The 72,089-nt window shown below is 44.2% G+C and overlaps 1 protein-coding gene across 1 annotated transcript; it reads left to right on the plus strand.

The window, feature by feature from the left end:
• Window positions 1-6,103: 6,103 nt before the first annotated feature.
• Window positions 6,104-50,640, plus strand: MRPL44 (mitochondrial ribosomal protein L44). The gene is made up of 4 exons (XM_085634647.1): window positions 6,104-6,347; window positions 13,101-13,566; window positions 23,810-23,988; window positions 49,691-50,640. Exons 1-4 carry the CDS (start codon window positions 6,172-6,174, stop codon window positions 49,860-49,862), a joined length of 993 nt encoding a protein of 330 aa, XP_085490773.1. The 5' UTR covers window positions 6,104-6,171; the 3' UTR covers window positions 49,863-50,640.
• The last annotated feature ends 21,449 nt before the right edge of the window (window positions 50,641-72,089 follow it).

The following is a 72,089-nucleotide window of genomic DNA, read 5'->3' on the forward strand; positions in this document are numbered from 1 at the left end:
CTGTAGTAGTTTAATGGCTCTTACTGCACTCTGGAAAAGCTTCGAAGCACTGACGGTAACTTTTACATCGAGGCGTCTGTGGAGGTCGGGGGCAGGGGAGGGGATGGGTCATATTTTTTGGAACATTATGCCATGCTGGAACCTGAGCATGTTATCAAGGCATCAAGGCGCCTTAACAGCTCAAGTAACGAATCAGTCACACTGTGATTGTCGGATCTAGCCAACAACTGTGATAACTAAATACATATATACAGACGCATGTAAAAGATGAATAGACAGACACCCAAGTACATGAATGAAAGAGTAGCTGCATACACGAAATCACGAATGTATGAATATGATCGACAGACACGATCCAACATTCGGTATAAATACATAAATAAGCTAATGAATGAAGTCTCAGTCACTCACACGACACGACGACGGGTCCGGACCGGGACACACTGTATGCTGCTGCAGATTGTACACCGCCGCCACGATGTGTGTCGTGTATGCAGTCACGCGACACGCGATCGCGCACCTCATGGCCAATCACTGTCACTGTGTTCAGACATAGTGATCAGTGATTGGCCATAGTTGCGCGGCACGCCGGCACCCAATGCAGTCAGTTTCTTCGTAGGCTGTCTGGCTCTCAGCCAATCCAGATACGCTGCATTAGCAGCGCCTGCCCTGGATTGGCTAAAGAGCACGGATAGGGCTCGCCCTGGGCGAGAGACGGGGCTGCTGCATGAGGCAACCTTCGGCCCCTTGGCCCCCTCCCTCTCAGTACATAGCTGGCTGGCAGACAGTGTGGGAATGCGCATGCTCGTGTTTGTCGAGATCCAAACTCGAGCATGCGCAATTATAAATAGCGAGCCGCTGTAGAAAACTGAAAGTTGCAACTTGCAACTGAACACGACTGTCACTCAACCTCTAGTGCTTGCCCCCCGGCCCACCCCCTTCATGTCCCGAGTGACTCCCGGCCGGCGGCCACTACAATTTCCTAGCACACCGCGCGTTAAGTGGGGCTCCGCCCCTGCGCCCCAATGGACGCACCGCCACTGCCCATAACCACACCTGGTGCAGTTAAAGAGCTACAACTCCTTTATTTCCTATAAAAAGGAGGAGCTCAGGGATGTTTTAATTGATGTAACAAGGAGGATAAATATCTCCTGGTGAAAAAGACTGCCAATAGTGTGGTGAAGCTAAGTGCAGTGTGTGAACTTGAAAAAGTGGTTTAAAATTGATTACCATTAGAAAAATATTTTTATTCAATATCCAGTGGTATCAAACTAAAAAAAGCAGGAATCTTGGAGGAGACCGTGTACACAAATGTTATAGGAACACGTCCTCAAAGGTCTACATGTTTCAGCCAACCTGTGTCTAAACAAAATGACAGTGGCTTTCGTCAGGACCATATGATAACACTACTGCAAATTGTGAAAGTGTGATAAACAAATTAAGAAAGGAACAATACAACCTACACATGTACCTACTTATCTGAAGGTATGCGGCACTGTAGGAATGTAAATTAATCACCTGTTGAAACAGAAATAGATTTAACAGGGGAGGAAATGAATGATATGTGCTGGTTGAAGTCATTGGTGTTCTATGACTTAATACAAATGTATCCATAGTAAACATTTGTCATGAAGCAAACTACATTGCCTTCTTACCCGCAATGAATCGGGGATGCGTCCTACACTCCTGGTAACAACTCAGGGCATGAGGCAACGCTATAAAAGACAAGAAGGAGCAAACTAATACCAAGGAAAACAGAGGATTGTTTGTTCATTAAAGCAAATTCAAGCATGCTTAAGCATAAAAACAAATACAGGTGAGTTGGTTGACTAAAGAAAGCATGGTACCTTAAGCAGCCCCACCAATGGGTATGCTTCCATTCATCTGAAATCTTAAAAGACACAGTGACCTGTGTGTCAAATACTTGAATCCTCAGTGACACAGATGAAGAGTCGAACATGAGTGAAAAATCAATGTAAATCTTAAAAGACACAGTGACCTGTGTGTCACGAGGCGAGCAACAGTGTCCGTAAGCGTATAAACACAGCCATCTGAATATCATGGCCGGATGACTAACAATGCCACTAGTAGAGCAAAATATCCGATTCGACGAATCGAATAGCACCCAAAAATGTGATAGAGTGGCCTACAGTCTAAAGCATGCTTACCTGTCCGTCGTTACCCCGGACCTTCTTCCCGGTTGTACCGAGCGGTAACCGGACCAGTGTAAGCATCCCACATTTAAAGACTGACAGTATTTCCTGTAAGACGCTAGGCGAATCCTAAGCGTCACCCCTGTCGCATGATTAGGGTACTCATACGTCAAGCGCGTCAAGGAGCGCATGCGCATCCAGGCATACCGGGTATTGTAGTGCGCTCATTAGCCCTTCGCGTACTGTAGGGGCGTCCCATTGAAAAGATATGTCTTAAGCAAACCCAAACACCTTTGTAAAAAGGGGGCTCTCAGATTCTGACATTGTGCCGAGCTAACAACCTGTAAAACATGTACACACCCCATGGGTGCTGCAAAGACGTCCTGTAACGAGCGTCCTAGGTAGGAGTCGTATCTCGAACAGGACAGGGAGAGAATGGATTGGTGTACCACAGGCTCCCAGATTGAATCATCGTGCTATGTAAGCACCCTGTGAATATCAACCAACGACATGTACGTATGTGTTCTACAGAGAACAGGTAGTCGATACTGCCAAGGTGTGTTCGGACCGGAGGGAGCGTATAGGGATCATAGAGGCTCTATAGATGCTATAACCGGCCTGATACCTCGCCATATCACGCTTATGCCGACAGAGGGATTAATGAACCAAATGCTAATGTGCAACCTTGGTAGCGCGAGTTCGTTTGGGTAAACCGCTGGATGTACAAAGTAATAAGCCCTAGATATCTATTGCACGGGCCTTCAGGAAAGGGAACCAAGTAATGCAGCGAAGGCTCAGTAAGTGCGAAAAAGGGGTCATACAAATGAGAAGAGAGACACAATTGTGTCACAATAAGGTCCATGGAATTGCCTCATTAAGCCCCACTTCGTCGCTTCTCAGTTTGAAAACCCAACGCTGTTCCTTTCTGAACAAAAATTTTGGAAATGTCAGTGACATGGGACGGAATGAAGGGTTGTTCAAGAATCGTCCAGCTTATATCGTCAGGTCTGTGTTTCAATTCCAAGAAGTGTCTAGTTAGGCGAGTTGCCTGTCTTTGGCATCTGATGGTACTTTTATGTTCCATTATCCTCAATTTGACCGTCCTGGTAGTCATCCCCACATATTTCTTATCGCAGGGGCAGGTAATCAAATAAATTACCCTCTCGCTATTACAGTTAGTATGTTTCACCTGTCTCCAGGGTTTGTTTGTCCCAATGTCGATTTCTGTAGTGTGTTGCGTGTGTATACACACCACACAATTCCCACAGGCAAAATGCCCCTGGACAGGTGGCATGTTCCATAAGGTGTTAGTCGTGGAACCGGCCGTGTTTCTTGGGCGCGTGTGAACCAATGTATCACGCAAATTAACACTTCTCTTAAACGAAAATAAAGGAGGACTAAGATGTACCTGTCCTACATTTAGAATTCGCCAGTGTTTGCGTATGATTTTCTGTAATCGGTTTGAATGAGTGCTGAACGTTTGTACGCATGTCAGTCTGTCCAAAGGGGCCTTCGGTACAGACGGTTCCAGTAAGGCTTCTCGATTATTGTTGCCAGCCCGCTTGTACGATTGTCGAATAAGTTTGGAAGGGTACTGTCGGGAATTCAAATTACGAGAAAGGACATCAGCATGCTCCTTGAACCTGTCCACAGTGGAACAGTTCCGCATCAATCTGAGAAATTGCCCGAATGGTAGACCGGACCTCAGTGACTTGGGGTGGAAACTATCATATGACAAAAGGGAATTTCTTGCCATAGGTTTAGTATATAACTCACTCCCCAAACCGTTATCAATAGGAAAGATGCGAAGGTCCAAAAATGGCAAACTGAGCTTGCTCGCTTCCATGGTGAAGTTGAGGAAGATGTTCTGATCATTGAGCCACAAGTGAAAGGTCTCTAAAGTGGCAAAGTCACCTCGCCATATGACAAAAATATCGTCAATATAACGTTTCCATTCGACTATACAGTCACGAAAAGGGTTATTAGTACACAGAACGGAGTGTTGCTCGAACAGGTGTACATACAGATTGGCCAGGCTGGGGGCGAAAACACTGCCCATCGAAGTACCAGATATTTGAAGATAGTATTGGTTTTCGAACTTGAAAAAGTTCTCGGTCATGGCCAGCCTGGCACAATCCATAATGAATCCCACTGGCGAACTCAACTCATTTGGATTGACTTCTAGAAGCCCTATGATGGCTTCGAGGGTCTCTGTCTGGGGAATACAAGTATACAGAGATTCCACGTCAAAACTGACGAGGAAATCCGTATCGGTGATAACCAAATCAATGAGCTGGTAGATGCATGTTCTATCAGTTGCTCTGCCGACAAAGGTCTTAAAGTTGTTACGCCTCCTCTAATTCCCATTGAGTGTCCTGCGGGTCCATGGTCAAAAGTGGGTTTAGACATTATGGGGCCCCTTGAAGTATTACCCGGTGGTGGTCGATTTATTATTGTCCTAATTGATTACGTTTCAAAATGGCCAGAGATAGAGATTGTCAAGGAAATTACCACTAATATTGTGATTTCTTTTTTTAAAGAAGTTTTCATGCGAGAGGGGTTTCCAGAGTCTCTGGTGACAGATAATGGTACACAATTCACCAGTTTTAGTTTTGAGAATTTTCTATCTTCATGTAACATCAAACATGTGAAGAGTTCTCTTTATCATCCCCAATCAAATGGACTAGTAGAACGTATGAATAGAGTAGTGGGGGATTGTATTAGGTTGGCCAAGTGTAAGAATATGGATATTGTTAATTGTCTAGAGAGCATGTTATGGTTGTATAAGACCACACCCCACTCTACTACCAAAGTCTCTCCCTTTGAACTTTTGCGAGGGAGAAAGGCAAACACTAATTTTGAACCTGCATGGATGAATAAGTGGATCAAGAATGTTCCTGATATTGATTCACTTATGGTAGTAGTGAGAGAAAATATTTCTTGTTCACAACACAAACAAAAGTCTTGGTTTGATAAAAAAAAAGGTGTCAAGTCAGTTTCGGTGGGTGCCGGAGATATGGTGCGTATCAAGTCTCCTTTTCATGTCAAGAAGGGAGAGAGTAAATTTGGCCCACCTGTTCTTGTTACCAAAGTGGGGAAGAATTCCATTCAAGTGGAAGGAGGGAAATGGTGGAATGTGTGTAAAATTGTTAAAGTTAAGAATGTTATTCCACGTTCTCCTTCAGTTGCTCCTGATATTGTGGTTGGTGGACCTCTTGAGGTCCCGGGTAGGAGAAGTGGGAGAAAGAGAATGGTTCCTTTGAGGTACCGTGTGTGAAATGTCTTATTTCGCTCATATTTTGTGTTGTCTTTATTGTTTTTAAAACAATGTATAATTTTATTATTATTGTTTTTACTTTTATTGCTGAGTCATATAGTAATTGTTATTTATGTTAAAGGAGAAGGGAGGATATGTTATGACCTGCCTTGAATGGTATTTACTATGGGTGACATCATAGAGAATGTTGATAAGTTGCCAGGTTACAAGATCGGTTGTATGCTTTTAAAGACAGAGCTGGGGAGTTGGAGGCTGCTGTGTATCGGCCGGATCTCCCCATTTTGTGTGGCTCTTTGTTCCAATAAACCTCGACGTTACCTCAATCATTTGGCTTCCCAGCGCATCACTACAGCATGATTACCTGCAAAGCGAGGATGTGCTCCCACCTTTGGAGCAGGTTGGAGTCTCAGTGTTGTCTCCACATCCTGTAATTCTGGGCAAATCACTTAATCTACTCCGCCTACGAAAATGAATGTGTCCCTGTAAAATGTAACTGTTGCTCGTGTAAAGTACTTCCATTAGGCATAGCTTCGATACCTTCGGGTCGACTTCGCTCTAAATAAAAAACTGCAACAAAAAACAAAAAACACCCAACAGGTTGGTTGAGTTCTCGTTCTAGTTTTTCTGTCAGGCCACACTGTCTTTGAGGACCAGGTCCACTACTTCCGGGTTAGGCGTGTGTGTTTCCTGCTCAGCGTCACTACAGCGTGTGCTCTCGTTCTGTTAGCCCAGCTATTCAGTATGGCCTTTCGTTGGCTATTAAAGGCTGGGCTCTCACCCCTTCTTCGTGGGTGCTCGCCATGCACCCACGCAGTCTTGCTGAGCCACATCCGGGGAAAGAAACGCTGGTTGCGTCCATATCTCTTGTACTTGGCAAACAAGAGCAAGCTGGAGGTGCCCCCGCCGCCAACCCCTCGGTACGGATGGGGAGGGTGTTCAGGGGTGCACTAGTACAGGAGACAGAGAATTAAGATAGTATTTTGTGGGGACCTGATGAGATGGGAGGGCAGACGTTTAACACTTTGGAGTATTTCTGTGGATAATGGGATGACCGGGCGGAGCGAGGGTTCTATGGGCATATCATAGCTTGGATTACGAAGACGGGAAGGGTTTTGGGACGGTGTGACATTGGGGTATAGGCAGGTGTTGAAGATAACTTGGGCTTTAGGATGTGTGCGGGAGGCTCTGTATTCAAGGTACGATGTTGCAACGCATTTGGGCGAATAAGTGGCGGCATAACTTATGGAGGTGGGGTCGGACAGAGCGGATACATTGACTTGACTTGCTATTCACGGAAGAGCCCTTCGCACCACACACTCAAGGACAGTACCTGATTTATCCAATGCACTTTCTGCCACTCTCACTTGGTGCCCTTGAATACGCGCATACTGCTCTAAAAACGTCGTTTATTAGTGATCGTTGATTCACCAGCCAATTGTGGTCATATACACGGTATTATGAAGTATTTCGGTGTCATAGACGAGACCTATTTTTATTTATGTTTTTGCATCCATGCCCCCCATTTTTACGATAGTAAGGTACAAGGGCACACGTCTCTATTTTCGATACACTCCCAGTAAAGGCAGCAACCTCGATTAGCAAGTGAAGCTGTCGCTGCTGACCTCTGTATGTGACTTCCAGGTTATGAGTTTGAATTCCTACAAGGGCCAACCGAGAGTTTCATCTTTCTGACGTCAATAAATGGAGTTCCATTTACATTGGCTAATGGTAATGCCAGTTTACAGAGCTTGGAAAGGGCAAAGCTGGTGCATTAAGGACGGATTATTTTAATTAGCTACGCATATAATTCCGGAGTTCTACATCAAGAAGTAAAAAAAAAAATACATAGCTTAACACAATTGATTTTTAAGTACAGAGCGAGACAGGAACATGGGTTAAGTCTGGTATGATTCAAGTTACACTTATTTTCAGGGTTGAAATGCCCCCTTCTCGAATCTGTTGTTTTTTTTGTTTACATTTAGATCTTTGCTTGTGAGCTATTGGTATATTGCACTTTATACATGTTATAAAAGTTTATTTCTGCTTTGTATTGTGTTACATATTCTTCACCTCGCGTGAGGAGAATATGGCTTCTCGCGCACTTGTGGACTGTCCTGGCTGCTGAGTTCTCTATGCTTTTATTTAACGCACATCCTGGTTATGGCATTTTCTCTAGTGCCGTTTTTCTGAAAAAACGATCGATTAAGGCCCAGATCTTTGTACTGGGGTGAATGTACGACATTGTTCTACATTCTGTCCATCAATAGTTCTTTTTGCATTTGTCACCCCGAATGGGACGGGTATGCCCAGACGTGGGTCCTGTGCTCTCCATGCCACTGGAGTCTAGCTATCCTGGCAGATGAGGGCTGAAAGCCCGAAACCAGTCCTAGGATGCTTGTTTCCAGTCCAGGGAGGACCTGGCCTGGCAGTTCGGGCTGGACTGTTCACATTGGGCGCAGGGTCAAGACTGATTTGCATAAGGCTGGGTCCAAACTGGAATGGCATGGTGAGCAAAAAAAACGATGGATTAAGGCCCAGATCTCTGTACTGGGGTGAATGTATGACATTGTTCTACATTCTGTCCGTCAATTGTTGTTTTTGCACGTGTTTCTGATTGAAGCAAAATACATTTCGTCTTCCTTACCGCCGTTGTGAATCTTTTAAGGTTGAACCATGCAAGACGAAGGGCCACTGCAGCTTGTTCCTTGTCCCAGTGAGCTTGCTTACTGGAATTAGAACCCACTGTGTGGAGCCTAGATACCTTGAGCAAAAATGCAGTGTGTTCATTCATTTAAGTGTTCTAAAGTGGACATGTATCTTAATGTCAGATGAGCAAAACAAGTTAAGAGTTAAGTGCGGCACTCTGTGCTATTACTCGAATCATATCCGTGCTCACTGTGTCGCAATATGGACTGTATGGGAAGTGTTCAGCTTCACGCAATAACATGCAGTTTTACTGAGCTCTTCACGGAAAACAACCTGCACCTCTGAATGTAGGTAGTGCTGCCCTGTAGATGGTCCCACAGTGGTTACTGACTGTGTCTAGAAATAGTCTTCACACAGGGTCATTATTTACTATATTTAATACACAATGCTCCAACATAATCTGACTGACTTATTGTTAGTTTTAAAGCATGTGCCCCATCCAAATACCTGCATTAAATTCTTGGGTATCATGCTATAAGCATGTGTACTTTTTTCCAATCATTGTAATTCATCTGATGGTGACCTGCAGTTCTAGTGACTTACATAAGCTACTTGACCTAACAGTAGTGTGCTTGACCCATAAACTAGTTTCCAATTGTGTGATCCTAGGCAAATAATTTATTTTACAGTCACCATTTTCTTCATTATCACATACAAGAGCAACTTCACATATGAGAGTTCAGCATCTCTGCTGTGCATAAAACTCGTGTTTCTTTTAAAAGACTAAACGTTTGCTTCACGTGTAATAAAAATCTACCCCACATACAGAGTACACATGACCCTGACTTGCCTCTTAGTTCACTAATACCATTGTTATTAGGGTGGGACAGGTGCCCTCCCCACACAGCGTTCACTAGCTCTCAAATTGCCCCATTCACAAACTACATACATGCAGTATGTCTAGCTTGTTTGTCAGTTTACTGTACAAAATCCTTTGCCTTTGCTATCTGAGAAAGAAAAATAAACAACCTTCTCCAGGATAACCTAAGTAGCTATTTGTTAGAATACATAAGCTGACATTTGACCTCGGTCTTTGAACACTCTGACAAGATAAAAACAAGATAAGAAGGCATCTTTATTGCACTTTCGCTCATTCAAGGACCCTTGTTCTTTGTCACCTCAAGTTCTCTTGCTAGACTGGGGCAGTAGGCCCTAAAAATAGCTAATCGTGATAAAATCTGACTCGCCATAGCGAGTGGGTGAGTAGTTTTCTTTAGGCTTGTGTTGGGCACCGCTCCCTACCAGTAATATTTCAAGGGCCATTATTTTGATTGAGTTTAACCAATAATCACCCCCCCCCCCCATATGGAGGAAATGGTGTAGCTACTGTGAACTGTTGTTCTGACCTTGTAATGTTTTACAATACTGATGACTGGACTTGCTGTAATTTTGTGCCTGTTCATCAATCATGTTTTAACTGTTAAAATGTGCTCTGCCGCAAATCTCCCAATAAAGTTGGTTATAAAAAAACAATAATACCCCTTAACTGTAATAGATAATTATTTGTTAAACAGTTTAAAACTTTTGAAAAAAGAGGAAGTCCTCAAATGAAACCAATATGGCACTAACCCTCAGGAATTTGCGTTGGTTACCTGTAAAAAATGGAATCTCTCATAAGCTGATCTTTTTTTTTATGCAAATCATTCTATGGAAATTGAGCTGACGGCTATAAAAAATAAGTTGTATTTTAAAACCCTCCCTGGGATCTCTGCTGCAAAGACCACTGTACGCAGCAGGTGTCTAATACCTAGATATTTCATTTTAGATTTATTTCTGAATAAAACTAAAAGCAATAGTAATTGCGTCCCCTTCATTATTGTAATAGAAGACAGTCATTTATTTACACATTTAAATAAACTAAACTATTATTTGGCTAGTAGCAAATTCATTAAGGAGAAGGTACTCTGATATACTAGATCATTTTAACTTTTTTGTTTGTACCTAGCTTTTCACAGATTAGAATGTACAGGAGAAACAGTCATATTTTTTTTCCTAGGTCAGCTATCAGGCGCCACCTTCAAGCCTTTAGATATGTGTTCTTTAAGATCTTCTGTGGGAATTAAAAAAAAAAAAAATGAAATCATTCAGTAATTTAATGTCCCGATCTTTCAATCCTGGTGTCATGACACCATCATTTATACTTTTAAATAACATATATAAATTAGGAAATGTACTAAAATGCCTTCAGTAATATCCACATTTATTGCTTGGTAAACTTTCTCTTCTTTCACCCCATGTTGCGTTAATGTAACCTCGGCGATAGTCTCGTGCTAAAACTACAATACAAAATGGCTTCTTTTTGTGCCATCAGTCATTTCACATTTCCTGGTCAATACACATGCCCAGCTAATTCCTAATGTCCTAGCCCATCTGCATGCTAACATCCTGCTTCATTTCTCAATGTCAAGGTTTATCCAATGTCATCAGAATTACAATAGGACTTTTTACAGACCAAATTAATATGGCACTCAATTTTTTGTACATTTATGTGGGGGTTAGAAGCTGTACCTATTTAGTTTTCACATCGTCTTTTTCTAATTATCTGTCCTTGCAGAATGAGTAGAAATTATAGAAGAAAATCTGTAGTCCTCTTGGGCCTTGTAAAATTAAGGGTGATTTGTTTATGAACTGCAGGGAAAGTGTATGTTCTCCTTTCAGTATTAGAGTATCACCTGAAGTCTTGTTAGTCTTGATTTATCCCATTTCATATACAACATAAGGGGATAAGTAGATCATTTTAGTGCACATCCACGCAACTGTTAATTATAAATTCAATTTTCACCATGTCTGGTGAAAATTTCTCACTTGCAGCATCTTTAGTGCTTTTCTAATGTCTGGGGTCACGTTCCATCTCCGTGAGCCCTTCAAACATTCTGTCCACTTAATGCTATCAAACAATCCTCAAATGAATGCATGTTCACTCTCTTTTAACATGCATCATTACCAAAATGTATATTCTAAAAGTATAGCTGATTTTTCGTGTGTGTGTGTATATATTTTATTTTGAGATGGTTTAGGATAGTTTCACTGTTACTCAGTACTAAAAAAAATTACAATGACTTCTTGTAGAACTTTCCTGCCATGTTTATAAGTGAAACTGAGTGATGGTTCTCAGCACCTTCTTGATTTTTATTTTTTTAATTTTTTTTTTTAACCAGAGACAATTCCTACTGTAATAGGAAAAGTAAGTTGTATTCATATGTACTATTTAATAGCATACTTATTAGACCCCATATCTTGGGCTTGAACTGGTCACATTTTGTAAGTGTGATGTCAAGCCCGATTTGCTTCCAATACTTTGTTTTTCAGAGCCTGCAGTACATTTTGGTGGGAACATTTCAATAGTTGTTGTCCACCCACCATTTTAATAGAAGTTAGTGGCCTCTTATTGGTAAGTCAGGAATAGTTGTGTGCTCTCCAAATAACAATGACGTGCAGCCTAAACATTGGGAGTGATGCAGACTTCTTCTTTGAACAGATTGCCCTCGATCAGATCCTCATCTTTGTGATGCACACTCGCTCCCAAATACCTAAGGGAGTCAAACTTTCAATCCAGTGTCATGACAGTGTGTTCCATTGCGGTCTAATTCTGATCATTTACGCAACATGAACAAGAAGTAATTTGCCCAGTTCATTTTCAAACCAGAGTTGTCTCCAAAACCATTCAGAATCCGGAAAAACACCAACAGTGCCTCAGAACTACTTCTCGGGTATAGGAGAGCATAATCAGTATGGAGCAAAACAATCTGCACCGGTCACCCATTCTGATGCCAGTCAGCTCCTTTACGCCACAGGCGGCAAGCCAGCGGCTCCATGATGATAGCGAAAACGAGTGGTGAAAACAGGCGTAGACGTATTCACTGTACTAGTAGTGCTACAGCAGTCACTCCAATGCACTGTTCTTACAATTTTAGAAAAAAAACACAGTCCCTAACTTTTCTGTACAAGTGTATGCATTTGTCAATTGGGAATTCACGGACACTAATTCAGCAACCCCATTAGGCAATTGTGGACTTATCTTGATTATATAGTCTTCTCCCCAGCCGAGGGAATTCCAGTTCCTCTTCTCATCAACTCCCTACTACTCTTATGACTAACAGGACCCTTTGCTGTCTTATTGCAAATTACCCTGGGCTGCAGGATCGTGTATGTGTGGGGGGGAGGTTTATGGGGTAGAATGTCAATACTTGTTTTGGTTGGTTTTCTCTTGTAGTTCATTGGATTCACACCTTGGCGATTGTTGACTTATGAGCAGTCTTAGAATCTAGTTTAAAGTAAATCACTAATGGAGTTTCTGCTCATGGAGAGTCAGCCAAATTCTTCTCAAATATGCTGTGGAATGAAGCAAGTTGCAAAATCCCAAATAAAAAATCATCCCAAAACCAAGCAGAAGTGATGTTGGAACAGGCCTGCTTAAGGTGATTTTTCCTCATGAAGAGAAACCATATCTCATAATGTAATGACATTGTGGAAACGAGAATGTTCTTGGTCATGATCTGAATGAAATGGGAAAGCAGTGAGTTGAACTTTAGTACAATGTTCCATGCTAATCTGTTCTTCCTGAAATATGAAGCTGATAGTGACAGTCTGGACTAAGCTAAACTTTCTTTACTTATGTTAGTACAATTACAAAATGAATCTGCACTGCGATTTTACTTTGACTACTTTGGTTAATGCCCAACTGTCTTGTGATCAGTTCCATGAGACAGTTGCAAGACTACAGCATTGATGACATTTAGCCGTCCCGCCACATTAGTTGTTATGGAAATTGAATTTAAATGTATTTAATCCCTTTGTAATTCCCGAGCTGCTGCTTGTTAATGAACATTAAAGAGTTTGAACTAGAGTACTTAATGTGTTTTGTTTGGTCTTCAGGCGTTGAAGAAAGCATGTTCAGTTGTTAGCATATACTTAAGTTTTCCCTAATGTACTTGTCTAAAATGTTCATTTTTTGTCCTATTCAGCTCAGCAAAGCCGAACTTTGACTATCATGCCGAAATAATTGCGTTTGGCCATCGACTACATGAAACCTTTTCCCCCGACCTTCTCAAAAGAGCCTTTGTGAATTCCTGCTATATCAAGCAAGAAGAGACCAGTAGACGGGACCTTGGTGTGGACAAAGAAGTAGTTGCTCTAAACATTCGTGACAACCAAGAACTGTCTGAGCAAGGTCTCTCCTTCACTCATTCTTATCTACAAGTCTCCTTCGAAGAAGCCTATCCAAAGATGCCTTCGGCAGGGATCAGGGCAATTTTAGATTTTCTCACTGGGGAACATGTGTGTCATGTTGCATCCAACTTGGGACTCGAGGACTTGACTCTGAGCTCGGAGTTTCCTGTTCCACCGAACGTACTACAACAGACATTCTTTGCTGTGGTAGGAGCTTTGCTCCAGAGCAGCGAGGCTCAGAAAACGGAAATTTTCATAAGGGTAGGTTTTTCTTAGTGTTCAAAGTTTCCCTTGCTCTCTGTACAAAAGTCTGCATACCGCAATATTTGAACGAGCATCAGTTGGAGACCTTTGATTGTTGTCTGCAATGCTTTCTGGGTGCAGTAGCATGCCAGTGATGGGGAAAGGGTGCCAGACGTTTGGCTTGGTGTCATCTTTGAGGTGAGTAGGTTTTGTTGTCAGTTGGTGGGTTATTAGGTTGAGTTTGGTTTTAAAAACAGCTTTTGTAGGAATGAGTCTTACTAGGGTCTGACAGGAATTGGCGCATAGGACCCTGGTGTGTGTTTGGACTGGAAGGTTGCAGAGCACTGGAATGAGTTGGTTAATTTTAAAGGCCCTACTGATAAGCTGATTAATATCTCCGTGAGTAAAAGGCTCTTTGCGATGCCATCATTACAGTTGGGTAGTTTTTGAGCTTGCATTTTTTTAAAAGTCTTTTATTGAGAAAATAAGCGAATGTTCTGTAAACGGGGATGTAAACTTAAAGGCTTCGAAATGTGGGGTTTTTTTGTTAATTTTAGGTATGACATTTTAAAGGGAGTATCTCACCGATGTTTGGAAATTGGGCACAGTGAGAGCTTAGAGGTCGTATATTACTCAGGAGAAGATTTATAAGATGTAATTTGATTTTTTTGAATCCTTTTGAGCTGTAAAGAATCATGCTTTGTGAATGGGGGGGTGGTTTACGATTTCTCACAAAGATACTCGGAAAGCTGGTGTTAAATTGTATTTCTATACTGTTCGAATCAAGGAACAATTTCATGTTGCCAAGTTGATTGTAAGGTTGTGCCACTGAGCAACGTTGTTTATGTGAAAGCATGGCAAACTAAAAACAAGCATTGGCATAGCCTATGGGTCTCGCTTTTGGGACCTTATACGTTTTTAGTTATGCAGCACAATATCCTTGGTGCAATAACATCAACTGTTGCATGGCTACAAACTTCCCAAAGGCGAGACCTATTGGCTATGCCAATGCTTGTTAAAGAATTGTAGCATTCGGTCTTGGAGACCACTGCACTGTCAAGCTAGACCTAAAAATTACAGTATTGTACTGTAACATTTTTAAGAGTGACAAGGTTCATGTATCTGTCTCTTGGGAGGGGGGGGGCTCAACATCTACAACACTCTGGTCCCTTGAATGCTGCCAGGTTAGGGGAACGTAGGGAGTGGCCAGGAAATGTGTTCAGAGAGCAGTGTCTGTCAGGAATTGGCGACCAGAAAGAATCTGCCAAGGATCCCTCTTCTTCTCAGATACTGCTCCTGCTGTGAGGATTTTATAGAGATCCCCCACCCCCACCCACCCACGGCTCCTACTACTCATCTCAGCACCACATCTGCGGGCTGCTGATGCACTGGACTGCTGGCACATGGGCAAGGGGACCTCGGAGTACTTCATATACTGGTGTACGCCTAGGGTGTCTGCTGTTGGGACAGCTGTACCGAGTAACTGCTCCGGTGCATGCCTAGTGGGACCGGATGTGGGCGGTGTACTTGGGCCTGGCTCTGAGGACCTGAAATTTCAGATGGTGAATGGGCACCAGCTTAAGGCCGGAACTGTTGACTTCAGAGGACAAGGATGGATGTGCACAAACAGCAGTGCCTTATGCAGATTGGTTGTATAATCAGCCGGAACAGTGCATTCTCCACTGAGTGGTAATATCACAGAAAATCTCAAGTTGTTTCTGTGCCTGTGATCCAGGTCTGAGTGGGCCTCCCAGGAGCTGACCTGTGAATTATATGTATACACCTGTGAAGTACATATGGTTCTCTGCCTGCGAGTCATGGACCCTCCCAGATAATCAAGAGTCCAGTTCACCTCATGAATTCACTTCAAATTTCACAGGAAGGACCTTGAGCCCAATGAATCTGGGATATGAAAAGCCATATGTGGGAGGCATGCCAGGCTTCGGCAGGGCAGAGTACCATATTTTAAACTACCGGTGGGTGAAGAGCAGGGCACAAGTCCTAAAAAAAAGAAGTGGGGCGGACACTGACGTCACGACAGGAAGTGACGTCACGAAAGGTGGCTTGCACCATCAGACTCATTGACTCCCCTTGCTCACCCCTTAGATGCAATTGCATCAGAGAAGCCAGCGCGTGAGCAGCGTTCTGAATGAGCTCCGATCTCGCCCCAATGAGGCCAATGAGTGAATGTGTGGCTCCATTTTCTCCAGTTATTCAGCTCCCGGTAAAATACGTGGGGGGACGCCGTCCACCCGCCTGGTACCCCGACTCGAGCCCTGGTGAAGAGCGTGCTGTTGAAGAACAGTGCAGCAGTTTAGATGAAAAACACATTTTGCTACAATTTCTGCTATATTCATAGTAAAATCTAATTTCTGCTATGGTTATAGTGATATGAAAAGCAGAGACAGTTTGTCAAGTTTTCATCCCATTTTTGTAGAGTTAGTGAGAGTGGCTGGGCGGGGCTCCGCTTCTGCTCTGACTTGTGCTGTCGTCTCCTGCTGCAGCTCCTGATAAATGTATAGAACTACTGGTATGTCCATAATAACTATTCAAGGTGTTGTCGCCACATATATATATGCCTGGGTCCACCGTCCACCCTACCGTTTGCACGCTGTTGGTTTGTTCCTGATGACGTATAAACAAACAGGCCATGCGCCTGCGACAGACGTGCGCTGAGAGAACTCATTGTGGTGCGCAAGGGCTTTATGCAACATTCCTGCGTACCCGCTAAGGCCTGAAGTGGAAACACAAGAAACTCCTTCATATTTTGCCTTTAGCTTAAAGATTCAAGATGGTCGTCCGTCATCCATTTTAAATGTGTTAAACAATAGACCCATCTGATCTCAGTCAGTTTCAAACCTTCACTTACTCGTCAGTGTGTTAGAGTACACAGCAGCAGCTCTAAGTTTGTCAGTACCTTGATGTAAGTCGTTTCTTGGACATCTGACATTTGGGGGTTCAGCCCATCCACTTTGGAGATTTATCCCTCCATTATGCCTGGGAACATCTACTCCTTGTCTCAGGTGAAAATGCTCAGTCTCTACTAACCCTCAGAGGCTTGACTGCAGCATGTGGCCCCGCCGATCCTTGCAGTATCCTTCAAACACTTAGTTTTCTTTGCAAGGGCTTCTCCTGGAACAAAGCCATCTGACTGGAAATACTGACTTCCACAAACCTGCTGCTTCCTAAGAGGAGTCGAGCTTCATCATTAACTGCTCTCTTTTACAAAATATACCTAAGTCCACAGACCCGCACATTTCTATCCTCTAAGGTCACACCAAGATTCATTTAAGAAGACTCTAAGTCCGTACTTGTGGGCAGAGAAGCTAATGTTATCCCAGCCTTAGACTTGGCCCAGCCCCTGGGACACCGCTCCAAGCGCCATGGCTGGCCAGAAATATTAGAGCTCTCATCCCCACACTACAAAGAAAAACTGTAAGCGTCATAGTCTCAAACCTCGCTTAATGCAACCCCCTGTACCTGTGGTTACTAAAAATCCCCAATAAACCACAGACAGTGGGAACCAGCCGCCCAGCTTGAATGACATGTTCACAAAGGAATTCACTGGCACCATTACTAAGAGAACTCCAGCAGGACTGACTTCAAAACCATGTGCCTAACCCACACGCTCGTGGAAATGTGCACCCCGATGCCTGCTAGAGTGCACTCAGTGCTACAGACTCTCAAAACCCATTTGCCCCCCAGAAACGTCTAATAATCCATTAAAAAAAAATATAGCGCCTGGAAGGAAAAACATTCTGCTGTCAATGGGGCATATTGCGTGAGAAGCATTCATGGGTGCCCCTCTTTAAAAACCTTTCATGGTACACTCTTCTGGAATATATTGGACTATTAACTAGTCTCTGTTATTACCAACTTCCCCTCCGAACCCTCACTGCCTTTCTACGCAGCGCTATGAAGCGGCACCTACTCTGAGACATAGCTCTGTATAAATAAGTGAGATAAATCAAGGAAGGGAAGCCTGGAACTCATACATACAAAACATTACCGTGTGCAGCTTGTATTCTCCACCATGTCTGCTTCTTTTCAGGCCCTCCCCATCCCCCACCCCCACACTTTCATAAAAGCCACTGCTCTCACCCAAAATTACAAAGAGATGCACACAGTAATGCACAAGCATGCACAGACTAGGAACAACTGATATGCCCTACAAATTGTAGGCTACAATCCATTTCCTAAAACAGGCGTAAAAAGATCAGTCATTTCAAGTGACGTCAGTCACCAATGGGGAAGTTTCCTTGATCGAGACTTAGCTGACTTTTCACCCAGCACTGGCACGAAATGTTAAATATTTCATGAAAACAATTCTGTATGTGTAGAGTACATTATTCACAAAAATAAAATAATACATTATTGGGAACCTGAGCTTTTGTTAAAAGTTCAATGTAAACGTTCTCCTGGGGTGAACAAAAAATGGCCGACGACCAGGCACCGGATATGGTACTGTAGCCAGGATGTGATGTCTGCAGGAATGAGCCAGGGTGATGCTCACTGCTGTCAAATTAGTTGTGTTTCCTAAAGTCTGGCGCTGCAGAATTCAGGAAACATAACTACCTTTGGCATGTCCCATAGTGAGTCTAAGCAACGTGCACGTTTTTTTCACATTTCACAATAGTTTTAAAAGTGCATTTTGTAGAAATGATCCCATTATTCACACCATTTTAGCTTTACAAATGAAGCTTTTTTTCCCATGTTCCATCCTCGCCCCATAAATCAAGGAGCTGATTAACAAACACACTATGGAACCCACCACAAAGGGCCTTCAAAGACGTAAAAGAAAGAGAAACAAGCGCACGCCAGGCAGCCGCGGCACCGTGCCGCGATTATTCCAAGAGTAAAGAAATAGATGTTTTTTCTATTTCTTTACTTTTGGTATAATCGCGGCACCCGAGCTTTACTTTTAATGTTAAAAGTAAAGCGCGGGTGCCGTGATTATACCCAAAGTTAAGGGAAAAAAAATGCTTGCCATGTACACTTTTCTCTTTTTTTGGCCGTCTCACTTGGACGGCCTCAGCCTGCTTTCCTTCTGCTGCCAAAAGTTTATTATTATCTTTATGGGGCCATGTGTTTGCCCCCATAAAGATGATAAACCCTTTGCAGCAGAAGGAATGCAGGCCAGTCCGTCCCAGTGGGACGGCCAAAAAAGAGAAAAGTGTACGTCACACTAACCTCTTTCCCAATGGCTGGCCACCGTTTAGCATAAACGGTGACGCCGGCCAATGGGAAAGAGGGGCGGGGCTTAATGCCCCTTGCTAAAAAATCCCATAAACATTAAATCTCGCCAGCGAGACTGCGCATGTCTGCGCAGCCTACGCTAGCGAGACCTAATGAGCCACCTGTTCCTGAATTTGTAACCTTACGTGCAGCTTTTTCGAGGGCCAACAGGGTACCCAGAGTTTAGTAGAGTCCCAAATATTTTGCATCGCTTCCTCTGGCCTGATGTCTTGAATCTTAAAGAGCCTCAAGTGAGGCACGTGTATAGCAAATGTAAATTAATTCGGCTTTCATTTGTATTTTGTTTAAATATCCTTTCTTGCCAAGTATCGCATCCTTTACTTAGTAACGCAGAATCCAAAAAAGTTGTTTCATTCCTGTAATGGAGTGATAACATGAAAACTAGTCAATCAACTTTATGGTAACTCAGTATAAAAATTACTTTTAGCCAGCCTGTCAAATTGAACAATTGTTAAAAACAGTACAAAAACGGAAATTGGCAATTCTAACATTTGCCATTCAATAGAAACGGTCCCAAAACTTTGGAAACTTCCAAGGTCATTTGGCATGACCTCAAATGATTTGGGACTGCGAATGTATGCTGCCTCCGGTGGGTGCCTCTGTCTCATCCAGAGCACCCACACCACATACCACGTTGAAGGCCGAAGGTGGGCGCTCTTGGCCCCGTGGGCTCCCCTGCATGCACCCATTCTGGGCCTGCACTTAAAGAGAAAATAAAATACACCAGCTCCACAGTGGCTTTGCAGTAATTGTTTTTTTAAAAAGGCCTAGGAGGGGCAGGGTACCCTTACCCTACCCCCTATGTTTAAAAAAAAAAAAAGTAATACCGTTTTTTTTAAGGACAGGACTCAGTTCCCGAGTCCTAAAATGGCTGCTGCCATATCATTGTTAATATGGTTGCAGCCAATCCGATCTCATCTTAAGATCTGTCAGCTCTGTAGATCATCCGCGGCATGAAATATACCAAGATTTTGAGCCTTCATTTCTCAAACTACTGAACAAATTTATACCAAATCACATAAGCACACTTTTGTGAGCAAGATGATGGTTTCTTCCAAATTTGGTGTAATTCTGTTTAGCAATTTTGGTGGTATTGCCATTCAATTCCCTTTGGCAGAATTAGTGAGAAATGCATTTTAGGACCCCCCCGCCCTCCACCCCACCCCCTCCAAATTTTTTAGGTCTCGCTGAGCCCAGCATCCTTGCCAAGTCTAAGCAACACTGCCATGGTTGACATGGACAGCTTACAAATGTTACCGGGTGACTGCATTTCTCTCCTAACCTCTAGAGATGACCTGTTAGCCATAGTATGCTAATCTAGAAGTATTCACACAGCCCAGCCGCTGCTGAGTAGTTGCAACATTAGCTATTCTTTTTCACATGGCCTACGTTTCAAGTCAGCTATTCTTTGAAAGGAAATATATTTGTGTTCTAAGACAAATGTAATTGTATGCGCACTGACACAAAAAACAGCGCACCCCTGAGATCTTGCTGTTTTGAGTAGACTGACGTAATCACTAACCTAAGTAATGCAGTGCTTATTCTGCCACATTTGTCTACACTGTTCGTGTGCACAGAGGTTTCTGGTTCCCTCTGCTGTTGCTCGCCCCCCTCTTCCACTTTAATTTCCTGTTTAATTTCCGTGTGAACACCGGTGGGCTACTCCAGATTTCCGGCCGGAAACCGAACAAGAACTGGCAATGTCAATAGGTATGTACGCACCGAGAATGCCCCCATTGACCGATTCATTTTTGCACTCATCCACTAACCCATCTGTAATAAAACACACAAACTCAACAAACATATGGAAGACTAATTGGAAGATTAAAAGTAGGTAAAAGGAAAATATCGCTGCCTAAAGAGTATGCTTGCAGTTGAAAACGTGGAAAGCCATCTTGCAGTGATATTGTACATAGTGTGTTGTTAGCCGCATCTTACATCAATGGCTGCACCTCCTCTCCAGTTGCTTGATGCATTTGAGGTCCTTCTAACTGAAGGGCTGACGCCGAAAATCAAATATCGCTAAGGAAAAACCTGAAAAAGTGAGTGCAGACTTCAGCCAGTTATTAGTGTGACGCCATAGTGACATCCCCTGAAAGCTCCTCTCATAGAACTTTTTTTTACAGGAAAATACTTCAAAGTGTAATGCAGAGCAGGCTGGATTTTTTCCTTGCTCCGGTAAGGCTTCACTTCTCCCACAAAGCCATAATTATCTGCTATTAAGTAGAGGAAGAAATAACTAATTCAATCTACACTGCTAGGCGATTACCTGTTGCTCTACAAATACAATCTAGAAGTTGAATTTTCTCTAAAATTGTTACTTTTGAACCTGCTGCGAAAACAAGTTCTATTCTCCTCAATCATTGAGGTGTGGCCAGCCCTTTCCGTTTGTGTGCCTGTTAGATGCCTGGCATGATGTGGCCAGGCATCCCACTATAGAACACTCAGTACCAGTGTGTATCCAGGTTTGCCCTCCTATTATCCAGTGAAGTCCGTGATGCACCTCTTCTCTTTCCAGACTTCAGTCAATGCCATGGTGTCCCGTAGCTGTTCCCCTAGGCGCAGTTAACTCAATTCTTTTTTTTCTGTCTCCTGGTGACAGGATATTGGAGCTCTGAGCTTGGCCTTATTTAAGGTTTTCTTCCCTTCAAAACACCCAGGATCTTTTTAAAATTAGTTCTCTAGACATTCTTTAAGACTAGGGGTATTTTGCTATATTTTTCAAGAATATTTGAATTATTTTGCAAAATTGCATTGCTTTTTACTAATTGCGCAGATTGTCAGATAGAGGACTCAAACAGACTCTCATTGACTCTGTAGCCTCTGTTTGCCAGATTCTCATGATCTCAGAAGATGCAGTCGCTGCAGCTCCCTCTCTAGGCACACCGAAAGAGCTTAAAATGTGTCTATATGGACAAGAAGAAAGACAAAAAGGCAGGAAACATCTAATGGAGACCCATCAGCGGTGCGAGGAGACTATACCAGTGCCCCTATCCTACTTTCTGAGGATTCTCGTAGGGGGAGAGCCAAAAAAGAGAGAGGCCCCAAAACTACTTCCTTATAGTTCTCAGATCGCATTCTTTTGTTTGCTTCTGTTTGTTTTTCAGAAGTTTTCAGTCCACCTTCCCACCTGAGCCCAGTCTATTAACTAATAGTCCTGTCAATCTCAGCGAGACCATTAATGTTTACAAAGCTAAGTCTTAGAAAACTAGTAAAATACTCAATCCATCGTGAAATTCAAGGAGATCCTATTGACCTCTAATGGTGGTTTAGTATTTATCGTGGACTATGAGCTTACTCCGAACACAGATCCGGCTCTTAAAGACCTGGTCCCAGACCTTACAAATCCTTATAGATCCTAAATAAAACATGCATTGGCATAGCCAATAGGTCTCGCTTTGGGGACCTTATAAGTATTTAGTTATGCAGCACAATATCCTTGGTGCAACAACATCAACATTTGCATGGCTAAACACTTATAAAGTCCCAAAAGCGAGACCTATTGGCTATGCCAATGCTTGTTTTTCTTAGACCTTCATTTGACGGATAACCTTAATACTTTCAAGGAAGGAGCTAAAGTGGATGAGCCTTTTTGGGGGGGTGGGGGGAGGGGGTAACGTTTTGTGAAGATTCGTCATACTGCAGCAACATTGAAAGCAAACCAAAAAATGCTTTTCCTACGGAAACCGTCCTATCTACAACTACCCAGTGGCGACCATCACTGGGTAAAAGTGTGTGTGTGTGTGTGTGTGTGTGTGTAAATGTAAATTGATACTTGCATAGCGCACTACTCACCCGCAAGGGTCTCAAGGCGCTTGTACGAATACCGCTGTGGAACCCATCCTGGCTTTCCCTGTGAGGCGTCCACTCCTGGGCACCCCCAAGGTGGAGGCCCGGCATCCTTAGCGTTGTGGAGATTAAGCAAGCTATTGCCCAGAGTGGGACTCCATGATTGGAATGGCACCGAGGCGAGAATTATCAGGTCCGTGGAATTTTTGAGCCCAAGACCCGCCGAGGCGGGGAATTGAACCCTGGTCCCAGGCTAGACCTCTGCATCAGGGTCTGCCGCGTGTGTGTGTGTGTGTGTCCTGCTCCAATCATTGAGCCACTGTGTGTGTGTCCTGCTCCAATCATTGAGCCACTGTGTGTGTGCCGCTCCAATCATTGAGCCACTGTGTGTGTGTGCCGCTCCAATCATTGAGCCACTGTGTGTGTGTGCCGCTCCAATCATTGAGCCGCTGTGTGTGTGTGCCGCTCCAATCATTGAGCCGCTGTGTGTGTGTGTGTGTGCCGCTCCAATCATTGAGCCACTGTGTGTGTTTTCAAATGTTATTCGCCATCACTCAATGATTTCGTCCTATGTGAAAGCAGAGGAATGCTTTTTAAAATGCCTCCCTGAGTAAAATAATTTGTGTAAACACAGTACAAAAACTCTCTCACATAAATGTTGCACCTCTTTTGAAACTGCATACTAATTGTTTTACAGTTTCAGGCTTACCATGCGTTCAGTAATAGGAAGCTAACCTTGCCATTGAGATGCACCTCTACATATCAGTACTGTAATTTGATTATTTACACGTCTCAAAAAGAGTTACTTTAGGATTAAAGTCATCAACGGTAAAAAAGAGATCCAATTTGTTCAAGTGAAGCTCTGAAAACAAGGCCTGTGAAATAACAGTTGCTTTGAAAACTGTGTCTCTGATGAATTTTGAGGAACGAAATATTTTCACTTCCACCTCGTTTGATTTACATTTCAGTAGCCATGTTTTTATTTACTTTTGAAGATGACATTCATTACCTGGGGCATCAATTTGGGATGCTTAACCATAGGGTACATTTGTCATCAATTTTAATGCTTGAAAAGTATTACAAGAACATTTTTAATCCATTTGAGCTGGAAACACTTTGTTTTCTTTAATCGTTAAATAATGCGGTGGATGGTGATTATGTAGTGTCGCAAATGTACATACTTCTAAATCCCATTATTATTATTTTTTCTTTTTAGGATTTTTTGATTACTCAGCTAATTGGGAAAGACCTCTTTGATCTCTGGACTGTTTCAAACCCCATGGGGTTACTCGTAGAAGAATTGGCTAAATGCAATGTTTCTGCACCAGAACCTCGACTCACCAGGCAGTCAGCAGCCAGCACAGTGCTACCAGTGTTCTTCGTGGGATTGTACTGGTGAGTGCCGTTGTCATTTACAACCAGCGGTTTTGTGCAGTTGAATGCAATGTCAGTTTTGTCCTTACCTGCGTAGACTTTGCAAATCTTATGCTTTTTGAAAGATCTATATTGTAATGTGTTTTTTTGTTTTCTTCATGTTTTCTAATGAAAATAAACATCCAATCTGCTGGGAGATGGTGAAAGGTTTGAAATGGCATTTTTATTTGCTACGTCAAACAGTATAACCTTATTATAAAATAAATAATGCAAATAATATCCATATAATACTGCAAAGTAGCTTAAAAAATATGGTGATGTCGCAGCTTGAACACATTGGATTTTAAGTTACATTATTTTTAAATGGAGTATTTTTGTATGGAGGCTGAGAGTCAAATAGCTCCAGAGGGCAGTGTGGCATCTTGCGATAAGGGATGGTGTCCTACCGTACAGCGTTTGGGTATAAAACTGGGTGCAGATTAGAGGCAGGTCAGCATTGCTGTGCCCAAAGGGATTTAGTTTGTTTCCGGTGGATGTAGTTCATGTCCTGAGTCAGGCTTTGTGTATGGTATGAGTGGGTTGAGCATTCTGTAGAGTAAGATGATGTCTGAAGAATGGCTAGAAGTTTGGAGAAAGACCGAGAGACAGAGCCATTTTGTTGAAGAAAAGTATTGCAAAATATAGGATGCTTTCTTGTTCCTAGATTTGTGTAGCTTCTGGATTTCCAGCCTTGCTAGATCAGTTCTCTTCTCATATGGACACACATGGATGTCCATAATTTGCCCTCTTAAGTATACTACTGTAGGTAAGTGCAGGAGGAGTGTATCTACAGTTACTAGTAACAAGCAAACTGTCTTTAAAAGACAGCTTAAAAAAAGAGGTCGGCGACAGATGCAGCATTTACTAGGTACTGGTTTCTTGGTGTTCAAGGCTTTGTTCATGATACACTATTTTTGTGAAAGGCACTGCAGTTTTTATATATTTCATAGTGTGACTCGTGGTTATAGTTCGTTTGAACTGCATTTAGGCCTCACCTAGATAGCTCATGCGCAGTCTCTTCAAGACTTTTTGTTTGCTATCAGTGAGGTTACAGCCTGTCCATTACTTATCATTGGTTGGCCTGCTAAATGCTCCCATGGAGCATGGCCCAAGTACTTGTGTCCTTCCACTGCTTCTCTTGTGGGAGCTACATCTTTCTTAAGCTCTAACCAGCCTTTGCGAGTGCACTTCTGCCACATCCTGCGTTCATAAACCGTTCTCATTTTCTGCTTGTCAGTGCGAGACTGCTTTTTTCGCTACGAGGGGACCTTGTCCACATACTGAGTTTTATTTTATTATTTTTAACTTTAAGCAGTCCTCCTATTCATCATTATATGTTATAAGTGCGTGGCGTCTTCTTTCTTTACCTTTAGTGCACTACGAATACATCCTAGTCCTGTTGCTCTGTCTCTTGCTGTCAATCAAACACTCTCCATCCACTTCTCAGTGAAATTCCACTGCCTCTAATTCCTGTTGTCCATCCTCCTTTGTGTTTAGCCAGCCCTCCCTAGTCTTGCTGTTGCAATACTTGAGTTCATTTTAACTAAAAAGAAAGTTCCCACATTCTTTTAGTTGCTTGCAGATGCATTTTGCTTCTGGGTTCTTTATTTTTCAGACTGCGTTTTCACTCAAATTCTACTTTTTCTTTTAATGGTAAAGAATCCAAAGGGGGGAAAAAAAGAAAAAGGGGGATGGATGTCATCATGAGGTTGCCCCAGGACGCCTGGCAACCGGTGCCTCTGTAATCTGTGCCACGGGCCGCCGCCATCACCATTCTCAGCTAGCAGATGTAAGGTCAAGGCAGCTCAGCTATTGAAGTATGCAAAGCACAAAGGAGCGTGTAATAAAGACACTCATATGGCTTGTAACGGTTCTCCCTTTTCGTCACTTTGTGTTCAGCAACCCTTGTCTTTTAAATGTACAGCAGCCTATCTTTATCTTCTATGCAGCCTGTTCCAAAGTCCAGACACAGGACAATGCAGAACTACGTCCTGGCCAGAGTAAACTGCTACCTGCGCTCATAATTTAGTTGCAGTTGTCTTTAGGTGTCTCTTAAAGACAGTTTGCTTGTTACTGGTAACTGTAGATACACTCCTCCCGCACTTACCTACAGAAGTGCGCTTAAGAGGGCAAATTATGGTCATCCATACGTGTTCACATGAGTAGAGTAGGTATCAAGATGGTGCTATTTGCTCAATTCTGCCTCTTGTAGCTGAACTTATGACCTCACAACTGAACCCAGATGTATGGTAGTAGGAAACTGGTGATGTCACAAGCATTATATGCACTTACCGAAAAGATTCTTTGCTTCGGTGTATGAGGCTCTTGGGACTGTGAAGCACATAAACTGACTGTAGTTTTTGTTTTGTACATGCTTATCTGATGAACTGCAGGCCCAGTCAGATCAAAACTAAAATGTTGAGAAAGTTAAAAAAAAAAAGTTGAGCCAGCAATTAACGCACACCTCACAGCAAGTCTGCGAGAATTCTAGCACAAGTTTACTATGCACAGACCTGCCTTTTTACGAAAACACTGCTAAAATAGGCTAAACCAAAAGCTCACCCACTTGGTAGCTTGGCACAAGAAGTTAGGGCTATCCCAGAGGCAATGCGTAAAGCATTTGTATGTACACACACACTAACACAGGGAAAACGCTACAAAAGGGCACCACACCAGTTTAGAAAACTAACCAATATTTATCTGAATATAACAAGACAAAAACAACAAAAATCCATCAGACTTAAGCAAAGATATCACTTTTAAAAGGTTCAAAATGGTTCAGTCAATTGGAAACTATAGTTGCGACACTTATCGCAAAGTACCTGGGATGCATCAAAATCAAAGACCAGGGGGGTGGGGGGGGGAGATAGCGGCAGCTGATATCTATTCATACTATGTTGCGTCTCTCATCCCTGTAATTAACGAATGGTGGTATAATTCTCCTACTGATCCGGCATATGCTATTGAGCACGCTGCAATGGAACCAAATCCCTCTGCTCCACTTGTTATGTAGCTCCACACGGCTCGACCATCTACCACCGGCTCGTAGAGTAGCCATACAGTTATGGAGGGCCAAGACCAGACAAATGAGGTGGAGAGGGAAACTTACTCGACACCCCCCCCCCCCTCCCCCCCCCCCCCCCAGCATGGTACACAACTCCGAACAGACCTGGTAGGGATTTCGACCCTTGGGGACGTATTAAGTGGCACTATCTTTAAATCATTTCAACAATTGCAGACCGGCTTTGACCTCCAAGTCCTAATTTTTTTTAATTTTTACAGCTCCGTCACGAACTCTCCCCCCAGATCCGAAATATAGAGGCTCTCCCCGAGTTCCAGCCGTTGGAAGGCCGACTGCTTATGGGGGACCTTGGATTACACAAAATGAAACAAATATATCAAACACTGATATGACAAACTCCCAACACTCTCGACAAAACCTGACTGGCCTGGAAGGCAGACATTCCTGAATTAACGGATGACGATTGGGCTGAAGCAATAGACAACCCAAGGGGCGCGGCAGTCTCCACACGCTACAGGTTCATCCAGTTCAAATATTTACATAGGGTATATTACACTAGGGTATGACTTTGGCGAATGGGGGGCACCCAGTCCCCGGTGTGTTTACGGTGCGGCAGGGAGGATGGGTCCTTCCTACATACGGTGTGGACCTGCACGGCCCTGCAGCCCTTTCCGGTCATGTCTTAGAGGTGCTGGGGTGGGTGCTTCCACTTGACCCACGGCTGTTTTTATTGCACTCCACTGAAGACATCAGGGGAAACCGCTGTAAACAGCATCTGCTGTTCCTTGCCCTTACTATCGCCAAGAGGGACATCGCACAGGGGTGGAAGGTGTCCTCTCCCCCGACTATAGGCAAATGGAAGGACGAATTAGATAAATGTATGGGAGCTGAGATTGCAGTCTTTGAGGCCCGGGGTTGCCCCAGGAAAAACCGCAAGATTTGGACACGATGGGCGACATATCACGGAATTGACTTACCCCACCCTTGCCCGAGGAGGACCCATGAGTGGCACCCCCCGATCCCTGACTGGTATCACCCCATGCTATTTCGTCTGATTGTCTTATTGCCTTGTTGTAATGTATATTTTGAATCTGCTGCATCATGTGCTATACCAAAGGGGGTGATAGACGGAGCGCTTGAGCAAATCAAACACTCACCCCCAGTCAACTGATCTGAGTTTAATTCATCATCATTCTTTAGCTTACTCCACCACCCCAGTTCAGACATAGCCATATCTATGGCCAAACCGGTCCTAGGATGCTTGTTTCTAGTCCAGGGAGGACCTGGCCTGGCTGTTCGGGCTGTACTGTTCTCATAGGGCACAGGGTCAAGACTGATTTGCATATGGGTTCAAACTGGAATGGCATGGTGAGCAAAAAAACGATGGATTTAGGCCCAGATCTCTGTACTGGGGTGAATGTATGACATTGTTCTGCATTCTGTCCATCAATAGTGCTTTTTGCATCATGTGCTATATCATGGAGATTGACCACTGTCTGCATATTGTTTTTATTATTGTTTTACCTGCATGTTTGGTGGGTAATGTTTGTCATCATGAAAATGGTTATCGATACAAAAATGATCCCTCTGCTCAGGCGTGTTATTGTAGGGCTAACGCCCGTTATACTGCAAAATAGCCAAATAAAATTTGTTATATTATAAAAAAACAAGCATTGGCATAGCCAATAGGTCTCGCCTTTGGGACCTTATAAGTGTTTAGCCATGCAACAGTTGCATAACTTAATACTTATAAGGTCCCAAAAGCGAGACCTATTGGCTATGCCAAGCGGCCGTGCGGCTGCGAAAGCGATCGCAATCGAGATCAAACATCAAAGCGGTCCTGCGGCCGCGAAAGTATTCGCGGTAAAGCGCGGCGCGCGAGCCCGCGCACATGCACTGTAGCTCTAGGCTGGCCTGGTAGCACTTTTTGGAGCCCTCTCAATAAGTCTCGCCAGACCAGCGCATGCGCTGGGTCAGGCGAGACCTAAAAATCGGAGACAAAGCACCATAAAAGCAAAGCAATGCGCTTATTCCTTGCTCCCATGGGAGTAGATACGTTGATTGTTTACTGCCAGGGCAGGCGATTAGTCGATTTCTTACTGCAGCACAGGGAAGGTGATACTTTGATTCCTTACTGTGAGGGGAGTTGATGCATACGTTGATTCCTTACTGTGAGGGGAGTTGATGCATTGATTTCTGGACACGCGGCACCAGTTCCTTATTGCTGGGCCACGTCGATGAAGAACTTAGTGCACAGGGGCGATGCATCAGAAGTCCACACGTGCTGGATCAATGTGGCGGGGCAGGCGCTGTGTCGATTTCCCAGCTGCAAAGTAGGCCATGCATCTATTTCTTCAGCCGCACAGCAGGGCATGCATCTGCTTCATAGCTGTGGCGAATCATTTATTTTTCAACCACAGAGGGGCTGCGTCTGTAAAAAAACAGGCGCTAGAGGTCTGTGCTTTGATTTTTGTAGTCCTTTGCAGCAAAAACCACCGCCAAGGACCCCAGAACTGGAATTGGCACCTGTTAGAAATGGAATCTCTGGTTGGCTAAAGCTTACGTCAAAGCCAGGCAGAGACCACCACTCTAGTCAGGGCAAGGGAGTTACACACCAAAGATAACCCCTGCTCACTCCCTTGGTAGCTTGGCACGAGCAGTCAGGCTTATCCCGGTGGCAATGTGGAAAGCATTTGCGCACGCACCCACAGCAACAACATTCCAGGCACACTACAAAAGGAACTCCACACAAGGTTCTATCAAAAATAGCCTTTGTATTCTCATAACGCATTAGAATAGTAAACACATAATATACATGGTGCCACCTGGCACTAGGTCATATTTACAAGGGATTATTTACACCTGACCGGGCCCACTGGACCACTGACAGAACCATCACAAAGCGAACTTAGTAAAAGTCATACATCTCATAACCGTACAACCAGTAACCACTGGTAATCACTGTACTTCGTTTCAGCCTGTAACATAAACTACATTATGCACAGTATCACATCAGGCGTGAATTACATTCTGCGCCAACCTCGCCAGCGTAAACACACTATGCAATCCTCTCAATTTAAAAAAAAAAAAAAAGTCTAAACGCATTAGACCCTCACCTCCTAAGCATAACTCACTTTAGGGGCATAAATCACACAGTGGAACATAATCTCACTAGCATAAACCATAATATGCGAACCAACCTCATACATAAAAATACATTTAGAGGTATCAAAACAGGGTGCATAAATCATACTACATGAATCACATTTCCTAGCACCACATAAATCACATTTAGCACATAGTCTCCTAAAAAGACCATAGTAGAGGCATTACTCACATTAGGGCCTAGCGCCCTATTTACCTCACTGGCCAACTGTCCATCTCAAAGGGGCTCAAATGCCCTGTGTCCAGAATGTCAGGGCTGCTGCCTAGCAGCGGAATCCAGAGTGCGCCACTGCGCAAACCTAAACGTAGCAGCTGCCCACTACTTGCTGGGCAGCTGGGAAACTCACTGGCACCTCTGTGCCTTCTGGACAGATAGGCAAACGTTGCAGCTGCCCGCGCTGGTGCGGCGCAGCTGGGGTAGGAGCACGAGCACCGACAATGTGCTCCGATCAGGGAGGCCGCCCCCCCCCTGGGGCCCTTAAAAACAAATAGCCCATCGTTGGAGAGCATTGGCTCTTGAAACTAAACATGCCCACAAAACGTGGTAGCTGCCCTCTAGCAAGCGGGGAAGCTGTAAATTAAACTAGGGGCCTGGCACATGGTGTCCTCCGGCCCCCATGTGGCATCTAAATAACCTTGCCCCCCATGTTGGAGCCACCCGGGCTCTGAACTAAACTCATGGCACACGTTGGAGCGGCCCGCTGCCAGACGGAGCCGCTCAGGCTCTGTTCCTTCCACAGGCACCAACACCCAGAGCCACTACGGAGCGCCACTCACCGGCTCTCCCTGGAGGCTGGACTCTCCCGGTCTTCTCTTTGCTTCACCCGGGCCCCCTCCTGGGACCCAGGACTCTTCAGCGGCGCTTGGGGCAACACGCGGGGCTCTCCCTCGGCCACGGGAGCCCCGCCAACCCGCCTCAGCCCTTCTCTTCTCCTGGCTTCACCCGGGCTCCTCATGGGACCCGGAACTTCATCACGGAGCCTGCGGGGCTCCGACCGGATCTCTGGTGGTGGGGCGGGACTTCCTCTCCTCGCTCCGCACCTGTCCCAGGCAAACGTGCCTGACTTCCTGGTCGGAAGGACTGGGCCGTAACGGTGATTTTGCGAAACAGGCAAATTGCAGGGTGGGCTCCCGCAAAGGCAGCCACAGCAGGGTGGACACCCGCAGCAAAAACAAACATTGAGCGGGGTAGGCACCCGCAAAACCAGCATACGGCGGGGTGGGCTCCCGCTCACCAGCAACAACAAAAGCGGATGAGGGGTAGGCTCCCTCTCAATTCACAATATGAGGCGGGGTGGGCACCCGCTCAAAGTGGCAATATGCGGGGTAGGCACCCGTGACAAATACAGCATAAGCGGGCTGGGCACACGTAATTCCGGCATCACGGGGTAATCCCTACTAGGGGGGATTCCCTCTCCAAAGGGGGGCTGCAGCACAGCGCTGCGCAGCCCACGCTTCTCCCTTTCAGGGGAATGTAGAATAAAGCGCTCCTCAGCAACAGAGAGCCAAGCGCTCTCCCAAGTAAAAGTAAAGCTCTCACAGGACACTAAGGAGCCACAGCTCCAGTAGCAGGCAAAGGTCCAGGAGAGGTTTCAGGGGCAGAGCTGGGCCCAGGGGCCAGCACCCAGGGCCCTCCAGCAGGGAGGCAGCCCCCATGGCGGTCCCTCCTGGGCCCCAGCAGCAGCAAGCCCCCTCCTCCGTCAGGATCAGGAACAGAACAGGAACCTTTTCATGGGGTCACAGCCCCTATATTTATATGCCCTTTCCTTTGTGTCACAGCACAGGGCTTGGGGATACCAGTCAGAACTGCTTTAGGGGAGCTTTGGAGCACTTTGTTGTGCTCAGCTCTTCTCTCCTTTGTCAGGTGGGGGCTCAGTGATTAGACACACCACAGGGGGCCGAGTCAGCATTGTGGAGGGAAGGCACAGTCCTATTCAGGTCCCAGGTGCAACTCCTCCCTCCCTCCCACCTGCAGATCTCTATTCACCATTGGGCTTACTCCCCCTGTCTCCTGGAGCCACCCACACCTCTCAGCTCCTGTCAATCACAAGCCAGACATGCCATTCACATCAGGCAGGCAGGCACACAGAAATGCCAACTTCTTAAAGTGGCATTTCTCCACCAGTCCCCATAAATCTGCACACACCATTGCGCAGCATTTATCCTCATGGGTTCATACATACTAAACTCGCCCCTGCACTCCTCATATACCAGGAATTACCATGGACACACACATTCCCCCATGCATTCCTATGGGAGGGCAGGCCAATCTCACCACACGCACTCGGAGCACGCACACACTTTACACTGGGCCACAGTGCTAAAGTGCCTCCCAGAGGCCTAAAATCACTACCACTATGTCAGAGCTTAAGGCAAAAAGTGCAGGGGTGAACCTCCCAAAAGGGCCAAGTCTAACAGCACCAATTTGCAGAAGGAGTTCAGGGGCGGTAGATGAAGTCTTTGATGGCCTTTAGACTTCTTAACAGGAGATGCGCGCACACCCAAGCCCTTGGAGAACCTTTGCACGGCAGGATGTAGAAAGCAAAGCCCAGGCCTCTCACTGCTCAAGACAGAAGCAGCAGGCCAACACATCAACACATCAAAGCACACAGTAAAGTGGTAGTCCATCCTGACAGCTTCTCCAGCTGTTCTGGGCAGTATGTCCTCTTAGCCCAGAAGTGTTCTGTAGTTAAGGTGTCACAGCACCAATACTTATACCAGTTTCTGCCGTTGAAGTAGCCACGCCCCCTCCGACATAAACGCACGCTGTTCTCGAGCGCTGCGTTTGCTTGCACCACATACAGCTCTTGAGGCACAGCCGGGAGCAGGGCACTGACAGCCCATTTTAAAACTATTGGGTTTAAATTGTCTTGGTTTCCTTTACTTTGCGCCGCATTTTTAACCTTCACCTACTCAGCAGAGTGCTTGCTGACGTAGGCTCAATTTTCCCTGCTGAAACGACGGGATTGGCCGGTCGCTAGGCCACGCCCACCTCCGTTTCTACGCCCCCTCCGACATAAACGCACGCTGTTCTCGAGCGCTGCGTTTGCTTGCACCACATACAGCTCTTGAGGCACAGCCGGGAGCAGGGCACTGACAGCCCATTTTAAAACTATTGGGTTTAAATTGTCTTGGTTTCCTTTACTTTGCGCCGCATTTTTAACCTTCACCTACTCAGCAGAGTGCTTGCTGACGTAGGCTCAATTTTCCCTGCTGAAACGACGGGATTGGCCGGTCGCTAGGCCACGCCCACCTCCGTAGCCACGCCCCCTCCGACATAAACGCACGCTGTTCTCGAGCGCTGCGTTTGCTTGCACCACATACAGCTCTTGAGGCACAGCCGGGAGCAGGGCACTGACAGCCCATTTTAAAACTATTGGGTTTAAATTGTCTTGGTTTCCTTTACTTTGCGCCGCATTTTTAACCTTCACCTACTCAGCAGAGTGCTTGCTGACGTAGGCTCAATTTTCCCTGCTGAAACGACGGGATTGGCCGGTCGCTAGGCCACGCCCACCTCCGTAGCCACGCCCCCTCAGGACCCCTCTGCTATATAGCATGTGTCCCCACCGGAAGCGCAGCGGACGAGCGCAGCGGGCGCGACGATGGCGCGCCGAAGGCGCGCCTAAGGCAAGCCCGTCTGCGCCCGTCCGCGAACGACCGGGGCGCGGGGCAGGACACTCTAGCTCCTCTACCATCGATATAGGCTCTGCTAAGAGAGTGGACCAGCTGAGATTCTGCTACTCTAGCGCGACTCTGCACAATTTGGGTAGGACCGCCAACAAACTTTGTTTACATGCCATTGACCCCAACTGTATCCCACAACACTGTCACATATGTAACTACTCCTTCAGCAAGGCTCCTCTATATAAGGCCCCTACACCCAAACTTAAAATGTTGCTGCTAAATTGTAGATCGATGGTAAAACACAAGACGGAATTGCGAGAGATACTACAATCACAAGATTATGATGTGCTGTTTCTCACAGAAACATGGTTAGACGATTCTTCAGCCCCTGACATCGTAGAGGCGATACCTTTGAGTTATAGCCTTTTAAGAATCGACAGACCTAAACTACGTGGAGGTGGAATTGCATTAATTTGCAAAAAGGAATTACAATGCACACTTACTGACACTGCTAATACCCATAGCGAATGTGGGACCTTCTCAATAAAAATGACCCCATTGATGACCATTACCGGCCTTCTTATATATCGTCCCCCTGGAAACGCTACTTCTTTCTGTAACCAGCTTATAGAATCAGCTACTCAATTAGCGATAAAACATCATAACTTCATGATTTTAGGTGATCTGAATCTTCATCTGGAAGATAATAATGCTAAAGAAGCCCAAATACTTAGAACTGCTTTACAGGCGATAGGAGTAACACTGCTATCAAACTCCCCCACGCATCAACAGGGACATCTTCTTGACCCAGTCTTTTCTACCTGGGAGGATATTGAAATGCTCCCCCCTACACCTATCATATGGTCTGACCACCACCGGATCACCTTTTATATTCCCATTAACAAGAGTAAGCTAGCCCCCAATAAACCCCTGTTCACTAAACGACGAAACTGGAAAAACTACACCCCGGAACGTATGATCAGTGAATTACAGAAACACACCCCGCCAATAGGACTCTCCTTACAAGATACCTGGAAGAATTATGAAACATGGCTGAGCAAGGCACTCGATACTATTGCACCGTGGACGTCTAAACCCCCCGTTAGAAGAACCAAATCTGAACCCTGGTATACAGAAAAATTAAAACTTGCGAAAATACACTGTAAAGTGACAGAACGCAAGTGGAGGAAAAATTACTCTCCCGAGCTTAAGGAACTATATAAACTAGAGTTAAAATCATACCAGAAAATGGTTAGAGAGGAGAAAAGTTCCTTTTACCAGACAAGAATTGAAGAGGCAACTAACCCCATGAAAGAACTTTTTAGCATTTATAAGGAACTTACAAACACCACTACCCTAGATATGCAGGACACATATTCTGATGACATATGCGATCAGATAGCTGACTTCTTTGTCAATAAAGTCGAGAAAATACATGCCACTTTTTCAAACCATGTCATAGAAGGGAAAGAACCACTCCCTATCCAAAAAACCACGCTCACACGTTTTATCACTCCTGACAAAGAAAAGTTGATCGGCATTATCATTAGTATCCACTCAGGATCCCCTAACGATGTGTGCCCTTTAGGTAAAATTAAAGACATTATGAACAACGGTCTTATTGATCATATCAGACACTTGATCACTTTGTCCTTTCAAGAATGCTACGTCCCAGAAGCATGGAAGACAGCACAAGTCATCCCTCTCAAAAAAAAACCAAACATTCCGGTTACTCAATATCAAAATCTTAGACCCATCTCCCTCTTGCCACAATGCGCTAAGATTATAGAAAAAATAGTCAATAAACAACTGATGACTTTTCTAGAAGAAGGAAACATACTTCATCCGACACAATCTGGTTTTAGACCTGGATACTCCACGGAGTCCGCGGTTCTTTACTCCACGGAGTGCATTCGCAAGATGGTAGATGAGGGGGAGACGGCTGCACTTGTCATGCTTGACTTAAGTGCAGCTTTCGACACTGTGCTTCATGACACCCTGTTGTCCCGACTATCAGACATTGGAGTAAGGGATCATGCCCTTGCCTGGTTTAAATCTTTTCTCTCCAAAAGATCTTTCCAAATACACTGCCCACCCTTCAAGTCATCTTCTCGCGACATCAGCTATGGGGTCCCACAGGGCTCTAGTTTGAGCCCTACCCTGTTCAACATCTATATGGAACCCCTAGCTCGAGTCGTAGAGAATTTTGGGGTGGGCATTGTCAGTTATGCTGACGACACCCAGCTCATGTTCAAACTCACCCCAGACAGCGAAAAATTTGCCACCAATTTTTCTAGCTGTATGGCAGCGGTCGCCACCTGGATGGATAATAACTGCCTCCGTTTGAATGGCGACAAAACGGAGGTGCTAGTGGTAGGGAAAAAAACCTCCATATGGTCCCAGGCTTGGTGGCCTACTACACTGGGCGATTGTCCTCACCCAGTCGAAATGGTCAAAAACCTAGGAATAATGATTGACTCGGATTTGTCGGGAAGAACACAAGTCAATAAAACAATTGGCAAATGTATGGGTACGTTAAAAATCCTGCGTAAGACTATTGATCTTGTTCCCATGGAAGCAAGGAAAACGTTAGTGCATGCATTGATAACGCCCCACCTGGATTATGGAAACGTTCTCCTTTTAGGTGCGAACCAAAAACAACTGCACCAGCTTCAATGCATTCAAAATGCGGCCGCCCGCATGGTACTAGGTTTACCAAAAAGAACATCCGCTACAGCAACCTTATCCAAGCTTCACTGGCTTCCAGTTAGAGAAAGAATCAGATTTAAGGCTCTCTGCTATGCCCACAGAATTGCACACAACAAAGGACCCACTTATTTGAGAAATCTTCTTACTATCCACCGCCCTACCAGAAACCTCAGATCCTCGGGTATGTCACAATTCAAACTTCCCCGGATCAATAGAGCAAGACTAGGCGGTCGCTCCTTTAGTTTTCTTGGAGCAAAGCATTGGAATGCCCTGCCAGTTCATCTGAGAATGGAACCATCAGAAATCCTCTTTAGAGCTAAACTAAAAACTCATCTCTTCCCTTATTAACATTTCCCTGTCTCTCTGTCTCGGTGAGCTGTAAGGAGTTTTTGTCAGCAATCAGCGCGGGGATACACAGTTGTGCAGCCATGCGCTTTATAAAACGCTTTATTATTATTATTATTATTATTATTGAAGTAGGCAAACTTCTAAGGAAAGTCTTTGTAGTGCACAAGACCCTGCCTTTCCCTGACCTGACTCCAGACACTACAGGGTTGACTGGCGTGGTCACTGTGATTACAGGGATATCAACCACTCCATTTTCAGTACACCAACAAAGCCGCCTTATGAACTTTAAGTAGCAAAAGGATCTCTGTGACAAAAGCAGTTACCCACTGAACTATCCACATAAAATGAAGTTCAGCAGTTTGCGTGCTATAGCTTCTTTGCAGGAGGCATATTAACCCTCTGCGCTACTTTATCATAAGTGGAAACTGCCACTAACTAAAAGATCTCTTTACAGTAGAAATGCTAAATCAAAACATAATCAATAAATATACAGTGACTATTGGACAAATTGTATGTGCGACGTTATAGATCGTAAAATATATGCTCCCTTCACATGTACTCAAGGAGTAGTGATTGTACTTGATTTGCACTATCTGTGTTCAAAACAAATAAAAATATTTTTGAAATGGCGCATACATTTTACTATGGGACGTAAGGGCAATTGGCATAGTACAGTTGTGTAAATACATAACGGCATGTACCTGAGGCATGACGGCTGATGAAACAAACGTAGTATGGGAAACTGTAAAGGTCATTCATAGCGGGCATATTACAAAACTTGCTAACTTAATTGTAATGCTGGAGTATGAATCTTGCTGTTCTGAACGGGTAATGCCCCTCCACTGATGGCTAGGCAGACCTGCAGGCTGTCAGTCTACGAAACATACTCAAAAACCGTCACAGTGTAATGCTCCAGGGAAATTGCTAACCTGAAACACTTTGAGGCAGAAAGAAGCAGCCGTAAAGCAAGTGCCACAATTCGGGACTGGCCCTACTGGAATTAAGGGCTCCGTCATAATAGCGATATATCTGAGGCAACAGTGGAATGTCGGAGTTTCCATTTTCACACGTCTTTCAGTGTGTAAATCGCGCACAATTCTTGTCATGAGAAACGTGGGAATCTGATTGGTATTGTCCAAACAGGGCATTTCATTTTGGTGCGATCTGATTAAGATGTGATTTTGAAATATTTGTAAGAGACTTACAGAAAGCTACAGAATAGTTATATCCACCTCCACTTGCACGCTCCCCTCGAAGACTAAGCCACTGATGAGGGCACCAAACTCAGGCCACTTATTCTAAGACCACAGCTGCTCCCTCTCAGTCCAGCAAGAGGTGCAACAATGAAACCAGTCATACCGCAACAATGCAACTGCCCGCGGTGCACGTGTGATCGAACCCGCCACCAAGTGATGTACAGGACAGGCATCGCGTTTTTACTGCCCCGCTGCGAAACAGTATCAGTCTGCGCTCTGCTGGATGGAGTCTCCAGGGATCTGAAACCCTTGTCTCACTGGAGACGCTATTAGTTGACCTTTTCAGAGATCATTGTTCCCGTGATATCACTGGTGGGTGTCTTTTGGTTTTGATGATATTGTTTCAAATATGCCATTCAACAAAGGTTAAAATAAATAGCAGTGGTCAGCACCGGGCACAGATTGCAAATTAAACAGGTAGCACAGTTGTGCAAAGAGTAGCAACTAAAATATGCAACACCGGAGTGTTTATTGAAAGTAATATAATACTCTGAGGTGTGACTAACCCATGAGTATGCTAAAAGAGCCGGAAGCTGTAAATTCCAGTGCAGAAGGCAGCAGAACCCCGACCCATGCTGTGCAACACAAGTAATAAATTTGTGGATTTATATAGCATGAGGGTATCCAGGCGCAGTCACAATTGATTCCCTCGACAGTCGCCGAAACCAGGCACCTCAACATGCCTGTGGGCAGGAGCATTTAGGCCAACAGAGCGCAGCTTGGAGGCCTTGAAAACCACCTCTACCGGCACAACTCACTGCCATAAATTATTACCGGCGCTGCCTCCTGACACGTGAGCCTGACATGGAACCAAGGGTCGACCTGAGGGACACAGCGTGTCCATCATGGCGACAAAGAGGTTTCAGTGCGTGCAGCCAGGGAAAGTAAAGCAAAAGAGAAGTGGGTAGTTTACCGCAGGTTGGTGCAGAAACCACCACAGCTGTTGCGTTGAAGCGGCATGAACTAAAGGAACTGTGTGAAAGGAACTCAGGAAGAGCTGACGCTCATCTCAGTCGCATGCTACATACGAGCTTATGTCATCTCAGATGAGGTGGAGCTCATTTGTACGTGCACACAGCTACTGCAGGACGCGGATTATCGTGGCCAGAGTAAAGTCTTTGTTTATCAAGCACCACTGTGCAGGCCAAACATAAAAAGGTTCCCCAAAAGCGCATGAAAGTACTTTGTCCTAGGGAAACTGGTAAGAGAAACACACAAGGAATACCTGATTTGGGTCAAGTTCGCGCTATTTATGAAATGGAGGAAAAGTAAGTGGTAAGCACAGGAACCGATCAAAACCAAGGGGGCCAGATGGAAGCCACTTTTAAGATTTATATTTAATACAGTAGATCTTACAAGCTCAGGGTAAGCGCTGTGCTGGCAAAGGCTAAAAATGCCCACCATCTGTTGTAGTATTTGTGTTTTTTAATGTCAACAGTTGTATAGCACTGTAAGGTTCGGATGCCTTCATTCTCTTTTCTTGAGGATTCCGTCATAGGCCAGAGTCCATTTTCTGCTAGTTTCAGTAGGGTTATCAGTAGTGTGTGTGGTTATTTAGTGCATTTGCTTGATTGTAAGGGTTGCTTGGTGTCTGCAGCCTAAGGTCTTTATCAATTTGGACATATGCCATTTGAAATGTATGTCTATTTCCTGGCTTCAGGTAGGTAGTTGAAACTGAGACAATGGTGTCTGTTCAGGGTCTATAACATCCTTCTAAATTAGACCAGTTTTTGATTGTTAGGTGGATATTGTTTTGGTGTTACATTGTGTTTTGGTGAAGTAAATAGTTTCATGGAGAGGCTGGAGTGCTATAGTGAGGTCTGATTATCTGAAGCCTATGGGCTGTAATGTATGTTTTTTTGTGTTCTTGTGGTTATGATTGCATTTTTATTATGCTTTAAAATATTGTGAGCTCAGTGATTCCTAGCTATATGCATTATCTGGATGATTATGCCTATGTGTAAACTGTTCCACTAATGTTTTATTTAATGTTGTTTATTACCTGGTGAAATATGCTGTTCTGTGCTTAGCCACTTGTAAATACCGTCTCATTCTGGCCGTGTCTCGATTTTGTTTTTAAAAAAAAAAAAATTTTTAAGTATACTTCCACTTGCAGATTGCTCTTCTCATGAATCTTTCAGTTGCCAGACTCAATATGGTAACTTTGTAATAGCAATCTCATAGAGTAAGGAGGCATCCTGTCTCCACTTCTGCTATTACACCTTCCTGAAAGTGTCATCACAGATCTATGTATGGCACTAACAGGCATTCTGATGTCGTTTCCTTTCTTTCCATTCCCTTTGATGTAGATCTGATGTGTTTTGGTCTGAAGATTTCTTGTGTTTAAAGTGACAGTGCAGTGCATGTAGATCTTCTGTCTAGTGGCTTTCTTTTTTTCGATCGCTCACCTTTCTGGATGCTGCCGGTCCAGATATCATCATAGATTCTACTTCAAGGTATCTCAAAGACCCTTTCTTTTTTGGGCTGCCCCATTTCAGACCCCTTAGGTCGATCCATTTGAGAGGTGTCCCTTCTGTCCTACTTCGCTGTCTACCTTAGGGCAGGTCCCCATTCGATTCTGACTTAGATTTCAGATTCTACCTCTACCCATCTGGACAGAGGCCAGGTGCTGGTGCCAGACTGTGTTCTGCTGCTATCTCTGAGGCTGCCAGATACACTCCTTGCTTTTCTGACACTTGGTGCTGACCCTTTTCAAATAATTGCATTCACCCAGGCTTTGCTAGTTCGGCTATGGCCCTCTAAGCCTCACTGTGGTGCATTTTTGGGCGATGATGAGCTTTTGTGTGTGCTGTATGCCCTGCCACTGGCAGTCTCTACCCTGGCACTCCATGGCTTCAGTCAGCTGGTGGGAACTGTCTTGGCCTCTGTTTGTCCACTTTGCCACCAAAGCCATGTCAGTTTCTTTGTAATCTGCACCAGTGATGGCACCTTGACTGATATCTGCACAGGGCCTTCATCCGGTCTTCCAGGCATCTGTTCTTCCATTGCTCAGACAGCCAGGCATTTAGGGCAGATTTTGATGCGGTCTACTCATGATCTCAATTCTGAGTCCCAGGCACCCAACTTGTTTGTCTGATACTCCCATACTTCTTGAGAGATTGCTCTGATGGTGGCCCTGCTCCTTCCAGATCATGAGAGCTCCTTCTTTGCTGAGGTGGGTTTTTGATGGATTTAGGGTCCTCAACATCTTCTTGGGTCCGGTCTTGACAAGGTGAATTTGGTGGCCTGTTCTATGGGCTCCTTTATATCGTAATGCTGTATGGCTGGGTGTTGTCCTTCTTGTCTTCTGAGTACTGCCTAGTTTGACTTGTTTCTTAATTTCTTTATGCTGTTTTCCTTGGCTCTGAGACGACACCGGAGTATGGGCTACATTTTGCTGTTTGAGCACTACAGTGGTCAGGTGGTTGGTTCCTCTCCGGGCACCGTGGTATTCTGTTTTCACTCCTGCAGGTAGCTGTCTGTCACAGTCTTTGATATTCAGTCTCTCCCGTGTTTCTTTTCTTAATTTCCCTCTGCATCTGCTAATACTTTCTGAAGTTAGATGTTTTCTCCTCATTGAGGTTTGCTGCCATTTTGTTTTTAGGTCTCGGCTAGTGTTGCTGCGCACATGCGCAGCTTGCTCGGCGAGATTTAATGATATTGACTACTTTTAGAAAAGGGCTTTAAGCCCCGCCCCTCTTTCCCTTTGGCCGGCGTCACCATTTATGCTAAACGGTGGCCAGCCATTGGAAAAGAGCTTTCTATGTTGCCTCCCTTTGGCTTTTTGGGACGGCCTACTTGGACTCCCTCGTCTGCTTTCCTCCCGTCGCAAACGTTTTCTTATCTTTATGGGGCCATGTGTTTCAAAACAATGGCCCCATAAAGATAAGCTCCGGAGCGATCCTCTTTCGCTTTCCGGAACGCGCTGACCCTCTCGCCCAAAGCAGAGGGAGAGGAGCATCCGTGCGCCGCGCTTGTTTCCTCAAGTATGTGGGCCTTTGGCACACTACTTTACACCAGTGTGCAAAGGAAAAATAAAGTAAATTCTTGCCCTTATATGATGTCCACTTACTAGAACGCAAACTTGACTCCATGGTCGTTTGTAGATCAAATCCCTCCCTCTGCTCGAATATCCTGAATGTGTCCACAGAAGTTAAAGCTTCTCAAACCGGCCTGATTCCCGAGCGCTTGTGCCGACTCTGGAGGCAGGCCCGAGCGCTTGTGATACGGGGGTGATGGGCCCGCCCTGGGAGGGGCGAGGGGAGGCACTGACCCGCCCCCGGTAGGGCAGCCGAAGGAGAGGGGCCGAGAGCCGCCGCCGTCCCGGAGACACGCACCATACGAAACACACCCCGAAGCGCAGCCCAAGCAGGCCTGGAAAGGGGCTTAAGTAGCGCGAGAGTCCCACGAGAAGCGCGCAGAGCCGGGAGCAACGCGAGGCCACGGCTTCAGACACTTCCCGGTGAGTGACCCGGTGGGGAAGGGCCGCCAGGAGGTGAGGGGTGAGAGCGCCTGGGGTGAGGACCGTTTCTAGGGGAGAAGGAGGTGAAGTGGTGAGGGGGAGCGCAGGCCTCTGGCAGGAAGCGGAGAGGCCGGGCGGTGGAGGCCAGGGATTGGAGGCGAGCTGGGGTCTTGGAGGGGAGAGGCCGGAGGGAGAAGGGGTGCGAGGCGCAGCCGCCCAGGGACCCCCTCTCCCCTCTTTGTGACATCCTTAGCTACTCCTATGTGTAAGCCAGCAGAGGTGACCTCCTTAGCTACTCCTATGTGTAAGCCAGCAGAACTCCGAGTGCTGGGAGAGATACTGCAGCTTACGGTGAGAACTAAAAGTCCCAGAATGCATTGTGCTCTCTTGGCTAAGATACCGGACTGGTGAGTCGTTGGTAGATGCAAGGGGCGTGAAATAGGGGAAAGCAGGGGCCAGGGAAAGGTACAGACTGGGATGTGAGAAAGCAGAGGGCAGCGGTGGACAGTGCGTCATTATTTTTGCAGTTTTATATAGCGCGAACTCAACCCGAATGAATTGAAGGACTTTACATGAGCATCATTCATTGTCGCACATGGCTGCCAAGTGGTTGTCATTGCCCCTGCTGGTATATTCAACAAGTGTTGCACGTTCTGGAAACTGTAGTTTCGTTTTCACTAGTATGAGCAGAAGCATAGAAACGTAAATGTGCAAACTGAAAAACAGGACGTGCTCAAAGTGTCACAAAGTTTATTCACTTGGCAGCAATGGGTGAAAGAGTAGGACTGGAAAGAAGTCCGATCAAAGCAAAGGCACAGTAATGAACTTGGGTGGGGGGAGGTGAACCGGTATAGAATGGGGATAAAGGGGTAGATAGTTGCACTGGGGTAGGTCACATAAGAAGGCAGATGTTTGAAAAGGAGGATGGTGGTCTCAAGGGAGAGGGGCTGGTTGCCCTCGATGACAACAGCTTGAAGTTCGTTTGACACAGTACAGAATAAAATGCCCTTTGGCAGGAAGCTGCTTTGAAAGAAGGTTCTGTAGAGGCAGGCGTCTTTAAAGAGGGGCATACATACAAGAGCCTGGAGAAATGAGGACGATGGGACCTCTGTGTCCCTCTATTAGTGAGAAAAGTGACTGAAGACCAACAGGTACTTGTCGACTCACCCATATTTCACAGGTGTCACCTTCTTTTTAACTTTGGTTCACCCGCCTCACAAACCATAGAGTGTAATGGGGTCACCTGCTTTTCAAATCAATATTACCCTCCAAAGAAACGTTTAATTCGGCATTCACCTTGGGAACACCCTTAAATGCCTGACTTCACTTGCATTTTTCATCAAGTGGTTGACAGTTGTTACATCAAACAGTGACTTCGAAGTCCAATTGAGTGTCCAGTCTGACACTGTAGACTGGATATGTATGTACACGCAGGATCTCTACTGACCTACTGTAGGCGCTGAGATATTTCACGGACTATAAACAATATGTGCTTAGTTGGGTTGCTGTATAAACCAGCGTGCCCCTGTAGTTGTACTAATCAACATCACACAGATGTTTGTTTGGAATTTGACCTTTCACCTGTCCCTGCAGACTTTAATTCGAATGAACCTGTTCCTGCGGAACCCACAAACTGGTCCTGAAATTGTGTAATTCAGTGATTTTTTTTTTTTCCCCCGAAGTATTGCTTTGGGCCCCACAAACATGTCCTGAAGTTATTTGACTGCCCCTTGTAACATGGCGCCTGTGAGCCCCCCACAAAGGTCCTGTATTTAGTTTATTCAATAATCTTCTCTGATGTATAGCCTCTGGGCCCGCAGAATGTCCTGAAATTGGGCTGTTAAACAATACCCTCTAATTCTCGCCATTTTGCAAACCAGAAAGGTCCTGAAGTTTAGTTATTCAGCAGCCCTCTTCTGATGTATCTTCTGTGGTCCCCACATATCCTGACATTAGGTTAGTCAGTCATCTTCTTTGCTATTTTGCTTGTGGGCGCTCCTTCCCCAAGATAGACCATGGCATTAGTTTATTCAGTGACCACAACCTACTTTGTTAAATTAATTCCATCTCCTCATATGAATTGCCTGTGGGCGCCACAGATGTGCCTTTAAATTAGGTTCAATCCCCTCTGATGTACTGCTTGTTGTCTCCCTAAATGTGCTCCTGATGTCAGCTATTCAGTGATTTCCTCTGTGAAGTATTACCTGTAGGTCCCTAAGATATATCCTTAAGGTAGGTCTGATCCCCTCTGATGTGCCAGTTTTTGGGTCCCACAGACATAACCGGACATACGGTTAGTCCATGATATGTGGGCCCCACAGAAATGCCTTTAAGTTATTGAATCCACCAATTCATCCCTTGTGGACCCCGCATGCATGTTCTGAAGTTTGGTCAGGCAGTAATTTACACTGATCATTTTTTTGTCTGCCGGCTCCACTTGCAACTAGCGAAATAAGGTTATTTGATTAGTCCAGCTAATGTATGGCAGAAGTTGTTTTATTCTATGGCCTCATGGAAATAATGCTAGAATGTCATTTCATGTGCCACCCCCCCCCCCCCCCCCAAATAATGAAGCCAATATTTCAGTCTTTACTTGACAACTACTCTTGTGTTGTTTTTTTTTTGCTGTGACTACTACTTTTTGTTGTATACTTAATTTTACTGTACAATACCATTAGCAAAGAAAATGGCTTTAACTTAATCAAAGCCAAGACCTTTTCCTTTTTCATTCTTGTTAATTCATTGTGCAGGCCAGTGGAGATGCCCTTTTGGGTGCCCCTTTTTAGGTCGAGGACGTCCGGTCTGCCGAAAGGCAGAACCGGAAGTCGGAGATTTAATGACTTGGAGAAGAGGGGCTTGAACCCGCCCCTCTTCTCCCCTGTTCTCCATTGGCTGGCCTCTTGAATGCTGGCCAGCCATTGGAGAAGAGGTCAGTCATTCAGATTAGGTCCCGTCCTTTTCGGATCGGGGGGCGTGTTTTTTGCAAGAAGTCTCAAGGAGGAGACAACAGCAAAACACGCCCCCGAATCCGAAAACGACGCTGCCTTTCTCCGAGGCATTTCTGCTCTGCCTCGGAGAAAGGCGGTGGTGTCTTCCGGTGCCCTCGGCTTGCTGAGACTCCTGGCGGTGTTTTTTCAGCTGAGGCGCCCACTGTGCGTTCCCATCCCTCGCATTACAACGCCAAGAGCTTTAACTCTAAAAACAGGCAACACCTATTATTACATTGCAAATACTTTTTGAAATGTATTTATTTGGTTTTGAGTAAATATAGTAAACGTGTAAAACTTGTTTTTTATCTCTGCTGTTGGGCAGAAGGGAGGTGAAGGTGTTATAGTTGGGCTTCTGTTATGGTGCTGTTCTATTCTGTGCAACCCGCCCTTTCTCCTTGTAATGCGCAGTAGAATGATTCCACTCGAGTCCGTTGATCCGTGGGTGGCGAAGGGAGGAATCACGCTCCGTATTGCTGCTGTGTGTCAATGCCTTCCTGTTTCCTTCGATCGTGTGAGTCACTTTAACATAATCCTGACTGAAAACCCATCGCGCCCGAAACTGTTGCCACAGAAGGGGGATGCTACAAAATATTTTTTTTTTTTTGGTTTAATGGGTCCAAAATGTGTTTTTACTGGTGTGTAACTTTCTGTGAAATTGTGCAGGCTGTGTGCAGCGCAGCCTTGGTGCTGCAGTCGTTGGTTTAGAAGCTCTTTTGGCGTGTTGTATTATAGGGACAATAAACATGGAAGAAGTCAGTCACGGGGGTGCCAGGCCAGCCGTCCCACCCTTGTGTCAGTGCGGCGGTGTTGTGTGCCATTTGTAGCCTCGCAGAGGTGATTCACGAGCGGGTGTGTGCTTTACTCGCCATTCTGCCAATGATTAAGCCTCATGTGCTGTGGAATTTATGGATTTCTGTCCCGGGTTACATGCATTTCTACCCTGGTGATGCTAGTGCCAGTGCGTCATGGTCGCTAGAGCAAGGAAGGGAAACCCCTGGCTGCTCTCTGATTTGTAATATGCAACAACAAGGGCGCTCTGGGCTGAATTAGAGTTGGTGTAATTAAGTACAACTTCTTAAATGAAAGCAAGCATAATTGTCTGAATAATTCCGCATAAGGTGATTGCTCCTTACTGCACATCCTTAGTTCTGGACATCAGTTTCTGTTTTTAAAATGCTTCTTTTGAACTTGCATATCAGAAGAAAATGATTCAACACATTAACCCCTCTACGTCTAAGATTCTTTACGGACAAATTATGTTTGTGGTGCCGCTTAGGCCAATTCAGATAAATATTTGGTTCAGAAGGGTTAACCGTAGACGACTTGAGACATGGGAGTAAGGCCGTTGGTGATTGACAGCGGGAAAAATAACAAGCATTTACAATGCAATGGTCTCGGCATTGGTAAAGTTAGAGCTATTGGCATTGCTCATGACATTATTTTTGTTTATGTTTTTTGTTTTTAAAACATTTAAAGAAACGGCATTGTCATGAGCAATGCCAATAGCTCTAACTTTAACAATGCAGAGACCGTTGCATTGTAAATGCTTGTTGAGATTGGTCATGCTGCATGCCGGTGTTGCTTGGATTGCACTGGTTTACAGGCTCTATTTGCAGATTGAGATTTTTATACTACAGTTCTGTGTGGTTGAGGTTCTAGCATTTTATTCTGCTGGTAGCGGTTTGGAGTTTCTTTTTATGACCCTTGTTTTCCTTACGCTGGTGGTGTTACTGTTATATATATTTTTTTAAGTTCAACTGGTTCTGTTTTTTTCTGTTTTTTTTTTAAATGGCTAGGTCGTTGTAGTTTAACTAATAGTTGCTGCCTACAGCAAAGCACGCTTCTGATGTTCTTTTTTTTTTGTCTGGCATGATTGTTTATTTTACTTATTTTATCCTGGGCTTTTTGTTTTTGTCCTCTTTTACGATTGCTGTTAATCTACTATCTGCTTGATCAGTTTCTTTTTTGGTACAGACCGTTACTTTTGACTTGTTTTACACTCTTCTATGATGCACTTGTGTATTACAGCAATTTGCTAGTGCCCAAGAGTTGGTAAGGATACGTTCCACTGGTTAAGCATTCTGACTTGTAACTATGTAGCTGTCTGGGACCACTACCAGCCTGATATCAGTTGCTATATCATTAGCAATGCTATTCTGTCAGTCGGTTTCTAGGAATTTATAGCTTGACCTAATTGCTGTGGTTGGGGACCCTTTGGCTGTTTATCGCCTCAGTCTCACCTCCATGAGCTCTGTTGTGGTTTACAGTTCCTGACATGAGGAATTTGCAGATTGAAGTTTCTTTCAGAGCATCCACCAGATATAGTGCTTCTGAAGGAAAGTACACCTTTCTTGTGATGGATACTTCACGAAGCTTCTTCATCCACATGTCTGCTTCACCACTGTGAGCGGTTACTATACTGTCAATGTTTTACCCTCAGTGGCTATGTGCACTGCATTCTTTTGAATTCAACTGGCTCATCTCTGCCTGTAAACGTGTGCAAGAGAAAAAAGAACGAGAACTGGCGCTTGATGTCATGTGCAAGGAGATGTCCGAGCAGATTTTTAACCATGGTGCCACCTGTTGGCTCACAACTGCTAGTGCAAGTTTTCTACACCTAGTTTGGCACATGGAAGAGATTAATGATGTGAGGTTGATGGAGTATCCACCGGTAAGATCGTTACCCAATGTAAGTACCCTTTCTTAGGTCTCGCCTGAGCCAGCGCATGCGGTGCTCTGGCGAGACTTTTAGTGAGTGGGGTTCAGAAAATGCTACCACACGCTTTTGCGTGTGGCATAGAGCTTGCGGTTACGCGCGCGGGCGCGTGCTTCCGTCATGGGTCAGTAAGTGCATCGCTCGCGGGCACCCTTACAGCCCGCAATCTCGATCACTTTCACTTTTGCGGCCGCGTCACTGTCACGGCCGCGCGGCCAATGCTTGTTTCTTTATGATTTTAAGTTAACAACCATTGCATTCAGGTGTTGTGTTTATCTGAGTGTTTTTCATTAACAAACCTTCGATAATGTTGAGATTCAATCAACCACGGTATGATCAAGCTTTCAATAATCTAGTGTGCGTAATACGTCCCTTGTGATTCTGATGTTCACGTTGAAAATGTCGCATGCCTGAAGTACTGTACGTCCACCGCGCGAGCAATAACAGGCTCTACCTGTCCGCTTCACTATCTGGGTGGAGTTTGCCCTGGGCTTTTCCGTGACTTTACGCTCGCACACCGAGCGTTGCTTTCTGTTCTTTACGTTTCCTTATTGCTAAGAGAGAAGAAGGTGACAAGCAGAGGGATCCGTGAGATAAGAAACCATTTCTAACATAATAAGAATAGGATGGTCAGGATTGAGTTGGTTACTATAAAACATGTTTTTACAGTGCTAGCTGTTGCAGATTTCCTAGATAAATGAGAATTGCTATAAATACACGTCTTGTTACTGTGAAAGTAGTTTGCTAAAAGGAAATGCTCTCGCCATCTTCATGTTTTCCATATACATCGTGCAAGCTCGGGCACGAGATAATATGTCACCGACTCCCTTGTGTTATGATGATAAATTTACAGACCTGCTTTTATCTTGTGTGCGTTTGCTGCTAATGAACCACGTAAAAAACAAGCATTGGCATAGCCAATAGGTCTCGCCTTTGGGACCTTATAAGTGTTTAGCCATGCAAAAGTTGCATAACTAAGTACTTATAAGGTCCCAAAAGCGAGACCTATTGGCTATGCCTATGCTTGTTTTTTTATGCTATTCAGAAGTATGCACAATTGTGTGTTTACTGTGTGCACTGTTGATACTTACGAATGTGGAATATCTGAGCACAACTAAGCAAATGGTGGCCGAGAGCTGTACAAATAACAGATGGGTTACAAAACTTCTGCTTTTGCTGGCTCTACTTTTCAGTGCGTTCATCTACTGGCTCCTGTGTACACGAAAATCTTTTGATTGCGCAATTATAACGTGGAAAATTACAGATTAAATCTGATTCAGGAGGGTTTACAGAATGAGCCATCAGTGAATGCTCTACATGTTGTACAAGATACCAAAATTCATCCTCATATATCTCTATTTTGTATTGATGATTTTGTTTTTTATTGGTTAGTGATCAGAAGATGATTGCAGAAGGACCAGGTGAAACCTTGTTCGCAGCTGAGGAGGAGGCAGCTCGGGTCGCCCTCAGGAAGATTTACGGATATACTGCAAACAGGCACCCATGGGACTATTCCAAACCCACTCAAGAGCAGACATCTGTAAAGGCCATCAGCAACTGCTAGATGGAAATCTGTCTTTAGGTGGCATTCAGTTCTTGTGCTCTGCAGTTGCCCAGTGCCACAAATTAATCGTTGACTCACGTTTTCGAATTGTTTTACCACTGGAGTATTCCAATTTCCTCAATGTCCCACAGAAGAGTGAAATTCAGCAAGCACTGATCATCAGACATTACCATTTTCTGCCATTGTCATTGCAGGCACTTATATGGTTCACGATTTTCTATACCTGGACTGGTGTCGTGCATGTGTCCTGGTAGAGGACCTTCGATTCTGCTTAACCGTTCCTTTCTTTTCAATGCTCTGATGCAGTTTGTGCTGAAGCGAAACGCATCCTTTATTCAAAACACTGTTCCAGTTACTCTACATTACCTTACTTTTTGATTTATTTGCGCCCCAATGAATAACCAGATGTGTATTGAGACAATAAGTAAACCTAAGCAAAGGGAAATCATGGGTTTTACAAGCTCATCCACATAATGATTTTGTGTGGTGGTCTTATGTTTTCTGTCATCGTGCCGATTGAACCAGTTGATAAGGTCTAACTAGATATTCATGTTATCAAAGGTTGTGAAAAGGATAAATATTTGGCAGCCTGTTGGGTTCCTGATAATTCCTGCACACGATTTTGAGCAACCACGCCGGATTGTAACTTTAATTTTGTGCATCTAAATGAGTGCTGACTTTTCTGATAAAAATGTTTCCAGATTTTTTTGTCATTCACACTTTGGATGAAGAAACCTATGCATTACGGCTATTGCTTACAATAAAACTTTCCACAGGATTGTGCAGTGCCATCCCTCATCATTTGAGTGCATATCTGCTGTTTATTTGAATTTCTGACATTTGTACAAAATCTTTAGAAATTAGTTTGCCCACTGGGATGTAGTCCTTGAAAATCGGGCAGATGATTAATGTCTAGGACCGAGGAATATTGCCTGAGATGCACAAATGCTGATTAGCATATTAAAGCCCACCAAATGAGGTTTGACGGTACTGGGGGGAAAAGCAGAACATGTATTTCTGTATTGAATGCAAATAGCAGAGAGAGAGCAGAATGTGTCAAACAATGTGTTATTTGAGTGCATTTTTCAAAAGTAAAATAGTGCCTCTTGTATTCCGGTGGATGCCTTTCCTAGAATGGGGGCGGGCATTTCCTTGAATGGGAATGATGCACCAAACAACCAGTAGCATAAGGTGAGAGATTAAAATATTCTTTGAGTGGAGTTTGGCTCAGTCCAAGAATGCTATTAAAGAATTGGTAGTGAGTTGTCTTGCGGGCTTCACAACCTCAAAAGGGTTCAGTACAATTTTGTTTTTAAAAAAAAAGGGGGGGGGGGGGGTTTGCACTCCATGACTCCAAAAGATTTAATTAAAAAAAAAGCATACCCCCAAGACAATATGGGAAAGTGTTGCAAGGTGAAAGTATTATGTGGTATGGCAGGATTGTCTAACCGTGTAAAACTAGCCCAATACACAAAGATGGACCCCGGGTACTCTATCGTACACCTTCTCTCAGTCCTGGTAGAGAGGCAAAGAGCTGACTGGCTACTTAAAGGAACATGGGTTAAGCATTTCACATCCCCAACATGGACGATAAGTAATTGACACGACTCAAGAGAAATCAGACACCAATTTATAAAAATAACTCTGATTTGTTAAATATATTTTTAAACACCAACACGATACATACAGTATAACTGCAGTTATCAATTTTAAAGCGTTAAATCAGTACTTTGCCTTGTTGAGAAACAATCTCTTCTGTCTAGAGAAAGCTGTCTAGACATAAAATAATGCAGCAATACTATAACAAAGTGTGCTGCATTATGCAATATAATTTCCTTTTCTTGCCATAGTTTTGTGAACTATGCTGCATAATTGTGCCGCCCCTGCATATAATCCCGATGGCCCTGCTGTCGATGTAAAATAGAAGAGGGAAAGAGCCACCTATCTAGTGGCTGAATTACTGTGAAACCAGAAAACCTGGGATTTATTCCGCCTTCACCAATCTGCGTGATACTAGGTGAATGTTTTATTTCACTTGTCCTTTTTCCTCAGTATCGTGTTTTAGAGCACTTTGAAATACTTGGGTCCAGGATGTGTGCTGATCAAATACGTCTTGTTTCATTTAAATATACCGTAATGTTGCTCCATGTAAGAATCTAGGGTACGTATAGTGTGCACTTGACAAGACTGGACTCTTAATGTACTAATAGCATTGACGTCATGTGTTGGAGTAAAAAGTAAAAAAAATGTACGTTCATATTTAAAAACTCACTTTTAATAAATGCCTCGCAATGCAGTGATCTAATCTGATGTACTAAGGTGAAATGCTTCTGCATGTTAAAGAAATACTTTTTTTTTTAAATGTTGAAGGGTCTTTGTAATATGTTTATACAGTGTTTCTTGCAGGATTTATATGCCAAGCATTTTCTGGCCTCTGCTCCTATATGGGCTTTTAGGGCCAAGCCAGACCATTGACTCATCTCTGATTTGGCTCTCCCTGCTAAGTTAATGACTCTGTTGTAAAGTGCTCTATATAAAGGAGCTGCTTTCCACAGAAAGCTTGGGAACTACCTGGAGTTCCCTCATTCTTGTTTTGCATAGTTTTTTTTGCACAATGGTAGCTCACAGACTTGGATGAAAAAGATCAATCATTTTGTTGAAATGGGTTGTGGTTGGCTAGTATTGATCTCTGGTTTAGAACATTAGAATCACATTCTTGAACCTGGTCAGTAGTAAATAAAATGAGGTAAACTGAGCACATTTGTTCTGAAAAAATAGAAGCTTTTTAATTAAAAAAACAATTGAATTTTGCGGAGTACACCAGTGTTTCATCTGTTCAGAATAGAATAAATTGCAATCTCGAAATTCCCAAATCCAAACCCCGCGAAAGAATCCACTGATAATAGGATAGTCTGGGATAATGCTATACTATTTTCAACTAATTCCGCTTCTCGACAAATCAATGCTGAAGCAAAATGAGCACAAGGAGAACCTAATCCTGGCCACTCTGAAATGTCCATGCCAATAGTGGTACCCTGATCTTCTATCTCATAAACCTAACTCGATGCTCCTGTGTAGGCTTGACCTTTCCAGGATGTCAGACCGGATCCTACACCACTGCCTTTCATTGCTGAACTTCACCGCCTGGCTCCATGCTCTAAAAACACCTGAAGCTCTTGCCAGAGTGCATAAGTATCTTAAAGGCACAGCACCCTTCCACATGGACATCATATATGCCATCAAGTAGAAAACGTTCTGCATATGGTGCCTAGATAAGTAATTTGACCTGTGAACATGTTAAGATAAGGCAGCACTGTCTTTTCTTATGGTTTAACTTGCATCTATCACTGGAAAAGTCTGCTCTTACCTATTTTTAGACTCTTCCTATTAGGAGAATATTCGTTTTAATGATTTTAATGTGTTTGTCAATTGATTACTGTGTAATATTGCTACTCTGCTTTTCTACTTTTCTTTCTAACTAAAAAAAAGAATGTGCAGTGTGCCTGTGTGGGTGCAGGGGAGGGGTCTGTATTTCTTAATATAATCTCAGTTGTACCTGTGTGAGTTCATGGGGAGAGTTGTAGCTGTGTGTGACTGCAAGGTGAGTGGAGTGTTGTGCCCATGAGAGTGCATGGTGTGGGCAGTGCCTGTGTGAATGTCTGTATGAGTGTAGAATAAGTTGTCCCTGTGTAAGTGTAGGGTGAGGGTAGTTTGTGTCAATGCAGGGTTAGGATAGTGCTCAGTGATTGGTGTGTCTCTGAGTGCAAGGTTAGGAGAGAGTTTGCAAGGAGAGATTGATCAATGTGCGTACGTAAAGGCAGGGTTAGCAGTGTGTCCAGTGCTGTAAGTGGAATGAAGACGGTGAGGGTCTTTGACGAGAGCATAGCCAAAGAAACATAACTACGAATCATTTACGAGAGGCTTTATCTGTGTACTTAACGGTGTGGACTACATCCTGTGCTTGACACAGCATACCACTTGTCTAGGGGCGTAGCTTAGTAAGCAAGATTCTGGGGTGAGGGTGGGTGAATTGCAAATTACCCACCTAAAATGGGTCTCTGGGAGGTTAGCGGGCTAGTGGTTGAGGCGCACTATAAAATCCTATGCAAGCCACCGCGCACCTTGTGAGCCTGGGAAGGGTTGTGTTCAAAACCCTCCAGGAGCGCTAGATCGAGGCAGAGGGAGTTGAAGGTGAAATTTTGTTTTTTAAATGGTCGCATCCCTACTATTTTAACCTTGCTATTTTCACATATTTCTTCATTGCTGCTAATTCGTTTTATCTCTGTTTCCTCGCCTAAACACCTACCTCATTACCGGCACGGTTCCCGCTCCCATCAGCACGACACGGAAGCTGCCCTACGCTGTCCGGCACTGTTGCTGGGGCGAGGGGTGGTGAGTGGCGGTCTCTGAGAGGTTAGCAGGCTAGTGGTTGAGGCGCACTATAAAATCCTATGCTAGTGCGACCGTGCCAAAGGCGTGCCTAAGGCTAGCCCGTCTGCGCCCGTACGAGACCAGGGGCCAGAAACTCTGCTCAAAATCTGATGTACCCGGAACAGATCACCAAATATTCATCTGATGAACTACTGAGACTACGCGATAAACCACATCCTGACTGCAGGTTATTTCACCCCATAGACGGTGATATAATTTGCTCACACTGTGATTTTTACTTTTCGCACTATACTTTCGTGTGAAGCAAATAACACCAATATTGGCAGTGCCTCGGCCCAACTACATTCCTGCCCCTCCTCTGACAAAGTGTTACATTTCTGGAACATTAACTGTCGTTCTTTTCCTAAACATAATGAATACATTTTCTATCTACTGAGCAGTGAACAACCAGAGGCTATTTTTCTCACTGAAACATGGCTACACACTAGCTCCAGACCTGATGTGGCCATGGCTTTACCAGCCATCTACGCTTTAATCAGAAAAGATAGAAATCTAAGGGTAGGAGGTGGTTTTGCAATACTTTTTTAAAATGCTATTCCTGCAAATTTGAAAATGTGACTATTTCCGATTGCGAAGCTGCCTTATTTAAACTCACCTTGACCTCCCAGTTTACCTTTTCGGGAATGCTGGTTTATAAGCCTCCAGGACCGGCGAGTTCCTGGGTGTCGTCTTTTTCAGATTTGATCGCCCCTATTTACTTTAAAATGGCTAATTTTACCATTTTGGGTGATTTAAATCTTCACCTCGATAATACTGAATGTACTATGAGTGGCTCATTGATTTCGGATCTAGCCGCTCCGAATCTTCCTCTCTGCAATAGCGGTCCGAAGCATACGGAGGGCCACTTACTTGATCCCATTTTCTCTAATTTACCTGATATTCAATGCCCTCCGGCACTCCCCTTGTGCTGGTCATTTCACTTTGCTGTCAAGTTCTATTTCTCAGTCCCTGGAAAGTTACCAACTTCAGTATCTGAATCACTACTCCGTCCCAGGAACTGGGGAAAAATGAACATTGATACATTTAATCGAACCTTGTCCAACAGTGTCCCCACCATGGACTCTATATCTGTGTCTTCTTTAGAGAGCATTTATAGTTGGATCTCTAACTCAGTTGATGAATGCCTTTCTACTTCTGTTAAATAATCTTATAATCACGCCCCCCGCGGTTTACTGAACAACTAAAAATTTAAAAAAGTATATGCAAAGCCCCGGAAAGACTTTGAAAGAAAAATTACTCTCCTGAATCTAAAACCACATATAGAACCGCTTTAAAAAAATACCAGGCTTTATGTAAACTGGCTAGAGCGGAATATGTATCCTCCACTATTTCCAATGCAAAAAACTGTCCACGTACACTATTTGCTATGGTTAAAAAGTTAGCTGGCTCAGATACACAGCCCACTCCGCCTACTCTAGATGAATTACAATGCAACAGTCTTGCTAATTGGAGCATATATATTTAACATTCGATAAAACTGGGCCCCTAGTACCTACCCAGTTAGCCCCCGGTCCATATTTTTGAATGAACTGAAACTCGAAACGTGGTCCCCTCTTAATATGGATTCTCTAAGAAAGATTTTAAACAGCCTTAAGTCAGGGTCTCCTTGTGATCTTCTTCCGGCTTCTGTACTTCAACAATTTGGGTTGCCATCATTGGAAATTATTATGAGGCTTCTTAATGCATCGCTCCAAGAGGCCATGGTTCCACCTGACTGGAAACCTGCTATGGTCCTACCTCTCCTGAAAAAGGTCAATGCTGATTCTTCTCAGCTCTCTAATTTTAGGCCCATCTCTTTACTTCCTATTTTTTCCAAGATTCTAGAGAAACTCGTTAATTTACACCTTACTGAGTTTGTCGAATCTTCAAATTTCTTGCATTCTTCCCAGTCTGGCTTTCGTGCAGGCTTTTCGACTGAAACGACTCTTCTCGGGGTTACTGAATTGTTGCGGCAACACTTGGACAAATGTAACACGGCAGCCCTTGTTTTGTTGGACTTGAGTGCTGCTTTTGACACGGTCTCCCATACCGTGTTAATAAAATCTTTGCAGTCTCTCGGAGTGTCTGGCATGGCACTTGGTTGTCCTCTTTTCTACCTGGACGGACTTTTCAAGTCTTTTCCTCTGGAGCCACCTCAAAAATACATTCTTCACCCTATGGTGTGCCTCAGGGGTCCATTCTTAGTCCTCTTCTGTTCAATATTTATGTGCAACCTTTGGCAACAATTGCAGAAGAGGCTGGGCTGTCTCTTTTCGTACGCCGATGACACCCAAATAATGTTCTCCCTTTCAGCAGATAAGCAGGCAGGCCCCTCTACTCTTCAAACTGGCTTGAGTAAGATTGCATCTTGGATGCAAAGTAATCGTCTCAAGCTCAACGGTGAAAAAACCGAGGTCCTTATCATAGGGGAAAACAAAGACCTATGGGGCCCCCGACATTGGCCCACATAATTGGTCCTCACCCTGTGCCCTCCTCTCAAGTCCGCAACCTAGGATTTATCATGGACAGCAATCTTTCCATGAAACAACATGCGGTTAAAACGGCGGCCACCTACTTCACCATACTGAAATGGTTAAAGAAAATCATCTGGATGCGCCCTATTACTACCCAAAAGACAGTTGTCCAGGCACTTGTAATATCTAGACTGGATTACGGAAATATTCTTTTTTTGGGCGCAAATAGGGAGGTTCTACGTAAGCTTCAGGTGGTTCATAATTCGGCCGCTAGACTGCTTTGCAAACTTCCTAGAATGACTTCCACCGCTATTGCCTTGAGAGATCTTAATCGGCTTAGAGTGGAAAACCGGACTAAATTTAAAGCTCTGAACTATATGTTCAAGATTAAGACAGGTACTGCTCACCACTACCTGCAAAAGTTTGTCCGTCCCTATCAACCTTCTCGCCTGTTACGATCCACCACTCAGGAAAGATTTGTGGTCCCTAGGATCAAGCTTGCACGAATAGGTGGTCGTTCCTTCTCCTATCTTGGCCTTCTTTTATGGAACTCTCTTCCCATAACGATTTGTAAAGAAACATTATATACGAATTTTCGCAAACTACTAAAAACTTGGTTATTTAATCAATGAACCTTTGACTTTCCTCCTCCTCTGACCCTAATCCTGTGCCGGGAAACCCTTTTTGGGTACCTGTGCGCATTATAAAATTATTATAACATAACATAAAACACAGTATGCTGAAGGGATTACCAACGTTTGGGAAACACTGTACCCATGTGGAACAGGTTCTATACTTATTTGCATTAGGTGGGCCTCTGTGTAAGTGCCCTCTATAAAACAAGCATTGGCATAGCCAATAGGTCTCGCCTTTGGAACCTTATAAGTATTTAGTTATGCTGTACAATATCCTTGATGCAGCAACATCAACTGTTGCATGGCTAAACACTTATAAGGTCCCAAAGGCGAGACCTATTGGCTATCCCAATGCTTGTTTGCTTGTTCATATTGGGGTCGAGAAGGAGATGTCATGTTATGTATGGCTACCCCATTACTCCACTGTAGCAGATGAAAGCAAGGACAAAATATTTGGGGGGGGGGGGTGAAGCAATCGAAACACAAAACATAAAATCATAGATGGTGAAGAAGTGAATTACGGGAATGTTTTTCACCTCAGGGTTCAGAGTGACATCTTACACTACTCGACCTTCACTCTTGATGTCTATTTAATGTCACTCAGAACCCCTTAGTGAAAAACCTTCCCATAATTCACTGTTACCAATCTAGAATTGTATATTTTTAGTTAACTGATGTCTTATTAGGAAAGTTGATTCTTGCAAAGTCACTTTATTATTGTCAGAGGTCAATTGATGGCACTTCCTATGATGTCATATCTTATGACGTATGGTTGTTTGCAAATTAGAGAGGCCTTGCGTTCCCTTTCTGCCCCAGCACTCCTAATCAGTTCATGGGGCCACTGACCTCTGCGCAGCAGTATGTCGGGAAACCAAGGTGTCCGAGTGAACATAAATTACTCGGCCCCTCCACACACAGTAGCCGTACATGAATGTATAGTAAGGTGTTCTAGTCTGTTAGTATGGAATAAAATCACATCTGTGCTGAAAGAGACAAACACCTGGATATTGGAAGAATGAGCTAATCACATTAGACAAAATTATCCCCTTTCGGACAAACTGCAGAAGTGCAGCACAGACAGCGATCAAAGACGGTGGCAACCCAGCCCGTGCTCTCGAGACTCCACTCCGCCGCTTCCAGGCAGCCCTCTGCCAGCACTTTTACTATTGTATGGGCCCCAACAGAGAAGAACATTATTTTAGAAAAAAAACGAAGCACCGAGTCAGCCTTTGTGTGGGAAGGCCCGGGTGGGGGGGAAGTGATTTTACACTCCCTGGGCAGGGCACAACTCGCGAACACACACCCAGCCTGCCAGGGCTGCCCCCACCCGCTCCCCATGCCAGGCACGTCAGCCTCCGGGAGAGGGGAGCCGCAGCGCCGGGGCTCCGGCTGGGCATGGACGTCAGGCGGTCCGCATTATGAATTTTGATGCGGGAGGCGAGCCCGGCTCGCAGAGGGAGCAGAAGGAAGCAAGGTGACCGCCCTCTAGGACAGGGCAGGAGGGAGAGCAAGGCTGCGGGCTGGATCAGAGCGAGGCGGAGGGCACGGAAAAGCGGTCAGAGCGCTGCTTCTCTGCTGTGGGTCTCCAGCTCTCTTCTGGTTTTCTACTGGTGTGCCCTCTCTTCCCTCCTCGCCTCTACTGTCCTCTTCACACACCCCCTCTTGGAATAACTCTGTCTCATAATAAAGAAGGGGAGCACGGTCCACCCACCCTCAACATCGCTGACAAATGTAGTTGTTAAATGGAAAGAGTTTTCTTGCTCGCACTCTGTCTGCCCTCTTCTTCGAGTGGCTAGGCAGGTTTTTTTAAAGAGACCAACGCGCCTTCCTCATGTGGGTTTATTGTTTTAGATACTTCGTTTTTGCTTCACTGGTAGTGAACGTGACCGTTTTATAGTTCATCAGATGAGAAGATAAGGAGGATTTGCCGAGAGAGTGCCTTGTGCTAAAAGTGGGAGGGGTGGGGGGAATGTAGCCCAGAGCACACAAAGCGTTTCCTTTGCGGGCGCGAGCCAGGGGCACCATGTGTTTGCAAGTTAATTACAAACATATGGTTTCAAAGTTCGCTCCCGCAAGGGAATCGCCACACGTGCACGCGTTGCCATTGAAGGCAATACAACGCATGCACGTTTTTGGGACAAAAACTGCTTCAATGGCTAAAGGTCTTTCTCCATGCAGCGCATGCGCGCTGCTAGGCGAGACCTAAACAGTTAAAACCTTTTAGTCAAACAAGAACAAAGAGAAAAACCAACAAAGGCATAGAAGACCCTACTTGGTCCCCAAACCCAGCTCTCAAACCAAGAATGTAACCCCCCCACACCCCCTGAAGCTGTGCTCCTGCACCTGTCTTGGATTTGGGTGGCACTATGGTCGCTATGTGCTTTCTTTTTGTGCCGCCAAAAACACCAAGAAAGATCGAATATATTCCCCATAAACCAAGCTAGATCTGTTGGCTTAGGAAGTGTTTGTTATTACTGATTTGTATTTAATATCAGATAGATGAGCAGTGACAGTTTTCTCAATAATTGGAACTGAAATTGTTTCAGCTCTAAAAAGATTCTGAAAATATGAGATTGTGAATTTAACATTATGAAAGCCTGTGAAAATATTTCCCCTCATCACTTTCCTCTGCATTTCCTCTCGGCTTCAGTCACGTATTCTTTTTTTTCTCTCCATAACTGTCCCTCCTCCAGCTTTCTTGTCTCACTCGTTTTTTTTTTCTCGGCTTCTATGGATACGTCCTCTTATGTTTATTTCAAGTTTCCCTCTCTCTTTACATACACACACTCCAGACACCCCCCCCCACCACCAACCCCTGCCCATTCAAAGACTGCATTTGCTTTTCTTTTGGCACTGTCAGTATTTCAGCTGCTCTGTTTCTCCTTCATGCACTTCCGCATAGAGTTCTAATGAGAAATGGCACATGTGTGACCATCTCTTGCGCGCTCTGCAAGGATTGAATCAACATGCAGTCGGATCACCATTATGACGCCGTAACTAACACTGTGAAAACAGGAACTGCCTCCATCCTCACCTCCAGGGTGTTCTCAATTGTGCCCCATCGTGAACATCCATCCACACCCTAAAGTAACCCAGACATGTGACACAACTCCGTTTTCAGTATGTCCTGTGCAAGACTCATCTTGTATGAAAACCAAAGCTACAGAAATGCATCCTTATTGAAAAAATAAATACTCCAGGGGAATAGCTATACATATTCTATGTTACGTGTACGTAACACGTCTGAAATGTAAATCACTGACCTGGATTATTTGCAGGGTTCTTACATTTATTACTGAGAAAGAGATCAGTGGTTTTGCTGGCAAGGTTAAGGATACAAATCTAGGGTCCAGTAGGCTCACTTCAGTGGCTATGTTCAGTTACTGGCAGTGTCCAGAACTCATCCCACTTAAATGTCTGCATTGTCAGCATTCCGTCCATCATTTGTTTGTTGTAACGCTTTTCGCCCTAAGTGGGATGGGTATTCCCAGACGTGGGACCCGTGCTCACTACGCCACTGGAGTCAAGCTATCCTGGCTGATGACGGCTGATAGCCAGAAACCGGTCCTAGGATGCTTGATTCCGGTCCAGGGAAGACATGGCTTGGCAGTTCGGGCTGGACTGTTCCCATGAGGCACAGGGTCAAGACTGATTTGCATATGGCCATGTCTAAACTGGGGTGGCGTAGTGGGCAAAAGAACGATGGATTTAACCCAGAAATCTTGACTGGGGGAGAATGTCTGCATTGTCAGCATTCCGTCCATCATTTGTTTGTTGTAACGCTTTTCGCCCTAAGTGGGATGGGTATTCCCAGACGTGGGACCCGTGCTCACTACGCCACTGGAGTCAAGCTATCCTGGCTGATGACGGCTGATAGCCAGAAACCGGTCCTAGGATGCTTGATTCCGGTCCAGGGAAGACATGGCTTGGCAGTTCGGGCTGGACTGTTCCCATGAGGCACAGGGTCAAGACTGATTTGCATATGGCCATGTCTGAACTGGGGTGGCGTAGTGGGCAAAAGAACAATGGATTTAACCCAGATCTCTTGACTGGGGGAGAATGTCTGCATTGTCAGCATTCCGTCCATCATTTGTTTGTTGTAACGCTTAACTTAATCAAAGGCGAGACCTATTGCATTTTCAATGCTTGTTTACTTAGGACTTGTTTTTTCTTCGTACTCTGTGTTATTTCAGTTTCCCATATATATCTGACTTTTTGTTTCCTTCTTTCTTTCCAAATCCTGTATGTCTAGTGGAGAGGTGTCTGCACATTTTAGATGTTAAGAGTGTTCTAACAGAGCAGTACATTACAAAGTGGATAGTTTCCCCCTTTACTAAATGCCACCGGAAAGCTAAAAAACTACAGTAAGGAAAACCTTGGGCACACTATAAAAAAACCAGACCGCTTTTCTTATGCGTAATGCACTGATATCAGAAATATATATAGGAAATATTTCTCAGTAGGAGTTTTCTGCTCTATTTTAACGTTTATGAATATCAAAAGAAAGCCCATGATGAATAAGGAAGTATTACTAGCTTGTAATACTCATTCTCTCTTCTGGACGTTTTCTTTTAATCTATAAAAATCTTGTTCTTTCATTAAACCAAAAGAAGTGATAGGAGATATTCATGTGCAGCTTTTTGCATCAAAATCACCCGTTGACCTGCAAGACATGAAGTGACGTGGAGCTTAAGGAGTCCTTAAAAGGGAAAGATTCACATCCTTTCCACTTAAAAAAAAAAAAAAAAAAAAAAGTATTTTTTTCTCTCTAGGAGAATTTGGGGAGAAATTACTTTGCACAGGAAAGTCTAATTTATGATACTAATTACTAATCGGGAGGAGATATAGTCTAGCTGCCCTCTTTGAAATCTGGGGAGTCTGGTTCAATTCCTGAACTTTGCGCTAGACATATCTTCATGTGATTCTGGGCAAATTACTTAATTTCCCTGTGCCTAATGTGTGTAAAATGTGTTTGTGGAATCCCCACTTAATGTACGCAATCATCTCCCGACCCCTCATCTAATGTACTTCACATCTAAGTTTGCATTTTATAGATACACATAAATAATTAGCATTGTATGATTTACACTTGCCACTTATGATTTTTGTGAAAAATGTTTTAAAGAACGATAATCGTAAAATGTAAGGTTTATTCTGAGATTCTGTGAATGGGCAGATATAAGCTGCCTTTTTATAAGTGCAAATAAAATATCCATGATGGAGTACTAGGTTTACAAGCAACTACTTCTCCCTATAGAGGACAGGTATCGCTCGTGCAGGCAGGAGTATGGGTGTCCTTGGCAATGGACAGGCACAGCAGGTGCTGAATTCTTGTATGTCTTAACACACAGAGTGATCACAGTTTGAATAGCTGCAGTGCAGTTTGGTTCCAGTTGTAACAGCCATTTCTTGGCCAGCAGAGGTATAAGTCTATCGCCCTCTATACCTCCTCTCTTCCACACACGCCACACCATGGGCCAAAACTTCGCTCACACTTCATGCAGGTGCAAAGCTTGCAAAAGAACAATCATATTAAAGTGCTGATCCAATATATTCAATGGAAGTGAAATCAGCAGATGACAGCCTTCAATAAATTAAAGAAAAAAGCAAATTGTGGTGTATTTAAAATGGTGCGTTTGAATCTGAATAATGCGCAATGTGCTGGTTTAGTTGATTCTGGTTTGCTAAAAGCAATGCAGGTACACCTCTGGCACTGTACCCTAGATTCCAATTGACCTACCTTTTTCACACTTGGTAAAACATTCAGGGCAGCTGCAGGAAATTCTTATTTATATGCCCAGACAATACAAAAATCTATGTGCCTCAGTGAAAGAACACCAACAGTGAAATGTGAAAACCTATATTGGAGTTATATAAAAAACAAACTGAAAACTTAAATTATCAAGTTACAAAGCTTTTGCAGACTTAAAAGATCTTTCAGATGGATACCTCTAGCCGCAGATTCCTCACCTTGTATATACTTCAAGGCAAAAGACTGGATCCAGAGAATTTTCTCAGCAATTCCCTCACGTGGGTAAATGGTGTTTTGTGGCTCTGTGTCGCTATCCCTCCCCGGAACAGATACCAGAGCCACATATAGCTGCCACTACAGCACTCTGATGGCAGTTCCTTTCTTACAACACCTTATGATACAGATCACAATCTTAATCACTCGAATTTCGTTACTTCGCAGACATTTTTGTCAAACGTTTTTCAACAGTGTACAAGGGATTATGCCCCCTCCAAAGACCATAGATTTTAAACCATGCAAGACTGTCTCAAACGGATGTCTGTGACAAGTTACCACCAGATTTGTCTCCAAGGCTTGAGTTTATTGCACAGTTTCAATTTGTGTGGGAACTGTGCAAAAATTAATCCTAAATTGATCCTGGACTGCGAGGCCAAGCTCTACCTGCGTAAGGGCTGGTCTCGATCGAAGTAGCATGCTAGGTCATTCTTGAGAGAGGACCTCTTCCCACACGAAATCAACTTCTTTCTCAAAAATGCCAACTTCAAGAGGGTCACACTTGCCCAAGTTCCTTATGCCTTGGATCCAGGTGTCTGGATGGTGACATTAGATTTACAGGATGCTTATTTTCACATCCCCATCCTGCAGTCCCGCAGATAATACCTGTAGTTTTAGATGGACCATGCGCATTTTCAATTCTCTGTGCTTCCTTTCGGCCTCACCAGTGCCCCTTAGGTGTTCACAGAAGTGATGGCAGTGGTCACTGCTCATCTTTGGAGGTTCAGAACACCAGTCTTCCCATACCTTTATGATTGGCTGTTGAAGGGGGGCTTGCCATAGTCTGTCGTAGACCACCTTCAGACAATGGATGAACCTCTTCACATCTTTGGGGTTCTTGAGCAACGTGCTGAAGTCCCACATGATTCTTTCTCAGGGACTCTCATTCATTGGAGCTGTTCTACATATAGTGCCTTTTCAAGCTTTTCCACCAGCTCAACAAGCCCAGAGAACATTTGGGCTATGATCTGGATATTTCAGCCTCTGTCATGGGTTTCAGTGAGAGTGTATTTGCCTACTCGCCTGCTTGTGAAACATGGCAAATGGCACATGTGGCTCTGCAATGGGATATGAGGTCTCAGTAGACTCAGCACTGAGGAAACCAGTTTCATTCCATTCAGGTTTTGAAGGTGATTGTGAAAGACCTGCAGTGGTTGCTGCTCAACTGCAATTAGACCAGCAGCAGACCCCTCTTCCTGCCCCACCCAGACTTGACAGTAGTGACCGATGCGTTGCTGCTGGGTTGGGAGGTCATCTGAGAGACATGGAGATCGGAGGATTCTGGTCTCTGGCGGAGACCTGCTTCCACATCAATCTGTTGGGATTGTGGTTAATTTTGGGCTTTCTATTCATCAATTGGGTGCTGGTTCAGAGTCTCATGCACAACACCCACGCCATGTGATACTGCAACAAACCGAGCGGAGTGACATCTTGGGTCCTGTGCCAGGAGGCTCTGCGCCTCTGGAACTGGGTGAGCTGCCAGGGCAACTTCCTGGTAGCCAATTACCTAGGCAGGATCTTTAAAAGCCAGGACAGGCTAACTCAGCCAGTTTTGCGTAGCGGAACACAAGTGGCCATTACACTCTGAGGTGGACAGGGTGTCTTCCAGTATTGGGGAGACCGTGGCTCCATATTTTCTTCACTGCAGTGTTCAAGCTGGTATGTGTTGGAGTTCCCAGAACAACCCAGCCTTAGAAACTATTCCCACCTCGAGTGGAGTTAGGAACTCCTGCATGTCTTCCTGCCTCTACCTCTCCTGCCCAAAGTTCTGAAGAAATTCAGCAATGACTGGGCGCAAGTAATCTTAGTGGCTCTGGATTAGGAGATTCTGGTACCCAGAACTCTTGGCCATGAGCATCTGTCTTCTGATCAGGCTGCTGCTTCCAGAGGATCTACTGTCGCAAAAGCAGGGTAGAGTCCTACATCCGGTGGCGGTTGGCCCTTTTCGACCTTCCTCCTGAGGTAGTCTATGTTATCTTTGCAGCTAGGAATCAATCTCTGAAATCTATTGATGTTGGGAGAAATTTGTGGTTTGGTGCACCTCTCGTCGAATACTACCCCTGCAAGCAAAGCTGTTGGATGTACTAGCTTTTTGTATTGTTTTTTACCGGGTACAGACTTGCTGTGGCTGGTATTAAAGGTTACTTGTCGGACTTTCTACGGTTACCAGATCAACCTTCATTGTTCTAATCGCCTGTTGTGATACATTTTTTGAAAGCATTAACCCACAGGTTCCCACCTAAACCTTTTGTGATGCCACTGGTGGAACTTAACTTTGCTCTCACATATTTGATGTGTTCTCCATTTGAACTGATTCATAGTTGTCCCTTGCGTCTTCTGATGATAAACAGTATTCCTCATAGCTATAATGTCAACTCTTCACATCAGGGAGTTACTGGTGAGGTCTGTCCATTAACCATATACCTCTTTTTTTTTTTTTTTTTTTTTTCCCCGGACAAGTGTTTAAAACTGGGATGACATTCCTACGCAAGGTTGTGATGCCTTTTCACATTGGACAGTCCATCACCCTTCTGGTGTTGTTTTTCTCTACCTCTTCCGTTGGGAAAGGAAGTGAGACTGTATTGCTTAGACCTGTGAAGAAGCTGACCTTCAATATCTATCTCACCAAGGACCATTTGGTGGATGATCAGATCTTTGTGGAGTAAAACTGTGTAGAAAAGAACCATTTCAAGGTGGATATGTCTCTGCATCAAAATCTGCCACCCACCAGCTAAACCAACTCCTTCCAGCAGGGCCAAAGCTGCTCCCACTGCGCAGAGTGCTTGTCATGGATATCTGTCAAACTGCAAAGTGGATGTCAGTTCACACATTCACAGAGCACTACTGTCTTGATAGCCAAGTCCAGCATGAGTATCACTTTATCTGTTCCATCCTGCAGGGCTTTTTGGTCAGTCATTCCACAGACCCTCCACCTTGGAAGATACTGTTTCAGTATATAATAACGAGGTAAGGAATTTACGTTTAGTAGTATCCATCGTACAAATAAGTTACTTACCTTTGGTAAAACTCCTTCTGGTTGACATTCTATCTAAACACAAATTTCTCACCGACCCACCCATCACCCCGTTCTGTGAAATGGGCTCTTTCTCCACCCAAAAACAAGCATACTGGGGCTGGTTTTGGGGTATCATTCCTCATCAGCCAGGCAAGCTTGAATCCAGTGGCATAGCAAGCACGGAACCCACATCTGAGCATACCCTTCCCACTTAGGGTGACTATAGCAAGACAAAACGATGATGGATGGAATGCTGAACATTGTAGAACATTCACCCCCAGTCACAGATCTAGGATAAATCCATTATTTTTTTGCTCACCATGCCACCACAGTTTGGACCCTGCCATATCCAAATCAGTCTCGACTCTGCTTCCATGGGAACAGTCCAGCCCGAACTGCCAGGTCCTCATTAGACCAGAAAACAAGCATCCTGGGACCAGTCTCAGGGTTTTATCCTCATCAGCCAGGCTAGCTTGAATCCAGCGACACAGAGAGCACGGGACCCATGTCTGGGCATACCAGTCCCAATCGAGGCAACAAATGCAAAAAGAACAATTGATGGACGGAATGGTGAAAAATGTAATTCACCTATTGTACAGGGATTTGGGCCTAAACCCATCATTTTTGCCCACCATGCCATTTCAGTTCAGAGACAGCCATATGCAAATCAGTCTTGACCCTGCTCCCCATGGGAATAGTCCATCCTGAACTGCCAGGCCAAGTCCTCCCTGGACCGGGAATAAGCATCCTGGGACCGGTTGTGGGGTTATTACCCCTCATCAGACAGACATTGCTGACTGTGCCACTGAATTCAAGCTAGCCTGGCTGATGAGGTGTGATACCCTGAAACCGGTACCAGGATGCTTTTTTCCAGTCTAGGGAGGGTCGGGTGGACTTACCATGGGGTGCAGTGTCAAGACTGATTTGCGTATGTCTGGGTCCAAACTGGGGTGGCATGAACAAGAACTTAGACCAGATCTCTTGACTGCAGGTGAATATTTGAAAAGATTCAGCACTCCATCATCTTGTGTTTGCTATAACCACTGGACAAAGTGGATTTCCAAAGCGCTAATTTGCAACACAGGTGAGTCAGATTGAAGTCAGACATTCAACCTAAAGAGATTGTATGATGAACTTTAATAGGAGACAGGGGCTCTTGTGATTGTCACTTGTGAGAAGCCATCTTTCAGTTCATAGTATCACTTAACAGATTATACTTTGACCACATTGGTTGGGATTAACCAAATATTAACATGCCATGACAACCAATCTGGGTGGTGATGCCAAATATCTTGTACATCATTTTTCTAAAAGATTAGCACTTGCTATTTGAGCTATTGGAAGATATATACATTAATTACAGTTAAGGTAGCTTTCTTCAGGTAACCCATTTCTCTCTGAGTGGTCCGATTTACAAAGGTGGTTGATTTTGTTATTTCCACTCATTTTTCAAGCTGCCAAGTTTGAGACGTTGCCCAACATAATGCCCATACTTCGCTTGGTCCTCTTTCTCCGTTGATGCCTCCTGGTATCCTCGCTTCGCTGCCATCACAAGGTCCAAAAGCAGTACTAAAAGATTAACTTAAAACCAGAATTGTGAGCGGCTTAAATATGATAGAGGACAGAAAACAGCTTGCCTGAGGTGGTTCCAGCTCAAATATTCTGTTGAGTGTCATAGGTTAGACAGACATTAAAGGATAAGTTGTTAACCTTTGATAATGCTCTTATCTATTGGATCCTCTACCTAACCACTGATTCCTAATCTTTTGAATACCCCCAAGTGCCCTACCAGATATGGAGAATTTCTCTGCAATTTCTTTGCACACTGGTAGGTGGCATCACACAGCTCAGCGTTGACTTGGTCCCACCACAGAGATGACACAGGAGCCACATATAGCCGACCACCCCTGCATGATGACATCAGTTTCTTTCTGAATTCGCCATTGGATACAGTCATTAACTGATCAAAGTAGACGGGGTACAGGTCTCTAATTTGAGACTTTTCTGGTCTATTGAGGGCCTGGCCTGGCAGTTTGGGCTGGACTGTTCCCATGGGGAGCAGGGTCGAGATTGATTTTCATATGGTTTTGTCTGAACTGGAATTGCAAGGTGGGCAAAAACACGATGGACTTGGGCCCAGATCTCTATACTGGGGGTAGAATGTTTGACATTGTTCAACATTCTGTCCATCAATTTTTCTTTTTCCAGTTGGTTATATTCTTATCCTTATGTGGTACTTTGAACTGGTAACTGACTTGAGGGTTTTAAGCTATAAGGTTAGTGATAACTGGCCTCTGCATCTCATTCAAAACACGTTTAAATCAAGATTAAATCCTTCCTCTCAGTATTGAATATCCTCATTGTCTCAACTGAAATTGAAGAACAGCAGCATGTTCAATTAATTTTCAAAATGATATAAATGCCATTACTAGTCTTTTTACTAATTACATTTAGATTGAATGATATTATAGTATAATATAAGCAGTAGTTGGATATTCAACTGTTGACCTGAAAAAATGATCTCCGCCCCTATATTCTGCAGAATTTCAATTTGAAGAGGAGCTGTTTAAAGATGCTTGCTGTTAAGTTAAAACCCAACTAAGATGAGACTACAATCGAAAAAATAAAATAAGCAGAATGTATTGAAACATGAATTACTTTGTAAACAGTAAAAAAAATCTAATTTGTGAAAATAAATCTGTGTACTTCCTCAAAAATTGGGCTTTAGTGACGAGTTAATTTTTTCTAATAATCTTAGGAAATTCTGGAAACGTTTCTGCCGATGCACCCAAAACTGTCGACCATTGCTACTTTGTGTACTACCTGTAACATAGTGAAGGTTTATGTGACAACGTTTTGTTAATCTGTTCTCCTTGGAAATAGTAAGAAACACTATCTGCTTCCTAAAGCGGACAAGAGCAACCGGACCTGATAATCTTCCATCTGTTATAATTAAAATCACCTTAGGCTTGTGGGCCTATGTTTCTTTATTTTGATCTATTTCGTGTTTTACAGAGCGCGAACGTGACCCATTAGGGTATCAGAGCCCTTTACAGAGATTACAAGCTATTTACAATATTAGGACCAGGCGATCATGAGAACACTCTGCAGAGGTAACAAGCTATTTACAAGGAGTAGGAAAAGGCGATCTTGAGTACACTTGAGGGAGATAGTACAAACGTTAGCAGGAGCAGAGGAAAACTGCACAACACCAGCCTCTGCCCATTAAAGTGACAGTGAAGTATGAGTAATGCAAAATGGTAAGCATCGTCCATGATACAAAAACCGCATAGGTTACATCTTTGAAATAAAGACCGGCTTAAATGGGTAGTGTTTAAGTAAAGAGCAATAGAATATTGCTAGGCCGCTGAGAGAGTTTATGGAAGATATTTGCCCATTAGGAAAGTCTTTGCTTCCTTTTTGAATCGTTACAAAGATGTTATTCTTCTGTTGTTTCACGGCAACAAGTTCGAGATTCAAGGTGCGGCTTCAGAGAAAGCTCTGTTGTATGTTTTCTTCTTACGGAAGAGGGGTGGTTTCAACACAAAAGCCCTGGCACATCGGGTGTGCCCGCCTCCTCCGGTTACCACAATTTTATGTGCAAGATACAAAGGTGAATTAGAGTGTAACGCTTTGTGTGTGATGAAGGCCAATCTGAGATGGATTCTGGCTTCGTAAGGAAGCCAGTTCAGTGCCTTCGGGTGCGGAGAGATGCGTTTGAATTTTGTTGAGCATGTTAAGAGTCTTGCGGCTGCATTGAGACAAGCTTTTAGAGGAGCTGTTGAGATCTTGGGTAGGCTGGAGAGGGTTGAGTATCCGTATTCGATCTTAGAGATCACTAAAGCCTGTACTGCCATTTTAAGGTCTGGCGTATCTAGGAATGGTTTTAGTTTTCTCAGGTAGCTCAGGTGAAACCTGGAATTTTGTCCAGTGTTTTGATGTGAGCTTGCATGTTCAGGTTCTTGTCCAGTGTGATTCCTAGTGATTTGGCTGAGTTCACTATGCTCTGGGTGCAATTCAGCGCGGTGATCGATTTGGTCCATTCAAGTATGTCAGTGGAACTTTTAGGAGGGGAGATTAGTAAGAATTCATGTTTTTGCGCATTAAGTTTGAGTTGGTTGCTAGCAAGCCAATGTGGGGTCAGCTTTAGAGCCTTGTTCATTGTTTTGATCTCCTCCAGGGATTACATTTTGATGTAGATCTGTGTGTCATCTGCATACATGTGGAAAAAGATGTTTGGCGTTACGCAGTATTCTAGTTAATGGTTCCCGATAGAGGTTAAAAAGAATTGGGGAGAGAGTTGAGCCTTTCAGGACTCTGATCATAATCGGAGAAGGAGAGGATAGTTTTCAATTAACTAAGAATCTCTGGGGGTGGTTCCATAAGAAAGATTTAAACCATTCGAGAACGTCTCCCTCTAATCCCATTCTGTATGCCAGACGTTTTAGTAACTTCTCATGGTTAACTGTGTCGAACGCCGATGATAGGTCTATAAGAATTAAGACATGCCTTGCCTTGGTCTAGAGCTTGAAGGGTGTCATCTATTATATGGGGAATAGTAGTTTTGGTACTGTGATCTGGCCTGAAATCAGATTGACGTTCGTCTAGCAGATTGAATTTGGCGATTTGTTTGGTAAGTTGTTGCACACATTTCTCAAGTACTTTCGCTAGTAGAGGAATATTAGATATTGGTCTGAAATTGTCTGGTTCAGCAGGATTCAGTGTAGATTTTTCATTTTAAATGGGAATGACTTGACCAGCTTTTAGAGAGTCGGGTATGGACCCTTGCATTAGGGAAGGGTTGATTATTATAGTCCCGATGGGTATGATAAATTGGTTGGTTGCGGACAGGCTGTTGGAGGGGAGCGGGTAATTGAAGTGGTTATTCGGTTTTATGGACAATAGATTTTTCAAGCTGTTGTGGTCGTCATATAAATTGAAGGTAGTCCAGTGAGCTTCGTTTTTGGGTACTGTCTGGGGGAGTGTGTATAAATGTTGATTAGTGTCGCCGAAAGATGTGACCGGACGATAGCTGCGGAATTCAGCTTGTTTCCCAAAGAGTTGATTTTGGCTGAAAAGGAGGAGGAGAGCTCATTACAGTTTATTAGGGATTTTGTTGCTTCTTTATAGGTTTTTGCCAGTTTGTTTGATTGTTATTTTACCATTTCGAAGAGCTTACGAGGTCTATTCTTGACGTTCTCCAGTTCCAAACTAAAGAATTCTTTTCTTGATTTGAGACTGTTGTGTTGTACGCATTTCTGGTCTTTCTGAGAAGTTGTAGCTGGGGGGAGGAGGGGTTTGTCTCCATTTACTTTCCTGTTAGTTGAATATTCCTCCTTTCATTGTTTAGGGACCCATTAAACCGGGGATTTTTGTCTTTAACCTGAATTCTTTTCAGTTTTAACAGGGCTAGTGAGCCAATTATATCAGACATTGTTGAGTTGTAGTGCTCTGTAAATTTGCTGACATTTGATAGCTTGGGGGGAGATCCTTCTCGTATCATGCTGCCAGCTTTCTCATAATTTAAGCTTTTTGTGTCCCTAACCCAGAATTTCGGTTTCACTGATTGCACTGATCTTTTCTTATGTACACCTGGTATTAGGAAGGGAATAGTGTGATGGTCTGACCAGTTGCAAGGAGTAACTG

This window comes from Triturus cristatus, chromosome 11, assembly GCF_964204655.1.
Source record: "Triturus cristatus chromosome 11, aTriCri1.1, whole genome shotgun sequence".
Taxonomy (NCBI): Eukaryota; Metazoa; Chordata; class Amphibia; order Caudata; family Salamandridae; genus Triturus; species Triturus cristatus.

Coding starts and splice junctions, on each gene's coding strand:
- MRPL44 (XM_085634647.1), top strand. CDS start 6,172: ATGGCCTTTCGTTGGCTATTAAAGGCTGGGCTCTCACCCCTTCTTCGT. Junction 6,348..13,100: donor CCCCCGCCGCCAACCCCTCG/GTACGGATGGGG, acceptor TGTCCTATTCAG/CTCAGCAAAGCCGAACTTTG. Junction 23,989..49,690: donor TTCTTCGTGGGATTGTACTG/GTGAGTGCCGTT, acceptor TTTATTGGTTAG/TGATCAGAAGATGATTGCAG.